This window comes from Delphinus delphis, chromosome 20, assembly GCF_949987515.2.
Source record: "Delphinus delphis chromosome 20, mDelDel1.2, whole genome shotgun sequence".
Lineage (NCBI taxonomy): Eukaryota > Metazoa > Chordata > Mammalia > Artiodactyla > Delphinidae > Delphinus > Delphinus delphis.
The window spans coordinates 5520851-5592939 of NC_082702.1; the positions used below are offsets into that span (position 1 = coordinate 5520851).

The 72089-nt window shown below is 46.4% G+C and overlaps 1 protein-coding gene across 1 annotated transcript; it reads right to left on the reverse strand.

Moving 5' to 3' along the window:
- Positions 1-19425: 19425 nt before the first annotated feature.
- Positions 19426-52272, reverse strand: LOC132416386 (serine/threonine-protein phosphatase 2A 65 kDa regulatory subunit A alpha isoform). The gene is made up of 15 exons (XM_059999743.1): positions 52114-52272; positions 40151-40241; positions 37103-37203; positions 31748-31980; positions 30599-30746; positions 30324-30479; positions 28419-28533; positions 28240-28310; positions 27662-27796; positions 24157-24330; positions 23762-23822; positions 22913-23067; positions 21920-22062; positions 19738-19829; positions 19426-19582 (listed from the first exon to the last, which is right to left on the reverse strand). Exons 1-15 carry the CDS (start codon positions 52189-52191, stop codon positions 19566-19568), a joined length of 1770 nt encoding a protein of 589 aa, XP_059855726.1. The 5' UTR covers positions 52192-52272; the 3' UTR covers positions 19426-19565.
- Positions 52273-72089: the final 19817 nt, after the last annotated feature.

Genomic DNA, 72089 nt, shown 5'->3' on the forward strand with positions numbered 1-72089 from the left:
GCATGTGGGATCTTCCTAGACCGGGGCACGAACCCATGTCCCCTGCATCAGCAGGCGGACTCCCAACCACTGCGCCACCAGGGAAGCCCTTACCCAGACTCTTGATCTGCCTTTCTCTTACAGACTCTGCTGCTCAGAATGAAATAGAACATCCTTAACTGACTCCTTCCTGATGCCAGGACAATGGGCTCAGAGTGATGGTTTTTATAGCCAGTACCTGTGTGGAAGGGAGCTAGCCGGAGCCTGATATATGGGTTTGAGATTCTGTGTCCTCCCCACCCCTCCCAACAGAACTGCAAAATCATTTCACCTGAAGCAGCAATGGGAGTGTAGGCTTGGGATCTGGGAACATTTCTGAAAACTTTTCTCTCAGTTGTTAATTACTAAAAACAATTACAAGTTTCTAGTTAGCCCCCTTAGGAAACAACTGGAGTGTTTTCAAGAGGCATTTTCTTTTCCATGATCCCTGAAGGTGGACAGGGTCTCACATGGAGGAGAGTTGGAAATTCTTAAGTCACTCAAATAAAGACAGGCATAAAAGATGTGTGTTCCTCTAGATTCTTCACTTTCCTGAGACGTTCCTCTCCCTGAAACTAGTACTTTCCTAATCTTCAGACCACTGAACTGAACCACCAGTTAAAGTATTGGTAGAGAAATGGAATGAGACAAAATACCTGAGAAGTATATTCAAAGAGACACAAGTAAAAGGAAGAATATGACCGCCTGGAGGGGTGGGATAGGGAGGGTGGGAGGGAGGGAGACGCAAGCGGGAAGAGATATGGGAATATATGTATATATATAACTGATTCATTTTGTTGTGAAGCTGAAACTAACATACCATTGTAAAGCAATTATACTCCAATAAAGATGTTAAAAAATAAAAAAATAAAAAAAAAGAATATGATAAATCACTCATTATAGAAAATGTCTGCACAAATCAAAGCCAATTAATTGGACTCATTTGCATAAATCAATGCCAATTAATATGGAGATGCTGTAGGAAAATATACTTTACAATTACTGACCTCCATTAGTGATTAGACTTAGACACAGAACAGTATGCATAGAAAAAACGAGAAGGTTCAAAGAGTGTCTCACAAATTAGCATCTAGTTCTGATGGCTCAACAGAGAGATTTTACTATTCTTGTAAATATCAGGTGAACCAATGCTCAATTACTTAATTCAAGGGGATCAAATTGTTACCAGAGTGCTCTGCATTAATTAATTAATTAATTGTGCTATTTTCCAGTAATGAGCACTCGATGCTTTGATAACTAAGAAATATAAATTAGGAGTTGAAAGTAATCTTTCAGTTTTCCCTACAAATAAATCCACATTTGATGCACAGTCATGATGCGATCATTGTCAATTTTCAAGTCAGGAGTTGGAGCCATAGTGGTGGTCAACCATGTCTGCACACAAACACGAACTCACTGAAACACTTACAGGCAGAAGCAAACACACATGTGCATTCACACTCGCGTACTCATATATACTCACATACATATACATAAGTCACATACACAACTACAGGTGTAAACTCACAAACATACATGCTCAGCACATATAAACTCGCATCATATTCATAAACACACATGACGCATTCATATGAAAGCATTCACTTTCATAAAATTAACTTACACAGTCCCTGTGTATCTGTGGACGACACGTTCACATACGGAAGAATAGTTGTTGTATCTCCAGACTTCTGGACGCAGGAAAAAGGGGTCCTTTCCATTGTTTGTAATCCTTTCAACGCTGCAACAACCAACAGACAATATTTGCTATAGGCAGCCTTAAAATTGCTATGCGTATTACCTCCTTGGGTGGGTCAGAGGGTAAGAAAGGTCGAGTGCTCAGAGGCATGGCAGTGAATGGGTATGTGATAGATCAGTATGAGAGAGAGGGCATAGAAAAAGGGGTATGCAGATAAGACCACAGTGAAGGAAGCCTGGAGTGTGGGAGAGAGTGTAGGGAAAGAGAAAAGGCAGAAGGAGAAAGAAAAAGAAATACGAAAAATCCCAAGGTGGTTAAAGGGCATTGCCGGTTTTGAGGGTACAATGAGTTAAAGTGTGCGGCAAAGTGAAGAGTATGAGGTATACCGGGTTCTAGGGAAATAGGTGCGGGATTCCATGGGCATGAAGGAAATAAGGGTATGAGGAGTTTGGGGGCAAAAATGGTAAAGGTCAGTGGTTGATAAAACTCCCAAGAGACTTATTGTCTTTGAGGGATTAAAACGATAGTGAGGGCTTCCCTGATGGCGCAGTGGTTGAGAGTCCATCTGCCGATGCAGGAACGCGGGCTTGATCCCTGGTCCAGGATCCCACGTGCCGCAGAGCAGCTGGGCCCGCATGCCACAGCTGCTGGGCCTGTGCTCTGGAGCCCGCGAGCCACAGCTACTGAGCCCGCATGCCACAACTACTGAAACCCACATGCCTAGAGCCCATGCTCCGCAACAAGAGAAGCCACCGCAGTGAGAAGACCGCTCACCACAAGGAAGAGCAGCCCCTGCTTGCTGCAATTAGAGAAAGCCCGAGCGCAGCAACAAAGACCCAACGCAGCCAAAAAAAAAAAAAAAAAAAAACAACAACAAGACAGTGAGAGGAGGAAGGGGAATACGTGTGGGGTAGGCAGATGCTGGAAATATAGTGTGGCCCAAGGCAGAAATAGAGAATTGAAAGAGGACATGAAGCCTGGTGAAGATAATGACCAAGAGAAGAGAAAAAAAAAATGGGCACATGACAATGAGGAAGCTGGGAGAACGTTGGGCATGAGGAGCCAAGGAGCCCAGGAGAAAGGGTCAGGGATAAGAGGGCTGTGGGTTGTGGATTTGGTTTATGAATTAGTTGAGGATGCCTGAGAGTTGGGGCTGGGGTCCTTGATGGTGTGGTTGTAGAGTACACGGGGAATGGGCTGAGATATCTGGCTTGGAAGTAGATGCAGGGTAAGAAAATAAAGGCTCAAATGATGTGGTTTGCAGGGGGGATGGAAGGTGAGGAGGGCCAGGCTAGAACCACATAGGAATGGATGTCCAAAAAGTGACAGGAGGGAGGTCAAGGATGCAATATAGGAGTCTGAAAAAGTTGAGTGAAGTTGAGGAGTGAATGGAGTTTGGTGCATGGCTACAGCTCACAGGGGTGGAGGCACAGAAGATGTATCTGAGGGAGGGGAAATACACAAACGAAGAGGGGAGGAATGGAACTGGGAAAGACGGAAGTGGCAATGGGCAGATTGGAGGCCACTATTTGATTTCCCATACATCAATTCTCCAATTTATGGTCAAATCACAACAGTCATGGATAGTTTCTAATTTCAGCTCAGGGGAGCAAAAATCTTGCTTATATAAAATGCCCCCAAAACCACTTAAATAGAACATACAATGTAGGATGGAAGCTAAATTTTGGGGTAAATAACACAATAGCATTTCACTCTTCATTTGGGAAACCACGTAAAGGATGTGACTTCCATAGGTCATGCGAAAGAGGCTGTTTATTAGCCTCATGTAAATCAATGAAGTTGGAAAACTCCCTCACACCATATACAAAAATAAACTCAAAATGGCTTAAAGACTTAAATATAAGATAGGATACCATAAAACTCCTAGACGAGAACATAGGCAAAACATTCTCTGACGTAAATTGTAGCAATGTTTTCTTAGATCAGTCTCCCAAGGCAAAAGAAATAGAAGCAAAAATAAACAAATGGAACCTAATCAAACTTATAAGCTTTTGCACAGCAAAGGAAGCCATAAGAAATTGAAAAGACAATCTACGGACTGGGTGAAAATATTTGCAAATGATGCGACTGACAAGGGCTTAATTTCCAAAAGGTATAAACATCTCAATATTAAAAAAAACCAATCAGAAAATGGGCAGAAGATCTAAATAAACATTCCTCCAAAGAAGACATACAGATGGGCAACAGGCACATGAAAAGATGCACACAATCTCTAATTATCAGAGACATGCAAATCCAAACTACAATGAGCTATCACCTGACACTGTATAGAATGGCCATTATTTTAAAATCCACAAAAAATAAATGCTGGAGAGGGTGTGGAGAAAAGGGAACCCTCCTACACTGTTGGTGGGAATGTAAATTGGTGCAGCCACTGCAGAAGACAGTATATAGGTTCCTTAAAAAACTAAAAATAGAGTTCCCATAGGATCTAGCAATCCCACTCCATGGCATATATCTGGAGAAAACCCTAATTTGAAAAGATATATGCACCCCAGTATTTACAGCAGCACTATTTACAATAGCCAAGACATGGAAGCAACCTAAATGTCCATCAGCTGATGAATGGATAAAGATGTGGTATATATACACAATGGAATACCACTCAGCCATAGAAAAGAACAAAATAATGCCATTTGCAGCAACATGGTTGGACCTAGAGGTTATCATACTAAGTGAAGTAAGTCAGACAGAGAAAGACAAGTATCATATGATATCGCTTGTATGTGGAATCTAAAATATGATACAAATGAACTTATTTACAAAATAGAAACAGACTCAGACATAGAAAACAAATCTATGGTTACCAAAGGTGAAGGTGGGGGGAAGAATAAATTAGGAGTTTGGGGTTATCAGATACAAACTACTATATATAAAATAGATAAAAAACAAGGTCCTACTATATAGCATAGGAAACTATAATCAATATCTTGTAATAACTTATAATGAAAAAGAATTATATATATATATGTGTATATATATAAAACTAACTCACTTTGCTGTACACCAGAACTAACACAACATTGTAAATCAACTATACTTCAATAAAAAATAAAATAAATAGGATGCTTAAGTTTTTGGTAAATGTTTGTGGTAATATAAAAGTAAAAAACATAGGAAGAACTTTAATGATAAAATAGTTAAGCAGTAAAATTATTCATGAGTTACATTAGCAATAAACTATCAAAAAGTAAAATTAAGAAAGTAATACCACCTAAAACTGCACTGAAAACAATACAATACCTAAGAAATCATCTAACCAAGGAGGTAAAATACCTATACTTTAAAAACTATAAGCCTGGGCTTCCATGGTGGTGCAGTGGTTGAGAGTCCGCCTGCTGATGCAGGGGACACGGGTTTGTGCCCCGGTCCGGGAGGATCCCACATGCCGCAGAGCGGCTGGGCCCGTGAGCCATGGCCGCTGAGCCTGCGCATCCGGAACCTGTGCTCCGCAACGGGAGAGGCCATGGCAGTGAGAGGTCCGCGTACCACAAAAAAACCAAAACAAAACCCCTAAGCCTGATGAAACAAATTGAAGACAACACAAATAAATGGAAAGAAATACCATATTCATGGATTGGAGGCATTAGTGTTATTAAATGATCATAGTCCCCAAGACAAGGTACAGGTTCAATGGAATCCCTGTCAAAATACCAATGGCATTTTTCACAGACTAGAGCAAATAATTATAAAGTTTGTATGGAAACACAGAAGACCCTGAATAGCCAAAATAATCTTGAGAAGGGAGAACAAAGCTGGAGATGTCATGCTCCCTGATTTCAAACTATACTACAAAGCTTCAGGCATCAAAACAGTGTGGTACTGGCAAAAGATCAATGGACACATAGATCAATGAAACAGAATAGATAGAACAGAAATAAACCCATGCCTACATGGTCAATTAATCTATGACAAAGGAGGCAAGCAGATACAATAGGACAAAGACAGCCTCTTCCACAAATAAATGGTGTTGGGGAACTGGACAGCTACATGCAAATCAATCAAACTGGAATAATTTCTCACACCATATACAAAAATAAACTGGTATATACATACAATGAAATATTATTTATTTATTTAATAATTAATTAATTTAAAAATTATTATATATATTTTTATTTTTGGCTGCGTTGGGTCTTCATTGCTGCATGTGGGTTGTCTCTAGTTGCGGCGAGCAGGGGCCACTCTTTGCTGTGGTGCATGGGCTTCTCATTGTGGTGACTTCTCTTGTTGCAGAGCACAGGCTATAGGCGCCCGGGCTTCAGCAGTTATGGCACGTGGGCTCAGTAATTGTGGCACATGGTCTTAGCTACTCCACAGCATGTGGGATCTTCCCAGACCAGGGCTTGAACCTGTGTCCCCTGCATTGGTAGGCAGATTCTCAACCACTGGACCATGAAGGAAGTCCCCACAATGGAATATTACTTAGGCTTAAAGGGGAGGAAATAAAGACATGTGCCACAACATGGATGAACTTTGAGGACATTATGCAAAAAGACAAATACTGTACCATTCCACTTTTATGATATATTTACAGAAGTAAAAATCACAGCAATAAAAATCACAGCAATAAAGGTAGAAAGGTGGTTGTCAGGGTATTGCAGAAGGAGAGATGGGGAGTTACTGTTTCAGTTTTGCAAGATGAAAAGAGTTCTGGAGATGGATAGTGGTAATTAGGTTGGACAAAAATATGAATATATTTAACCACTAAACAGTTAAAGAGTTAAGACTGTAGAATTGTATTTTATATTTTATTTATCATAATAAAAAATAGAAAAAAAAGTCTTTGAGCACTGCCACAAGAGGTGAGGGCAGGGGAGAGTTTGATGAGAAAGTTGGAGTTAGTGGGGTATGACTGAGAATAGGCGTGATAAAGTGAGGTGGGAAGGAAGAGGGCACAGGGAAAGGGGGATATAAGAGCAAGACTGTGGAGATTCATGGAGCATGGGGGTTGGGGGATAAAGTTCAGGAAGAGAGAGACGGTAGAGGGTTAAAATGTACACAGGGGTTGAAGAGTGCAGTGTGTTTAAAGTGCACTGTGGGACACAGGTCCTGACCCAATTGCTTTTCTTCCCTTCCTACCTCATTACATGTGTATCTTTCTTACAGCCTTGGCTGTACAGGAGTCCTTCTCCCAGCTTCCAGTTACTTTCCAGTGAGAATTGTTCCACAAGTAGATGTATTTTTGATGTGTTTGTGGGGGAGGTGAGCTCTGCGTCCTCTTACTCCGCCATCTTGATCAAGAGGACTGAGTACTTTCTTCTTGAAGTCTGTTGCTTTGTCATTTTTTGTGTGTTTTCTGTCCTTTTCTTACTGAATTTTAAAAAGTTCTCTATGTACACTAAATAGGAGGCCTTTCTTGGCTCTCTCTCTTTATCGCTTTTTCTATCTTGGTGTCTTTTGATGAGTAGAAGCTCTTAACTTCAATACAACATCATTTGTCATGTTCTCCTTTATAGTCAATATTTTTGTTCTGTTTAAGGAGTCTTTTCCTATTATAAGATCTCAAAAATGTTCTTTGTTTTCTTCTAGAAAAATCATTTTATACCTTTAAATTTTACATCAGCAATCTATTCAGAGTAATTTGTTATATGTGTTAGTAGTGACTTAAGTCTTTTTATCCATCAAGATAACACACTCCCATTTATTCTGAAAATGTTGTATTTGCCTTTCTTTTTATTTGCTGTCATCTATCATTGCCTCATCCAGTTTAACATCACCTCACCCTCGGAGCTGATTTTCTGTCAAGTCTCCTGGTGATTCAGGCTTTTCTTGTCTCTTTCAATCTTTACAACCCCAGTGTGCCACACAATCAAGGTTAGTCTTAGTACTAGAAATCTTCAGTGGAAATTTTTGTTTAGAGCATTGATTATTCTCATGTTTTAAAGGGAAAATTGCTCCATGTTGAGAGACAATTTTTGGTCTCTTATGTTTTTTCACAGCTTGTATCAGCTTCTGTCCTAAATTATCTTTTCAAGGATTTTTTGTATAACAATCAGTTTCAGATAATGTCTGCAGTACCTCCTCCAGGGAAAAGGACAGATTAATTACTGGACCAACATAATAAAAATAGTGCCTTCCTCTGAGGCAAAATTTCGGCAGGTTTGTTGAGGACCAACTTTTAAATATTTGGATTTCTTAACCTTGACAACATCCTCACTTGTGATGCATCCTGGGCCTCTTTGTATCACCTCTGAGGAACTTGAGGTGGACAAGAAGAATAAATGCAAACATGAAGCTTCTGCTGTTTACTATGTCATGAATAATAAAATCTTCTTTCTCAGACCCCAGAGTCTCATGCCTTCTGACAGCATCCATGAAGTTGACAGGATAATTTGTTATCCTGCCAGTAGGGTAAAATCTAAGACATTTCCTCACATTCCTTAAGAGTCATGATGAGGAGGACGTGATGCCGAGAGAGAAAAAATTTTTCTCAGAGAGAAAATTACAAAGATCCTTCAGAATCCCAGTTAAAGGATAGGAGAATGCTTCCTAGAACAAGTGGAAATTTTCTCACCCAAGTTCTGGGCAACGTGAGAAAAGGACAGTCCTTTTCAACAAATCATGCTGGGAAAATTGGATATCCACATGCAAAAGAAGGAGGTTGGACCCTTAACACCTCATACAAAAATTAACTCAAAATGGATCAAAGACCTAAATGTAAGACCTAAAACAATAAAACTCTTAGAAGAAAACAAAGGGCAAAAGGTTCGTGACATTAGACTTGGCACTGATTTCTTTGGATTTGACACCAAAGGCACAGGTAACACAAACTGAACTTCACAAAATTTAAAAAGCTTTTGTGCATCAAAAGACAGAATCATCAGAGTAAAAAGACAATCCACCGAATAGGAGAAAATATTTGCAAGTCATATACCTGATAAGAGATTAATATCCAAAATACAGAGAGAACTCTTGAAACTCAAAACAACAACAACAACACAAAAAAACCAGAAATAACCCAATTTAAAAATTGGCAAAGGACGTGAATAGACATTTTTCCATAGAAGATATACAAATGACAAATAAGCTCATGAAAAGATGCTCAACATCACTATTCATTAGGGGAATGCAAATCAAAAAATCAAAACTACAATGAAATACTATCTTACAGCCATTAGGATGGCTACTATCAAAATAATAGAAAACAATACGTGATGGCAAGAATGTGGAGAAACTGGAACCCTGTGCACTGTTCGTAGGAATGTAAGATGGCACAGCCGCTGGAAAACAGGATGGTAGCTCCTCAGAAAATTAAAAATAAAATTACAATATGATCCAGCAATTCCACTTTTGGGTACCTATACAAAAGAATTGAAAGCAGGGTCTCAAAGAGATATTTGATAGCTAAAACATGGAAGCAACCCAACTGTCCATCAACAAATGAACAGACAAGTGCGGTATATACATAAAATGCAATATTACTCAGTCTTAAAAGAAAGGAATTCTGCGATATAATACAACATGAACCTTGAGGAAGTTAACATTAATAAAGGGAACCCTCACCAAGACGGTGTCGGGAGACCAGCAGGGGGAGCTCTCACACGCGTACCACTGGATCTCAATACAGATTCCAGGAAGAGATGTTACCTTGCATCTCTGGCAGGAAGTGACGCTACTTTACTACCACCAGCAAGAGGAAGCAAGATTTTCTCATTGCCTAGCAACAGTTCAGCCAATGAGAGACTGTCACAACTCAATGAAAAGCCACTGTACTTTGAACTCCCAGTTTCCGCCAACGCATTTTTTGTTTATAACAGCCCCTCCCAACTGCCCTTTCTCCTCTATAAAATTTTCCTCTTCTTTGCTTTACTGGACTTACATGTTTCCTCTCAGGTGCACGTCCCAAATTGTAATTCTTTGCAGCTCCTGCGTAAACCCATTTTGCTGGTAAAATAACTGGCTGTTTTAGGTTAACAAGGGCATTATGCTAAGTGAAATAAACCAGTCACAAAAAGACAAATACTGTATGATTCCACTATGTGAGATACTTATAGTAGTCAAAATCATGGGAGGCAGAAAGTATGAGTGGTGGTTTCCAGGGACCGGGGAAAGGGGGAAATGAGGAGTTACTGTTTAATTGGTATAGAGTTTCAATTTTACAAAATGAAATGAGTTACAGAGCTGAATGGTGGTGATGGCTGCACAACATTATGGATGTATTTAATACCACTGATCTGTATAATTTTTAATGGTTAAGATGGTAAATTTTATGAGTATTTTTGCTACAGTTTTAAAAACTGGAAAAAAAAATCCAGGGACTTGTTCAAATGAGAAAATCTAATAAAGACCCAACCCCAGGACCTGGCTCAAGCAGCCCTTCTCCCTCAATGTTTTAAACATCACATACCTGTGGGTGAGTGGGGTTACAGGCCTGGTAGAGCTGGATTCTCTCCACTCAGCCTCCAGGAAGGTAAAAGAAAAGTAGCTCCACATGTCACAAAATCAGAAACTAGAAGTTTGAGTTGGCTAGACTCTGATTTCAGATGGATGGAGAGAAACATGTGACCCTGATACTCTTCATGGTGAGTGGCTGCCCCCTGCCCCCAAGAGCTCCTTACTTTCTCAGTGGAGGCTGAGGAGCTGGAATCGACCCCCCACCCTGTAGTTTAGCCTTAATGAAAATGAAGAGAGTTTCCCATTCTGCTGTTCCTCTACCGTGTGTATATACTCTAGAGTATTAGGAAAAATAGACCTTCCAGCTCCAAGTGTGGGGAAGCAGGGGAGCTATTAGGAACCCTGGTGTGGGCCTTGTTCAGTCCCCTGCCCCAAATGAAAAGTGTTGAGAGGTTACTGCCCTTCCCTTAATATCTCAACCTAGAGTCTGGGCAAACAGTTCTGTGAGAAGGGTAATGACTCATGAATACGTCTGTAGTGGCCCCAGCTATTTTACTGTTGAACACTGGCCAGAAGAAGAATGAGCAGAGGACAGGCCTTAAAAAACTGTAAAGGAAAGAAGACATGCTATTTGCAGGCTTGGGCAAGAAATCTTTTCATATTTTCAAGCAGCACTCAAGTCTCTCTCCAGCCACTGGATGGAAATGGCTTCCAAGCTAGGGACACAGAAATTGACCCCTGACTTGGGCAAGTTCTCCCCATTCCCTCTCTTTACAAGGCAGCACCACTCCAAAGATGTTCAGGGACAGGAACATTTTCCTAGAATCAGTGGCATTGTTGTTGTTGCAGTTTAGAAAATATAATCAGTGTCCAACAGAAGTAATTCTGGAAGGGTACTGAGTGGAGGTATCTATTTGAAGATTTTTTTTTTTAATATATGGATCCTGGGAAGAGCAGGTAAGGCCCAGAAACATGTCAGGGTCTGTCTTACGATGTTACTCCGTCTGGAAACAAAATGAACTTGACACTGACACCTCGCCCCCAGTGGCACTATGGGAAATAGGAGACCCTCCCTATGGAGATTACATGTCTGTCTTGATGACTTCCTTGCAGTGTAAAGAAATCCTCCAGTAATGGTGGGAGTGTTCATGAGGTAACCACATGCTGCCGTAGTGAAAATGAGGCAGAGAGTAAGAAAGCAGCTGAGATAGAATGAGTAGGAAATGAATGAAGGGGGAAAAGAATAGCCAGGCTGGTGGGAATGAATGAAAACACCCCCGTCATCTTCATCTTCACTACCCACGCATACACACAAACAGATCCAGGTCCCATGTCCCTGTGGCTCAAGGATGAACTCTAGGCCACATTGATGCATCCCTGAAGAAATGTGCATGGAACTTGTTTTTAAGCACAAAGACGTCTGAGAGATGTTTTCAGGCCTGTCATCACCCATTTGGGAAGATGATCCCGGTGCCTTCCTTCCATCCATACTTGATGACAATATTTAGAATCCTGTCCTTCTTGTGAACAGTTTGCACATAAGGAACAAAGCACCCCCTTGTGGCCCTTATCTGCTTGGGCAGCCATGGTATTTCTCCTCCGAGGAGACACAGTATCATCATTCATCATTTTATTTCATTCTCCCAACTTGAAGTTCATAAAAGCCAAGTCACCCTCTAGGTGGAAAAGATAGGACTGGAGAATTCAGAGGATGGGCCCCCAGGGCCAGTGACCTTTTTTCCATGTACTCCATGGCTGAGGCGCTTCTCAACAAGTGAGAGTGGGTAGATTAGAAGGGCCGTGTGACTGACCTCAGGTCACATTGAGTGGGAAATTTCTTCAAAAAAAAACAAACAAACAAAAAAAAAGAGGCACAAAGAAACGTTAAGCTAAAATAAATAAATAAATAAAATTGAAAAAAAGAAAAGTTAAGCTATACTCATCAGACTATTAGTAAATCTGTTAGTTATTGTGGAACTATTACAAATATTTTATGTGCCTTTCTGATATATGGAATGTGTAATTATATAACATATACTCTATGATACTTATATATTTTATATATTATATTTAATGTTTCCAAATATCCTAAAATGTAATTAATTATAAGTATTATATAATTACATACATATCCTGCAATGTGAATAAAACAAATAAATGATTATGTCAATGTAATTAAAAACTAAGATTTTCAGCATAAAAGACAAAAGAAGTACCATAAATATAAAATAAAACAGATCTGGGTTGTGATCAGACATTCTGCATTTCTAACAAGTTCCCAGGGGATGCCAAGGCTGTTGGTCCATTCCACATTCTGAGTATCAAGATTCTAAGGTTCTGGGCTTCTCTGGTGGCACAGTGGCTAAGAATCCACCTGCCAGTGCAGGGGACACAGGTTGAGCCCTGGTCCGGGAAGATCCCACATGCCGCGGAGCAACTAAGCCCGTGCGCCACAACTACTGAGCCTGCGTTCTAGAGCCTGCGAGCCACAACTACTGAGCCCACATGCCACAACTACTGAAGCCCACACACCTAGAGCCTGTGCTCCACAACAGAGTAGCCCGCACTCGCCACAACTAGAGAAAGCCCACGTGCAGCAACGAAGACCCAACTCAGCCAAAAGTAAAATAAGAATAAATTTATTTTTTAAAAAAGATTCTAAGGTTCTTGTATTAACACGAGGAGGATAAAGGTTTTGATTGTTAGACTTTGATATGTTGGTTATGTGTGTGCTAATTTCTAGGGCAGCGGTCTCAGCTGGGAGGGATTTTGCCTCCTAGTGCATAAATGCCACGTTGGAGACATTTCTGGCCATGGAGGAGGTGGGAGGTGTTACTGCTAACTAGTGGAAGCTGGGGATGCCAATAAATTTACTACAGCACAGCCCCTACAAGAAATTATCAGGCTGAAAATATCAACAGTACTCAGGTGGGGAAACACTGTTCTAGGGGAACCACTAAAAGAATAAAAACAGCGTCTGTGGATTCCAAACCAGGAAGAGAGGACAAAAGAATTGGTAAAACAAATCCTAAGTCAATCCACAGAGAGGCAATGAGAAAAAGAAAAACAGAAGAGTAGAAGAAATAGAAAGCATAAAGGGAAGTGGCAGACTTAGGTGCAAATATATTAGTTAAGTACATTAAATATAATTGGAACTAAATATCAGTTAACAAAGATCATCAGACTGGATTTTCTAAAAATATGCCATTTACGATCGCTATATATATATATAACCTAAGGCTGCAGAAAGTTTGAAAACAAAGGATGGGAAAAGCATACTGTGCAAATACTAATCAAAAGAAAGCTGATGGATCTATATTAGTATCAAAGAATTAAGACTTGACATGAAAAGGTCCTGCTCGATGTAAAGTAATCTTATGATAAAAGACTGAATTCACCAAAATATAGTCTTCATTTTAAAATGCCTCTATAAACATGGCTTCAAAATACATAAAGCAGAAATTTACAAAACAGAGCAGGCAATTCTACAATTAAAGTGGGAGTTTAGCAATTTTCTTAGTATTAATTTGTTAAAAGCTAAATTTAGAAGTGAATAGCAGATCTGCCTACCACAAATAAACTTGGTCTTTTGGACCTTGTAGAATGTTGCTCACATCTGCTGACTCTACTCAATGACACAGAGAGTTACAACACTTGACCATACACTGGGCCCCGTAAGTTAAGTCTCAGCTATTATCAAAGGATTTTAAAAATATCAAACATATTCTCTAACTATACTGCAAAGAAGATAGAAATCGATAGCAAATATTAGGAAAGGCCTCTTCTAAACAGCACCTGAAAAAAATAGTCATCCCTTGGTATATGTGGGTTAACCCCAGAACCCGCCATGGATACCAAAATCCATGTATGCTCAAGCCCCTTATATAAAATGCCATAGTAGGGCCTCCCTGGTGGCGCAGTGGTTGAGAGTCCGCCTGACGAGGCAAGGGACGCGGGTTCGTGCCCTGGTCCGGGAAGATCCCACATGCCGCGGAGTGGCTGGGCCCGTGAGCCATGGACGCTGAGCCTGCGCGTCCGGAGCCTGTGCTCCGCAACGGGAGAGGCCACAACAGTGAGAGGCCCGCGTACCGCAAAAAAATAAATAAAATGCCGTAGTAATTGCACATAACCAACACACACCCTCTTATATACTTTAAATCATCTCTAGATTACTTATAATACCTACTGCAATGTAAACGCTATGTAAATACTTGCCAGCATACAGCGAGTTCAAGTTTTGGCGTTTGAAACTTTCTGGAATTTGTTTCCCCCCCCCAAATATTTTCAACCCGAGGGTGCAGAGGACCAACTGGAGTATAAATAACTTTGTGGAGAGGACAGAAGAAAATTGTTTTATTCTTACAAACCTACTTACCTAGACCGGGGTAGCCAGATAGGGCTTAGTGGTGACTGTTCTTCACTGAGATGTTAATTCATGTATCATCAAATTTACCCTCTTATAGTGTACAATTACATGGCTTTTAGTATATTTACAAAGTTGTGAAACCATCTCCACTAGTTCCAGGACGTTTCATCACCCCCAAAAGAAGCCTGATACTCATTAAGGAGTCACTTTCCATTGCCCACCACCCCCTACCCCGACCCCTCGACCTCAGCCACTTATCTACTTTGTCTCTATAGATCTGCCTATCTGGACATTTCATGTAAATGAAAGTTCACAATATATGGCCGCTTGTGTCTGGCTCCTTTCGCTTAGCACAATATTTTTTTTTCCCAGGTTCACCCATGTTGTAGCACATGTCAGTACTTCAGTCATTTTTATAGCTAAGTAGTATCCATTATATGCAAAAACCACATTTTATTTGTCCATTCATCAGCTGATAAACATTTGAGTGGGTTCCACATTTTGGCTCTTGTGAACAATGCTGTTAGCAGCATTCGTGTACCAGATCTTCTGTGGCCATGTTTTCAATTCTCTTGGGTATATACCTATCAGTGGAAGTGCTTGGTAATGTTTTCCAGAGTGGGTCCGCCATTTTACATTCTCACCAGCAGTGCGTGAGGGTTCCAATTACCTCCACATCCTCACCGAACACGTGTTATTGTCTGCAATACAACAAATGATTTCTGTGATCTTGCATCCTGCCATCTTGCTAAACATGTTTAGTAGCTCAATTTTTTTTTTAGTGGACTCCTTAGGATTTCCTGATCATGTCATCTGCAATCAGTTTCACTTCTTCCTTTCCAATCTGCAAGCCTTTGCTTTTTCTTGACTAAATATTCTGGCTAGAACTTCCAGTACAATGTTGAGTAGAAGGGACAGGAGCGTCTTGTTCCTGATCTTATGTGGGAAGCACCGTCTTTCACCGTTAAGTATTATGTTAGCTGTGGGGTTTTGGAGACGTCTTTTATCATGTTAAGGAGGTTCCCCTCTATTCCTAGTTTGTTGAGTGTTTTTATCGCAAAAAGGTGTTGGGTTTTGTCAAATGCTTTTTCTGCATCAACTGAGATGATTATGTGGTTCTGCATTTTATTCTACTAATGGTGTATTACGATGATTTTTCTGATGTTAAACCTTGAATGCTTGGGATAAATTCCATTTGGTCATGGTGTATAATTTTTTTTAATGTGTTGCTGAATTCAGGTTGTCAGTATTTTGAGCATTTTTGCATCTTTGTTCTTAAGAGTTAATGGTCTAGTAGATCTCTTTCATTTGGTGTTTTTGTCTGGTTTTAGGTATCAGGGCAATACTGGCCTCAGAATAAGCTGGGAAGTGTTTCCTCCCCTTCTATTTTTTGGAAGAGTTTGTGAAGAACTGGTATTAATTACTTAAATGTTTCGGTAGAATTCAGTAAAGCCATCTGGGTCTGGGCTTCTCTTTGTGGATAGTTTCTCTGATTACTAATTCAGTATATTCCATATATTCCAAATACAAGAACACTTCTGTTGTGCTTTATATTCCATAGAAAAGGGATAAAACTCTACCTAACAGTCTAAGTCAGGTTTTGTCACTAGAGCAGCTCAGGTCAGATCAGGTTTTGCCGTGACTCATTAAAAAGGATTTCCACAACGTGCATCATGGCTAATAAGACATCAGGACTCGTATTCCTGTAGTGCTACTAAGCCAGCCATGCCGTGTCCCTCCTCGTCTAGCTTGTCAAGCCAGCTTCCTTCTTTGGCTGGGCTGAAGAGGATCTCAAGCTACAAGAGGAAATCAAGGCATTTTCTTTCTTCTGGGAGATTTGTGGAGCTCTGGTCAGTCCGTAAGGGCCCACATCACACACCCAACACACTCTGGGTCTGTTCCCCCATCTGGGAAACACAGCTGGACAGGGAAGAACTGAAGGGAGTGGCGGGAGTGGGGATTTCCTCCACACAGGAGGGCTGATGACAGGTATGTGCTGAGACTTCAGATATTCTGATGAGAACCAAGGACAGGAGAGAGACCAGGCCTTCCTTCCGGCTGCTCCTTGTGTAATTTCTTGTGGGTTTGAAAAGGAGAAGTGGCATCAGGTCCACCTCCTCAATCTCTCTGCCCTCTGTCCTCAACCACAGCCCAGCTGAGGTCCTCACCCTCCAGACCACCATGTCAGCCTCTTCCCTGGCCTCCTGGCCTTGTTTGACCCCAGAAGGATCTCCCCAAGTCTTACTGGACCCCGTCCCTCAGGGCCAAGTTCAAGCCCTGCGCCCTATTTAGAGGCTCCTTGGGATCTGGCCCCTACCTACTCCTCCATGCTCCCTGGGTAACTCCGTCTCACTTCCCCACTCTCCATACTAATACTTGTTTCCCTGATGAGGGAGGAGGAGGGAAAGCTTTCCAGGTAGAGGTTCATGTTACAGGCAAAAGGCTGGAGATGCTGAAGCATGTGTGGGTTTGCAGGAGCCAAGAATGTTTGCCAGGGAGTGGTGGGTGGCGAGACTGGGAAGATCTGCATCCTGGGTGCCAAGGTGACAGCAACCTTCCCCTTACTCCCCTAATGCAGGTGCCACCAAGTCCCAATCTGTCTCCTTGGGAATCTTCCTGTTACCCTCCTTACCTGCCACCTCCCCAACTCCACCTGCTCCAGCCCACTTAGACCAGAATCCTCCTGGATCTCTTAGCCTCAAGTCTCCCCCCTTCAATTCTGATGCTGTCACTCCTTTGCCAAAACAAGTCATGTGGCCAAGCCCAGAGCCAGTGTGGGAGGGGACCACTCAAGATGTGAGCCCTGGAGTGTGGTCCACTGGAGGCCGCCAATGTAACAGTCCTACCACGTGTGGTCCAGAGACATCTTAGCTCCGCTGCTGACGTGCGGACGCATCAACAGTGTAAAGAGATGAGGCTGACTCCAGGGCATATAGAGTATTTTGGAGCAAGCTGAAGGCTGCAGCTTTATCCTGAAAGGCAGAAGCAACCACAGGGGTTTTGGCAATGAAGAAGTCATCTTGAACATCGCAGCCCCAGTAGACATCACACGGAGCAGAAGAACCTCCCAACTGAGCCAAGCCCAGGCCACAGAGTTAGGAGGAATAACACATTTCATTGTTTTAAGTCACTAAGTTTGGGGGGGTTGGGTTGTCATGCAGTAAAATGTTAAGTGGGACACCACAGTCATTCACTTGAACATTCCTCCAACAATTACTGGCAGGTTGATGACTAAGCTTGAACACTCAACATCATGCTGCAAGTGACTATTACACTGCCTGCCTCCCCACCTCATGAATTCTTCACTCGTTCAGTCCTTCAAATATTTATAACCCAGGAAAGGTACCTTTGGGTTGGGTGGGGTGGGGGGACTGAGTTTAAAGCACAGGCCCTGCCCTTAGGAAATGAAGGTGAGCTAATAACAGGAGGAACAGAGTCCCTTTCTCCCTCACCCCCCAGGGTTCGATTTGGTCTAACAAACAGTAGGGACTCAGTAACATGAGGACTGAGCTGGTGAAAGCACCCTGCCACCCATCGCCAACTTCCCCTCCACCCTGCAGAGCCAGATTTCACTCAGGTATCATGTCCTCTGTGAAACCTTACACGCACCACCATCCACTACGTCTGCTGCTCCTCTCTGGGGCTCTTTGGCCCCTGCATCAGTTAGAACTCGGGTGACCTGCAAGTGATGAAACCCCAAACAAGCAGTCAAACAGTTTAACTCTCCCAGGCGACTGGTAACTTGTGTGGGTCTCGGCAGCATCAGGAACCCAGGCTCCGCCTATCTTGTTCTGCTGCCTTGCTGGGCCTACACGTCTAAGATCACTTCCTGGCCTGGGATGGCTGCTCCCATTCCAGCCACCTGATCCACATTCCAGAGCACGGGAAGGAGGAAAGGAGGGGGAGCGTATCTCCTCCCCGCTTAGGAACACTTCCTAAGAGCTGCACATACCACTTTGTTCACATATTACTGGCCAGAACTTAGTCGCAATGCCACACCAAATTTCAAGAGACCCTGGGAAACTGCCTTGAATCCAGGCAGTCATGTGCCCAGCTAAAAATCACGGTGTCTGTCTTAGTAAAGAAACAGGCGGACAGATGTTGTGGGATAATTGGTTCTGTCTAGCCACAGTCCCCGGCCTGCTCCCTGTCACAGCCTTGACTATCCTGGGGCCTCCCAACCACAGGGGGTTCTCCAGCAAGTTACAGCTCCCCTGACCGACTCCTCTCATGCCCGAGTCAGTACCCACCTTATGTGCATTAACTCACTGAGTCTTCACACCCGGCCCCTCAATCTGGTTCTACTGTTATCCCCATTTTACACACTCTTGTAATCTGAGTTCAGAAAGACTCGGCAACCTACTCAAGGCCACACAGCTATTAAGTGAAGGAACTGGGATTTGGATGCAAGCAGTCTGGCTGCAAGGCACCTGCTCTTAACCACCACATACTCAGCCAACGTCTGTGAAACTGAACTGCACCTCAGGACTGTGCTGGCCAGAGACACCTCGTGGACCCGCTACCCAGTGGGCCAGCTGCACTCCCATCAGCTTCCCAGAGAACCTCCTCACTCGCAGGACACAGGGGTGTGCGAGCCCAGTAATTACGTCCTCCCCAGAGAGAAGGGCAAGACTGCGGCGCTGACGTGGTGCCCTCTTCCCCATGCTAGCGACTAAGACCAGAGGACCAGCTATTTCTAGACCTTTATTTCTCTGTGAAAAGGGGAAAGAAAGGAATAAAATAAAAACGACACAGTTGACACAAAGAAAACCACTGAGGGGAAGGAAGGGAGGTGGAGAAGTAGATGGCGGAGGGGGTCCCCATTACAGCAGCAGGAGCCAGTGACCTGGGATGCTCACATCTCTCCCCCAGCGTGGGCGGCAGTGGCCCCTTCCTCCCAAGGTCTCTGCCCTGTCCCACCTTGCGCTCCCCTCAGCCCCTTGGGAGGTGGACGGTGAGAAGTCGGATTCCCGGGCTGGGGAGGGTAGGACCCGTGCTGGGGGAGGGGCCTGGGGTCAGACCATGCACAGGGAGTGACAGCCAAAGGCCCCCCAATGTCTCCCTGAGGGAGGGACTGGGGGGGAGGGTGGACATCAGAGGCCGGCGTTGGCTCCTCTTCCAGCATCAGGCGAGAGACAGAACTGGGGGAACAGGAACAGTTGGGAGTCAGAACAGCAGCTAGCCCTCTGCCCACAGCTGCTCCTGGGTCTCCCCGCCTGGAGCAGCTGCTCCCAGGCCTAGCGCCATCCTTGCAGACCACCTTGCCGCTGGGGTCTCGGAGCTCTCAATGCCTTACCAGTCAGAGCCTCCTGGGCAAAGTACTTGACGTCCACGTCCTGGTCCTGGGTCAGCTTCTCTAGGATGGGCTTGACTTCGCTCTGCAGTGTGCTGGGAAGAGAAGAGGAGGGCAAGGGGTCAGCCAGGTGGGGCCGGGGGCACAAGGTGCGCACAGACAGACACACAACTGAATTAAGAGTCTCAGGGGCCAGAGAAACAGTTACTTTGAAGGTTGGAAGTCTGACAAACCAGGACAGAGGCCTCTGGGGCCCAGAAGAGGTACAGGGATGTCAGACAGTGTGGAAAAGTGGAATCCAGAACCCACAAGTCTCTGAGCCTTGGAAGTCGGTACTTTCCATTCATTTAACATACTTATTGAGGCCTACTGCGTATTAGGTGTGAACACAGTGGAAAATCCAACCCTCTTGATTCTCACCCACGTGGAGCTTGGGCTGGGAGGAAGACACAGACCAAACTGATGATGAGTAACAGAAGAGGCAAGCGCCAAAACGGAGGGACTTGGCCCTACAGGAGCCCAGGGAGGCAAGGGGCCCAGGGAAATGCATCTGCACCGACACTCAGCTGTCTGGGGAAACGAAGGTGGACTTCAGAGAGAAACTAAAGGTATGAAGCTGTGTCGTGGACAGAGACAGAAGTCAGAGGTGCAGGTGTCACATGTCCCCTTCCAGTTGACAGAGCTCCCCCTCCCCCCCAATATAACCACTATTTTCATTTCCATCACCTACATGCCCCTTGATCCATTTTTGAAGTTGATATGAATGGAATCCCAGGATAGGTTTTCTTGGGCCTGGCTTCTCACGTAGGTGAGTCTCTGAGAGTCACCTAGGTTGCTGCACACAGCAGGAAGGAGTCTTTTTATTGCTAAATACAGTCTCCTACCATATGAATAAACCACAACTTATCCACTATACTGTCGATGGGCACTTGCGCTGTTTCCACTTCATGGCTAAAATGAATAAAGCTACCATGAACGTTCTTTTGTTAGAAACAAGCACTCCTTTCTCTCGGCTATACACCCGGGAGAGGATACAGCCGGGAGAGAACACACCAGCTCATGGAGTGTATGTCTAATTATCTAATTAGCTTCACTCAACTCTACCAATTTTCAATGATTAGGCCCATTTATTATTTACAGCCCCACCGGCAAGATATGAGAGTTCCAGGGCTTCCCTGGTGGCGCAGTGGTTGAGAGTCCGCCTGCCGATCAGGGGACATGGGTTCGTGCCCCGGTCCGGGAAGATCCCACATGCCACGGAGCGGCTGGGCCCGTGAGCCGTGGTCACTGAGCCTGCGCGTCCGGAGCCTGTGCTCCGCAACGGGAGAGGCCACAATGGTGAGAGGCCCGCGTACCGCAAAAAAAAAATATATAAAAAAAAAAAGATATGAGAGTTCCAGCTGTCTACCTTCACCAACACTTGCGCCACTGAGCTTTTTCAGTTTAGTCATTCTGACATAGCGATCCATTTCCCCCACTGAACTGGTATACACGAGGGTCTGCTTCTGTGCCCTCAATTCTGTGCCACTGAGCTATTTGAATATTATTGTGCCAACACCTCACTTTTTAATTACTGTGGCATCATAGTTAAGTCTTGGTATCTGGTAGGATAAGTCTTCCAACTCTGTTTTTCTTTAGGATCAATTTGCTTATTCCAGATCTTTGCATTTTCATGTTAATTCCAGAATCTACTTGTCAATTTTTCAAGAAAGGACCTGCTGAGATTAACTGAGATTATACTAAACTTATGAGTCTGGGGAACCATCCCATCCATGAATATTATGTACGTCTCCTTTAATTTCCCAAAGCAACATTCCATAGTTTTCACTAGAGGTATTATACATCTTTCATTAAATTTATTACTTGGTATTTGATGGTTTTGGAGCAATTGTAAATTACACACACACACACACACACACACACACACACACACACACATTTGTTAATTTTATTTTCTAATGATTTGTTGCTATTATATAGAACTGCCACCTTCTCACCCCCTCCCACTATGTGAGGCAGGTCATGTGAACTCTCATTCTACATTTGAAGAAACTAAGACCTCGAGGTCACAGAGCAAGCAAACAGCAGTCCTGGGCCTCAAACCCTAAGCTCTACCTTCAAAAGTCAAAGATTAAGATGCCCAAAACCAGTGCTACTGGTGTGTGAAGGAGGGTCCAGGCCTCACCTGTTGTCCAGGATGGGCCCTATCTTCTGTAGGGACTTGGCCACGTTGAAGCGGACATTGGCGACGGGGTCCCCAGCCATACGCAGCACTGTGGGCAGCATGTGCTTGGTGGTGATGTCCTGCCCACAGACCTCAGACAGCACCTGGAGGTCAGTGAGTAGCAGAGGGTGACTACCCGAAGTTCACGGCTAACTCCCATTTCTCTCCCTTTCTGACCAAGGCCACTCTGGTGATTGTCAGGCCAGAGGGTGAAGCTGAGCAACTGGGGGAGCTCTGAGCCCAGATTCGCCCACCCTGAGGGTAGTTTATTCTCTGGAAGCTCCCATTTCCCCTAACACCCTCCTAACACCACTGTCTCCCTGCCCTGCAAACTCCCAGCCCACATTGTCCCATCCTGTCTCCCCACCCTCAGACTTCCCTTCATCCTCTTGGGATGGGACTTGATTCCTGACCCCTGGGATCCCTTCCTTAGTACAGTGGTCTCCAAAGTGAGGCATGGGAAGAAATTATCAGAACACTTTGTTATGTTAGTTTTGAAATCCTATCCTTTAATTTCTAGTTATGTGTATGGCTTATTTAAGTGATTAAATATAGCTAATATATGGCAGAGCTAGAATTAAAAAGGTCTGATTCTATAAACTGCACATTTAACTATTATATCATAAATAGATATATACACATTTTGTGAGGAAGGAGAGGGTGCTTCCTCTCCTACCAGAAAGGTCTGGCAATCACTGTTCCGAGAGGCCAAGTCTCCCTAGTCCTGGGCCTCCCACAACGCCAGGTCCCCACCCCCAGAGGCCCTGTGACTCTGACTGGGGACCCCCAACCTCTGGCCTGCAGTTCCCCAAGGACTCACCCCTGCAACCCCAGCTCCCATCACTTGCCCACCCCCAAGCCAGGTTTCTCCCCTGCGGACCCTCTGCCATTCCTCCTCTCCTAGGTACTCCCCCACCCCTCAGGGACAGGCCGGAGGCAGGTGGGCGTGCTCACATTGATGCAGAAGAGCGTAGTCATGCGGTGCAGGTAGTTGGGGTCCCCAGACATGGCCAAGACCTTGGGGATGATAGTAGCATGGGCCCACTCCTTCCCAAACTTCTCCACCAGTTTCTTCAGGTTGCTGGTGGCCGCCTCGCGGATGGCATAGACTGCAGAAGGATGAGGGACAGGGGGCGGTGATTCAGAGGTGAAGGACTGACTCGGGTGGGGAGTCACAGTCACACTCACTACTGCCTACCGAGCAGCCCTAGGTACCAGGCCACATACGAACGAATAAACTCCAAGAGAAAGAAAGGGCTTGCTGTGTGCTAAATGTAGGGTTTTCTTTCCACGCAGTACCTCCTCAAGAGCTCCAAGATACAGACGGGCACACCGAGGCTCTGAGAAGTGATCTGCCCAAGCAAATGATTTAGCACTTAGTACATGGAATGGAGCCTGCCTGTTACAGAAAAAGGTTAACTTTTATTTTTGCCACTCTTAGTGAAAACAATGAGCAGTTCTCACAATGGCCTTGAAAGGCTGGGATGAGAAGTCCCATGTTTCACAGAATGAGCGTGGGCTGAAAGATGGCAAGTGACTTGCTTAAGCTTCGACAGCCAGGAGGTGGGATTCAAACCCAGGCTGTCTGCTTGGTAGCCCTAGGACTCTCGACTGTAGCAGGCAGCCCCTGGGTGACCCCTGCGCTTCTCTGGGACTCCAAAAAGCAAGGAGCTGGTCCGCGTGAGCATCTGACAGCATGGGAGAGTGACTCTAGCCTCCCCCACTCTCCCCACCTGCCCCAGACAATCCGCCCCTGCATCCCTCCTGCCCCAATCTCCTCCCAGAGATACCAGAAGTACTCACCATGATCTACAAGCCAGGCCATGCACAAGGAGTTGAGCTTCTCATCGAAGAACTCCACCCCCTGCAGAAGACAAGGAAGTAAGGGATCACGGGAGACTGGGTAGTTTCCAGCAAACCTCAGGGAAACCACACCCACCCCAAGAAGCTGGGACACTGCTCAGCTTCACCTGAGGGGCTTTTTCTCTCTCCTCTCTCTCATTTAATTCTATCCATCTTATAAAGGCCCTATTTCCTGTGTACCTTCCTCCGACTCCCCGGACAGTCCTCACACCTTCCACTGAGCCCTCACGGCCCCCAGGTCCACCGGCACAGCCCGGGACACACTGCACTGTGACTAGACTCCACCATGCACCTCTCCCAGGGCAGCGTGCCTGGCACCAGGCCTCCGCACTCACCAGCTGTCCAGCCAGCAGAGGCATGTACTCAATGATGGCCAGTCGCACTCGCCACTTGGCATCCTCAGCCAGCTCCACAATGGCGGGAAGCAGGGACTGGGACAGCTGCCGGATGCCAATCACCTCGTTTACGCAGTCCAGGTTGGAGATGATGTTCAGCCGCACCTCCGGGCACTGAGGAGAGGATAGAAGGGTTCTGAGAGAAGGCCAATGCACACAGAACCCAGGGCAGGGCGAAAAGAGCTCAACCACACCAACCTCATATAATAAACATCTCTGCAGGGCAGACTACCACTGCCCAAGCCCAGCTCCCGGCCCTGGGGACACGTTAAAAGCACACACAAAGCAAGCAACATGGATTATTAAATGGGACAGCTTTTCAAATCTCATCATAGAAGCACAAAAAATGTTTAGCCCTTTTGAAGAATCTGCAGGAATCACAGTGCAAAAACATGGTACCCTGGGAAAAACAGACAAGATAATAATTCCAGCTCTGCCCATTGCTAGCTGGGAGCCCTTTGGCAAGGGACTTAACATTTCTGGATATCAATGTGTGACACAGAAACGTCCATCTAATCCCAAAGGGTGGTTGAGGCTACTGAACTGCCTGATCCACAAAGGGCTTGGCATGTGGGAGTTTATTACTTTTATCATTTCTGTTACTTTTACTCTTTCTGCTAGTCTTTGAGCTCTGTAAGGAGCACGTCTCATATATCCTTATGTCTCCAGTACCCAGCAGAGTTTCTGGACCATAGTAGGTGCTCAATACATCAGCTGAAAGAAAAAAACGAAGGAATAAAGAAATATTTTTGAACCACTAGGTGACTACCAATATTATGAGCTCTGACTTACAACATGTGCACATATGCAGGTATCCCCCACTTTTCGAAAGTTCGCTTTACACCACTTTGAGTTTATGAAAGACCTACACTGGTGCCTGCTTTTGCTAACCAAAAGAAACCTAAAGAGGGTTTTTGCTTTTACAAGAGAAAAAAATTGCTTCTTTGCTCTACACCATTTCAACTTATGACAGGTTCATAAGAACACTCTACCTTAGGAGAGCAGGGAAATCTGTGCCCCCATCTGCTTCTAAAAACCTTTGAAGCAACTTTTAAGAAAAGGCACATAAACACAATTAACTCCTTGTCCAACATCATATATTCCTGGGGCAGACACCACAGTTAATTTTTTCTACATCTCCCTCTGGGAGCTGTGGGGTAAGGAAGCAAGCATTGAAATGAATCTGTGAACCAAATGAGCAAGTGTGCAGTAAGGGGTTAACTGGACAGGTCTAGGCTGTTCAAACTTGGCACATTCCAAAGGACTGGCCCTTGACCAGCTCCTGGGAGATGATCTCTAAGCACCTGGAATATCCAAACTGATAAAAGGGTCTTTGTTTACCTGGGGGCCTTGGGCCATGCCAGATAGAGCATGCTAATAATGTGATTTATGGTGAGGACCTTGGGTCATGTGGCATCAACTTGACCTCTACAGAGGCTGGAGACACAGTAACCTAAGGTCAGCCACGCGAACGGCTCCATTCCATGCCTATGTGACCAATCCCCAATAAAAACCCTGGAAACCAAGGCTCAGCAAGCTTCCCTAGCTGGCAGTCTCCTCATGTGCTGTCACACGTTGGTACTGGGAGAATTAAATGCACTATGTATAACTCCATTGGGAGAGGATAACTGGAAACTGGCGCCTGGTCTCATGCACCTTCTTCCTTTGCTGATACTAATCTGTATCCTTTCACTGTAATCAACAGTGACCATGAGTATAACAGCTCTTCTGAGTTCCGAAGGCTGTTCAGGCAAATCACTGGAGCTAAGGGTGGCCATGGGGACTAAGACTCAGCAAGCAATGAAGAAGAGCAATGGCAGCCGCTGAAAAGACAAGACAGCCTCAGCTGCTGGCTCCAAAGTGAGATTGCCCAAAAGGCCTCTCCAACAAATCCTTTGAGAAAAGCACCTAAGTCCTGCTTTTCAAAAATAATAGAGTCCCCTTTAGGAATGAAAGACAGCCAATTTCCTACTACCTAGTCTGAGAACTGAAGAAGACTCTCAGAGCCAACACAACTTCCCCCTCCCCTTCACTGGATTAATGTGTTTCTTCCTAAAGCCAAGGATACTCAGGGAGACAGGGAGAGGGAAGGAATGTCCCAGAGCTCATCAACTTGTTAGTTTCACTCTTTTTCTGTTATATTCCTTTGAATCTTCCACTAGATAGAGCTGCTGCAAATGTTCATGAAACACTGTTTACATAAATAACATAAATGATTTAATTTTAAGTTTACTTATCTTTTCTTAAAAGTATATTATATCCAATGATTATAAAAGCCTCAACTGTCATAAATGGCGGAGGGGTGTGCACAGCAGGGGACTCCTATGTGAAGAAATGAACTGCTACAATGTTCCCTCCAACTTCCTAGTGCACCGCATACGTGTGCCTTGTGTGTGTGTGTGTGGTGTACGCACGTTCGTGTGCATGTGCATGTATGTCAGGGCGAGGCCTCTGCAAACACAGAAGTTATACTAACAGGTCTCACACCAGCCTGTGGTATCACCATCTGCCCAGTCCCCACCAAGGCAAACAGCAGGGGGCCTGCGAGCCCCAGGACCCAGCACGGCCCCCCCTACCTCTTGAAACCAGCCGCGCCCCCCTCCCAGACTCCAGCAGCAGCCTCCGGTCTGGTCTCCCTGCACCTCTTCGGCTGCAGCACTTGCATCTCCCTTCGACACGTCTCAGGGCTCCTTCCCAACACCCAGATCTGCTCCGCCTCCTCCACCCCAGGTTCAAGTCCACACTGCTTCCCTGGCTGTCACCCCATGGCCTCTCCAGCCATCGCGCGGTGCTCTCTCTCATCTTTTGTGCTCCAAGCCAAATAAACAGCTAGCTGAGGTTGGTCCCATGACTGGCTCTGGCCAATGGGGTGTGAACAGACAGGATGGGTGCCCCTTCGGGGTCTTACTGTTGAGAGGGCAGGGCCCGCTGCTGGTCGGTGCTCTCTCCCTTCAGCCACCTCAGACCCACAGAGTGCCAAGGTCAGCAGGGCCAATCCCCCAGTGTAGGTCCACCCCACCTCTGGACTCTTGTGAGAGAAATAATTCTCTACCTTATTTAAGCCGCTGTATTTTGGGGTCTCTATTACAGCATCTTAGCCTGAACTCTGATCATCATGAATGTATCACAGCACCTGTATGATCAGGGCATCATGGGACTGCCTATCTGTCCCTCTCCACTGCCAGTCTCTGAAGGTCCTTGAGGAACAAAAGTGTCTTGTTTTTTTTTTCTTGGAATCCCTAGTGCCCAGGAAAAAACGACTAGTACAGAATAAGGGCATGCAAAACAAATGCCTAATAAACAAATAAGCTAACGTGCAGTCCATCATGCCCACAAACATTCAACTCCTTGGCAACCTGGGTGTTTGTTGAAGATCCTGGCAAACTGGGAAAGCAGCCGCCCCACCTGTCCCAGACAGAGCACAGAGCCTTCCAGGTGCCCTTACCTCATCCTTCAGCTGAGCCAGGAAGAGGGGCAGGAGGTGCTCAATGGTGTTGTCTTTGCCCAGGATGGGAGAGAGGCCCATGATGACTGAGGCCAGGGCTGACTTGACATGTTGGTTGGCGTCTGACACCAGCTCCTGGGAGGGAGAAGGAATGGGGAGCCACAGGGTCAGTGGCCAAGAAGACTCCAACTCCTAAGAAGCCCTGAGACACAGCCTACTCTCGCCATCTCAATCCAGGGCAGGCTTAGTGTGCACGGGGAATTGCAGATCCATACATGTCCGGCCTGCCTGGAGTTCAACGACCCCTGTTCCCAGCAGCTTTCACCCCAATCCCAAAGCTCTCCGGATGAGGAGATCCAGTGAGCTTCGAGGGGGAAGCACTCCCCGCCTCCACGTTCAGCCCCGAGCCTCGGACTTTGCCTGCACTCAGGGCTCCTAACTGCTCGAAACGCAAGACCGCCTGGCCCTGGAAGGCTGGGAACTCGGTTTGCATCTGGCTGCCCCTAATGCCCAATCTCCATCCCTTCTTTCCAGAAGGCTCAGATCTGCTCTATTCCTCCCACCAAATTCCCTGTTACCTTGATGCAGGGCAAGATCTGGGTCATGATCACATTCTCCCGACAGTCAGCTGAGAGATTTTCACAGAATTCTGTGGGCAGGGAAATGGAGGCGGCGGGAGGTAAGACCCGATGTCCTAGTTTTGCCTTCAGCTCCCGGACACCCACCCGCTTACTGTGTCCTGGTCGCCAGCACCAACCTTTGACCTTGTGGGAGGCTGCGGCCCTCACCTCGGCCTCACAGTCTTTCATCAGGTTCTGGAAGGCAGGGACCAGGTCCGTCTTGGTGATCTCAGGCCCCACTGCTTTCTGGAGCTGCAGAAAGGGAAGGTCAGGGGGGGTCAAAGGGCTTGGCAGGTATTCTAAATGAATGAGAACAAAATCAAAGATAAAGGCACCAGGAATGGGGTAAAAACAGTCCTTGGAATCACTGCTGAGATGTAATGCCAGGGCCATGGGGGTGACCTTGGCCAAGTCTCGGAGCCTCTCTGAGCCTTGGTTTCCTTGTTGTATAGTGCCAAGTTGGACTGGGTAGTGCAGTGGTCACAAGCATGGCTCTGGAGTCCATCTGCCTGGCTCAAATTCTTACTCTTACTTAGCACCTGTGTGACCCTGGATGAGTCCCCGTACGTCTCTGAGCTGTACCACGAGGGTACTTACTGCACAGTACTGTTGTCTGCATTAGAAATAACTACAGATCTCCTTCCTGTTCAGGGTTGGGTTTTCTGCTACGTGATCCAAAAACAGTCTAATGATGTGTGCTGGCTCTCACTTTTTGATTTAAATATTTCTGTGTTTTCTAAGACTGGTTACCAGAGCCCGTGTGACTTTTGTAATTAAGATGAAATACTAAGGGTCAAGAGGGAAGCAGGCATGCTAGGCCCTCCGCATCTCATGACACCAGGCCAGAAGGGGTGCACAGGTCCTGCTGGCGTGCCGCTTCTGGAGGCCTGGGGGGAGACAGGGCAGTTCCTGACCAAGGGGAGAGGTGAGGACCCCAGGGGCCTGGTGCCCATCTCTCCAGTGTCCCCTCGCCCCAAAGCCAGTCCCAAATGTCCTTGCTCGTACTTGCCCTCACCGCCCAGTGTCCGCTGCCCACGCCAGACACAGTCCCTACCCCAGCCCTCACCCACTCATCTTCCAGAACCTGCCTCAGTGCTTCCAGGCCCAGGAACACCAGCCAGCCCCGCACCTGTCACACTTTAACATTACATTTCCCTCTGTCTCAGCTGGCCTCCCTCTTCAGGCTGTCTGTTCCCTGACGGCCAGGGATGTACTGAACTCACCGTACCCCAATGCCCAGCAAAGAGCTGGTGCTCAATAAACCTACTTTTGCGATAAGCAAACTGAGATTTCTGTGGAAAGAGCACTGTCCTGGGACATGTGGCATCTTGTCCCTGTTCTGCCCGCCTGATGGTGTCACTCTGACCAGTCTAACCTCTGGGCTGTGTTATGGGGCTGAACTGTATCTCCCACTGAAGTCCTAACACACCCCACACCTCCCTGGAACCTCAGAATGTGACTGTACTTGAAGACAGGGTCTTTAAAGAGGTCATAAGGTAAAATAAGGTCATTAGGGTAAGCCAATCCAAAATGACTAAAGTCCTCATAAGAAGAGGAGATGAGAACACAGACACACAATTAAAGACACGGGGAGAAGACAGCCATCTACAACCAAGGAAAGAAGTCTCAGAAAAACCACCCCTGCTGACACTTTGATTTTGGACTTCTAGCCTCCAGAACGGTGGGGAAATAAAGTACCACCCAGTCTGTGGTACTCTGCCACAGCAGCCCCAGCAAACAGACCGTCTTCCCTTTTGTAAAAGGAGATAAAGTTCGATTAGGTCAGGACCACATACATGCTACCCTTTCTCTGCTCCTGTGGTTTCTCTCCCACAGAACCTTAAGTTGGCCTCAGAACCCTTCAATCAGGATTGGCAAGTGAAGTGAGGTCCAAATGGATGATTACCGAGATCTTACCGCTTAAACACCCGACGATTCCCCTGCGCTTCACTAAACCCCAGCTCCTATATGTGGCCCCTCCCCTTTGCCTGAGGCCTCAGTCTCCACATCTGTGAGACGCTGCCAACAGCCCCCTCATGTACCTCTGTGAACTTGTCGGCCACCATGTATCGGACGCGCCAGGACTTGTCCTCAGCAGCCTGGCGCAGGGTGGGCATCACCAGGGCCTCCAGATCCTCCTGGGGTAGGAGCTGGGCGATGTTCACACATGCCTCCACCGCTAGCAGCCGCACCGAGTCCTGAGGAGAGGATGGGAACAAGGAGGGTGCAGCAGAGGCCCCATCAGCCCTGGGACGCCCTTTCAGACTCAGGGTCCACTGGAGGGAGACAGAGGAAAGGGGCGTGGAGCAGACCCCACCTGCTCGTCAGAGGCCAGGTTGGAGAACATGGGGATGATCTCGCTCTTGACGTTGTCCAGCTCCAGCACCTTGGCGAACTCCCCCAGCTTGGAGGCTGCGGCCCGCCGCACCATGGGGGTGTCATCTGAGCACAGGTTCCGGAAGTACCTGGGGGTTGGGATGGGGCTCAGGAGGGACCCCTGGGATCCCAAGGCAGCAGGCAACACCATGGAGGGTGAGCACAGACGCTGTAGTCACGCAGTTCCTGGCTTTGCCTGGGTGACCCTAGGCGAGTGATGGCCTCTGAATCTTCCCAGCCCTACACAATGGAGCTGATAACAGTACCTACCCTACAGGGTCGGTATGAGGGTTAAATGAGACAATGTGCATGAAACAATCAGCAGCCTTTCTGCAGTAAGTCCATAGTGAATGGCAGGTACTGATTATATTATTATGACCACATAAAATTGCTTGGCTAAGGTGCTGGGCTGGGGCTACTCAAAGGTTTTCCCTTCCAGCAGTGACTGCTCCAGTTGGAGATGCACGGGGGCACATGCAGCCCTCTACGTGCCTGCAGGCAGCTGTAAACCAGTATTCTGGCAGGAGTGATGGCTCAGGGCCCGGGCTTGCTGCTCAGTGGTTCATAAAGATGGTGGATGGACAGAAGTCCAGAGGGAGGGGAAACACACATTAATAGAAAATTTTAATCCAATTAAAAATATTTTCACTGGTTCTTCTGGAAGCCAAGTCTTACATGCAAGCAATTCCCTGGGGTATCAAGCCAAAGGGGAGAAGGGTAGTGGAGGAGGAGGCCTCCTATCTGCCAACCGCAAACAGGCCTAAGATAGCATCACACATCACTTGTCGAGTGCTTCTGTGTACCAGATTCTGTTCTAAGCATTTTGTATGTAGTAATTCTTTTAAATCCTCACAATAACCAATGGGAGAAAGAACCATCATTATCTCCACTTCCTAAATGACCAAGAGGCAGTGCCTGGGTTCACACCCAGCTGTGTCCAGACACCACTGTCTCTGAGGGGTGGGCAGAGGGGAGTGGGGGCTGGAAGAGCTCTGGGGCCTTTGGGCCCTGGATGGGCCTAGAGGGGGCCGAGGCTTGAGAGAAGGGGACCAAGGAGAGGGAAGAGGCTGGGTCTTGCCAGGGGACTCACTGTCGAAGTTCCGCCTTGACGGCACTGGACACGCGGGGGTAGCAGACGGAGAAGAGGCCGCAGGCCGACGTGCGGGAGGTGAACCAGTCGCCGCCCGCCAGCCGCTTCACGAGCGGCACGAAGTGGGCCTCAAGGTCGGAGGGCGAGTGCTCGTGCGAGATGGCCCGCAGGGACTCCACCGCCTTGTCCCGCACCACGGTTTCCTCCACCGTGGCCAGCGACTCCAGGGGTGGCTGGGGGGCAGAACACAAGGTCACCGCCCAGCTCCCTCCCCCCACCCCACACTGCTCAGCTCCTCCAACAGGTCTTCCCTGACCCCCCCAAGCCAGCCTGCCTTCCCTGAAGAACCTCTTTCACAGGACCCTGAAGGCGCTTCAGTGGGGTCCACACACCTCACAACTATACACGTCGCTTTCTGAGGACAGGGCCGCAACTGTCATCAGCTTCTCAAAGTGCAGGAATCATCACTGATGTTGACTGGAACATCTATTTACTACATGTTCTGAGCAGGGCCACAACTCTAGGGGGGCACTGGTTCTAACTCACTGAATCCTACAAAGCAGGTCCTATGAAGAGGAAACTGAGGCACAGACAGGCTAAGTAACTTGCCCGAGCATAATAGCCACAAGCCAGGATCTAAACCGGGCCAGCTGGCTCCAGAACCTCCAAAGGGCTGACAGGCAATTGCATCAGGATCTCACAATACTGGGGGACTTTGAGGCTTGCGACTCTCACTGGTTTGTTACTGTGAGGCCTGGAGTGATCACGTTCCTTTACGGACATTTGACTGGCTCACCACCGTGTCCCCCGAGCCCAGCAGACCTCTTGGCACAGGGCAGGAACTCGGGAATTACTGACCTAATGAAGGGAGACTCAATTTACCCTAATCTGTTCAAAAAAGATGTGGAGGTCTGTGGTCTGAAGTCCAACCTGCCCTGACAGGTAAAGAAAGTAGAAGAAATGATAAATGGAAATGCTTCCAGGGCCCATGCAGGAAACAGAATTGAAGCAATGGGCAAAGGTGACAGGTGCGGACAACCGAGGCAGAGACTGGGGCAAACTGGAGAACATACAGTCTAAGGAGTACAGCTGCTTTCCAGCTCTGTCAGCTGTCACCACGGGGAAACATGGCCGGTAAAAGCAAAGCTGGTTTCCCAAAGGCAGCCAAAAGGGGCAGGTTCTTATCTGTGAAAAAAACCTCATTTAACACATGCTCCAACATGGATAAACCTTGAAGACATTATGCTAAATGAAATTAGCCAGTCGCAAAAGACTCCATATTGAATGACTCCTTTACGTGAGGTGTCCAGAGCACAGGCACACCTTGTTTTATTGCGCTTCACTTTACTGCACTTTGCAAATACTGCACTGTTTTAAAAAATGAAGGTTTGTGGCGTCTACCAACTCTATCAATGTCATTTTTCCAACAGCATTTGCTCACTTCAAGTCTGTGTCACATTCTGGTAATTCTCTCAATATTTCAAACTTTTTCATTATTAGTGTATTTGTTATGGTGACCTGAGATCAGTGACCTTTGATGTTACTATTGCAAAAAGACTACAACTCGCTGAAGGCTCAGATGATGGTTAGTATTTTTTAGCAAGAAAGTATTAACTAAGGTCTATGTACCTTTTTTTGACAGAATGCTATTGCACATTTGATAGACTACAGTAAAGTGTAACCATAACTTTTATATATACTAGGAAACAAAAAAATTCATGTGACTCGTTTTATTGCAATATTCACTTTACTATGGTAGTCTGGGACCAAACCTACAATATCTCTGAGGTATGTCTGTAGTCAGATTCACAGAGACAGAAAGTGGAATGATGGTTGCTGGGGGCTGGGGTAAGGAGCTTGGGGGTCACTGGTTAATGAGTACAGAGTTTCTTTGGGGAAGATGAGAAAGTTCTGGAGATGAATGGTAGTGATGGCTGCACCACAACGTGAATGTACTTAACATCACGGAAGAGTACACTTAAAAATGGTTAAAATGGTAAATATTATTTATAATTTACCATGATAAAAAAATCAAAAACAGAATTTTTAAAAACTCATTTTAAAAAGGTGGCAATAGGGGCTTCGCTGGTGGCGCAGTGGTTGAGAGTCCGCCTGCCGATGCAGGGGACGCGGGTTTGTGACCCAGTCCGGGAAGATCCCACATGCCGCGGAGCGGCTGGGCCTGTGAGCCATGGCCGCTGGGCCTGCGCATCCGGAGCCTGTGCTCTGCATCGGGAGAGGCCGCAACAGTGAGAGGCCCGCATAACACACACACAAAAAAGGTGGCAATGGGGGCTTCCCTGGTGGTGCAGTGGTTGAGAATCCGCCTGCCAATGCAGGGGACACGGGTTCAAGCCCTGGTCCGGGAAGATCCCACATGCCGCGGAGTAACTAAGCCCATGCGCCACAACTACTGAGCCTGTGCTCTAGAGCCGGTGAGCCACAACTACTGAGCCCACGTGCCACAACTACTGAAGCCCGCATGCCTAGAGCCCATGTTCCGCAACAGGAGAGGCCACCACAATGAGGCCTGTGCACCACGGCACAGAGTGGCTCGCACTCTCCGCGGCTGAAGAGGGCCTCCATGCAGTGGCGGGGACCCAACACAGCCACGGGAGGGAGGGAGGGAGGGAGGGGGCAATGATTCACAAGGAAAACGTAATGCCATGCCTGCCTGGGGACCCTCAGTGTGTGGCCTGTGTCACAGGGACACGCTCTCGTAGGGTTCTGGGTGCAGGACTGGCTCACAGAGGTGTGGTTGCAGACATGGTGTCACAGTACTGCAGGGACCGGGTTCCTCTTATTTCCTTGTTCTCCCACTACCCAGGCTGGCACACAGGAGGCACTCAATCTTCCATTTAGAGTCCCTCAGTAAATACTGAGTAATAATTGATTAATACTTAGCAAGTGACTGTAAGTGAAACTTATGGTAACCTGTCACGATAACAGAGGCCTGGGGACTAAGGCTAAGCAGTAGTTACATCACCCAAGGATCTCTGCCCCAGTGGGTTACTGCAGGGAGAGGTTCTCACAGTGTGGTTCCCAGACCACCCACGGCAGGATCACCCAGGAGGCCTCTCCCAGCACAGACCTAAAGAATCAGACTCTGGGGGCAGGGCCCAGGAAGGTGCACACTGAGGAAACCCCAAATGATGCTTTTGCATAACAAAGACCCATTGCCATGAGGCCTCTGTGCAATGGAGGATGGGGTTCTCAAACCTGGGGAGGGGGAAAGGCGTGAACCTCCTAAAATCATCTCTACTCGTTTGAGGAGAGGGTCTGGAGTCTTCATTTTCATCTAAGGGACCCATGATTCCAATAGGGTTAAGAGCTGCTGATACAGAAATAATCCTCACACTATACCTACACGGATCTCTGTGAAATTCCATCTCACTCACACCGCAGAGAACGAGGGCCGGGATCGGGTCTGACACACCTCTGGGTTCCCGGAGCCCACAGTCCTTGCTCATGTTCATGGAATGAACAGGTTGCAAAAGAGCCATTTCCCGTAACTTGTCAAAATCCACCTCCTCCAGGAGCTCCTCCTCGACAGCTCCCCCATCCCATCTAACCCAGATTAGCCGCCTCTTCTGGGTTCTAAGGGTCCCTGGTTTCCCTTTATTCCAGCTCGGATCAGCCTGTGGGGCAACCAGGAGCCCTCTGAAGACAGTACAGAAGAGTGGTAGTGGCAACGAGTTGGGGGCCTGGGTTCAAATCCTGGCTCTGCCTCTTCCCAGCTTGTGCCTCGGTTTCCTCATCTGTGAAATGACACCAGCACGAGTCTCACAGGGTCGCTGCAGGACACAATGGGTTACTGTACATAAGGCACTCAGAACACACGCTGCAGGTGCTGAGTGAGCTGAAGCTATTCTGACCTGACTTGCCTGCGGGTTCCCAGTGTTGCCTGGCCCAGAGGATCCTCACGGATACCAGTCCCAAAGGTCACACATGACTGCTCCCCAAAGAGAAGCATGGGATGACAGGGGTTTCCCTCATTGGGAATGATCAGTGGAAGACCCTGACTCGGCAGGGGAAGGAAGCCGGGTTCCGGCCGTTTGTCTGCAGGCCTGTGGCTCTGGTTGAAGCTGTGGGGTACTCAACAGTGTTCTCTGCTCCTGAGTCCTCTGAGAAGCTGCTGAAAGCTATTAATTCTCTCCTCAGAAAGACTGATAAACACCAGGGGCTGCAGGTAGTTCCATGGAGTTCAAGGGACCCCTTTCAGGTAGGTCTAGGGACCTCATCACCTTCCTGGTGTTAAGCAGTCCTGCTCTGTATAAAATGTATGAAATGACCTCATTCACATACAATTTTCTGCGTGTTCATATACAATTACACATGTGCACTCGGGTGAGAGACAGGATACCAGAATCTAATGACAATTATCACAGCTTCTTAGAGTTAATGCTTAATGCATGTTTGGAAGAAAATAAATGACCATATGTGCTCAAATCCAAGACCCCAATAAGCAGCACATTATTTCACAGACCACTAAAAGGAACAAGGCCTGCTGACAGTAACTGTAAAACACCATCAAGTGCAGATGCCACAGTATGCTAACATGTCTTCAGGAACCATGAGAGAATTATTGGGAGGAAAAAAAAGGAGGCAGAGCTGTTCCACGGCTCTGAAGAACAGTGAGCAACCTCCAAGGGTCTTTCAACCCAGGTCACAGGACTGGAGCACTTCCTCCCTTCTCTTCTCCCAAACAGCAGTTGCTATCAGTATCTGACCATCTCTGTCCCCAGACATCACCCAGCACAGGGTCTCACAGGCAGGAAGTGGGTGGGGCCTGGGGGAGAGTCAACCGGACACACCTGGAATCCCAGCTCTGCCTCTCACTAGCCATGCGACCTTCGACACTGAACCTCTTGTTGCTCCAGGTGGCTGTCTCTACCCCAAAGGGTGGACACGACCTCACAACATATGGCATTAATGACAACGGAGCTACGATCTGTGAGTACTTACTACATGCCAAGTACTGTGCTAAGGGCTTCTTGAGTCGATTCTCAAGGTAAGTTTTAATGACTCGAGGTTAAGTAATTTACAAGTCACACAGCAAGCAGTGGAAGAACCCAGCCTAACTCCAAACTGAAAGCCTCACGCGTCGAGTGCCGGTGGGGCCTGGTGCTGGTCAGGCACGCCCAGTCAACGGTAAGGAGGACACCCGCGTTTTCGTGCTGATGTATTAAATGTCACTGCTGACTTGCCAGATTAAAGTGAATGTCCAAGGCCCAGCTGTTCCGAGAAGATGACCCCAGCCTCTCCTGCACTCTCCCCTCCCCGCCCTGGCTGCCAGGACCATGGGTCTGACCCCGCCAGGGCCAGGCAGGGGCCTTCCCCACCTTCCAGACTCACCAGCAGGCAGTGCACGTACTCAGGGCCTCCGACCAGAGTGGTGAAGGTGCCCAGCTGTTCCGCCAGGGCCAAGAGGACCTCATCCTCATCGTAGATGGTGTCTGTGGGACAAGACAGACTGGCTTACAGTTCCACCCCAAGTATGACCCCACCCTTCAGTAACCCAAGCTGGGAACAAGCAGGCTCCACTCTGCTTCCTCAAACTGGCAGCCACCCTCCACCTGGGTGGGCAGAGATGAAGGCAGAGGCTGGGGGCAGCTGACAGAGTGCCCGTGGCTAGGTGCGGGACACTGGGGGAGCGAGACCACCTCGCTGCATCCCAGTCTCCACACCTGTAAAATGGTGCCAATCCTTCCACTGCAGCGACGGCCAGAGTGAGGAGCAAACGCGACCACGTGTATGAGCGCAGAGCCTGGGAAACGGGAGCTCTTTTTGCTTCTACCCTCAGCACTGTTCCCTCTGCCAGGAACTTCGTTCTCTTCAGCCTGAGAAAGTCTGCTCTGTCCTTCGACACTTGGTTTAGCTACTGCTTCCTGGAAGATTTCCAGGATGCCACCCTGACAGGTCAGGTCCCTTCTCTAGGCTCACTGCCCAACCAGGCCACCCTTATCAGACCTCACTGCGGGCTATGACCACCCGAGTCCAGGACTGGCTCCTCTGTGCCCCAGCTTCTGCCAGAGATGAGCACAGTGGGCACTCAATCCGCTCAACTTTGCTGAAAGAAGGGACGATTGTGCGCGAAGAGAACTGCTCTGTCCTAACACCTAAATCCAAAGGCCCTTCTCAAGCTCCATCCTCCCTTTGCTGAGGCGATGGGAATGACTATGGCAGGAGACGCTAGCATCCCTAGCGTCTAGGCTGGCATCTCAGCTCCCTGAGTGTACGTGAGGCATATGCCCATCCTGTGGTAGGTTCAAATCCCACTCTCTTGTTGGCTGGGTGTGTGGCAGCTCACTTGGCCTGAGACTCTTTTCTCATCCCCCAAATCACAACAACAGCGTTGTTCTGAGACTGAAGGGAAATAACTGCTTTCTGTGAAGAGCTCAGCTTGGGGCCCAGCACGAGAGTCAGTGCTTTACTAAACTCTGGCCGGCGTGGCTCTGGCGTGTCCTGCTCTCAGGCTCCCTCCCAGCCTCGGTTTCGCCTGCTCCCACTGTGGACAGTTCAGATCACCCTCCCTGTTCTGTTCCTTTCCTGGAGACCTTAAGGACATCCTCAACTCATACTCAACTCTACCTCCAGTCCAGACTCCTTGGCCAAGCTGCATCCCTGGAAGCTAAACATACGGGAGCTGCCAGCACCTCAGATCTGCACCCTTCCCACCTCCACACAACTGCCCTCCCAGCTTCTCTGGCCCACACCCGTCAACCCCCACGTTAACGTTGCCCCTGCGTCTCTCCCTGCAGCCCTCACCATGCAAAGCGCCACGTTCAATCCTGGCCCCGTCCGCCCTTCACTCCTGCCGGCTTCCCTCCAGGCAGCCTCCCCGCCACCCCCACCAAGAAACTGCCCGCAGCACGTGCTGCGTGGAGCACTGGATCCGCCAGCCATCCTGTGAGTTAGGGCCTGCTTTACCCCCTCTGCAGAGAGGGGAGCTGAGGTTGGGAGCGGTGGAATGGCTTAGCCAGGTGTGCCCAGCAGGTTGGTGGCACAGCTGGGTTTCAAACCCAGGTCCTTCCAACTCTTTTCTCTACAACTTTTTAGCCACTGCTTTACACTGCCGTACCACACTCCCTGTACCCCTTGCCCCCGAGGCCGTCCGGGTCTCAGCGTTCTAAAGCCTTCAAGTCTCTCCAACATTTCACCAGTGGAAGCCACTGGTTTGAGGTCATCTGCTCAATGTCACGTGTGCAGATGCCTCCTCCCCATGCGGTGTTCAGAGGCAGATACCCCTGAGCTCCTCAGTCATCAGCTGTGACTGTGGGCAAGTCCCTGCACATCCCCTCAAGCCTCAACTCCCCCAGTGTGAAATGATGAGGGGGTGAGAGTCCCTGCCTCCCTCCCGCCTCCCAGCACCATCACTAGGCCCAAGTGAGAGGATCAGAGATGAAAGAGTTTCACTAGGGACAAAGCACAGCTAACTCTGAGCCTTTACTGGCGATTTTAATTAGTGTGAAGTACGAAGTCATAATAAGAATGATGGGAACAGAGGACTTACCATTCACTGGTGATCCAGTCTGCATCAGATATTGTGTCAAGCGCTTTAAGTACATCTTCACAGACAGGAGAGCACAGCAACGGTCTAATCGCTAACACCTCAGCAGCACTTACCACATGCTGAGCACTTCACGTGGGATCTTATTTCATCTTCATATTAGGTTGAACTATTAATGCCCTTCTCACACATGAAGGATCGGAGGCGGGCAGATATGAAGTATCTCGCCCAAGGTCACACAGCTAGAAAGTGGTAGAGCTAGGATTTGAGCCCAGGTAGTTGGGACCCAAGTCTGTGCTATGAGTCATTAACCAACACTGTCGAGTTTGGAGCCAGCGTGACTTGATAAATATCCCCTCTGGAGCACCTCCTAACTGTAGGACCAAATAAGTTACCTCATCTCTCCACGCCTCGGTTTCCTCATCTATGAAATGGGGGCAGCAGTCTTACCTACCTCAAGGGGTTACTGTGAGATTAACTTGGACAACAATGGTGGTGTACATTTACCGAGCACAGCTCTATGTGAACGAACTCAATCCTCACAAGCAAGGGTTTAGAACACCACCTGGCACATTAGGTATATATATAGTAACTGTAGGCTGTTATTGTTATTATTTAATGTTCACAACATGCTACATCACACGTCGACTATGCCCATTTTACACATAAGAACTCTATGGAACAGTGAGGTAACTCGCCTAAAGTCACTGGAGCTTCGATTCAAACCTGGCTCTATCTGCCTCCAGAGCGCTTTTCACCAGTCCCTGCCCCAGCCCCAGCACCCGGCACACGGCACTTACAAACAGCTTGTTAAATCCAGAGGGGCTTCTCTTACCTGGCAGGAACCACCCCCGGGAGCCCCCAACTGACCTGGGCCCCAGGAGGACCCGTACCTGTAAGGAAGGGCAGAAGCTCACTGCGGGTCCTTTCAACCCCGAGGGCCAAGGCGATGGTGGACAGCTTCTTGATGCTGTTGAGGCGAAGCTAATGACAGAACGAGAAAAGGAAGGGAGAATGTTAGCAAGTCCAGACTTAAGGGAGTCTGACACCTCTGGACCCAGTCAGCCCCTGGAAGCCTTGCTAAGCATGTGTGGGGTGCTGAGTAATAACCTGGCAAGTCTACCAAGTCACTCTGTGACCCTGGGTCATTAAATTACAATGGCAGCAGCAGCCTCAGCAAAAGCACCCGGCGGGTCTCACTGAGCCAACACCCCTCGTGGCACTTTCGAGGACCACCCTGTCCGACACTGCACCCGCCTCCCCACCGTCCCCACCCTCCTGCTTTTGCCCCCTCCTGCGCTCAGCAAGGCTAACACACTGAGCCTTGGACTCTAACAGCGGTAGCCACGTTCCCAGCTTACTCTGGGCCCAGTCCCAGCCCAAGCACTCACTTGCACTGTCTCATTTAACTCTCACGACAAGCAGAGGGTTACAAGCCCTGCCCCAGAGAAGAGGAAACGGGCTCAGGGAATGAAAGTCCCTTGCAAGGGTCACACAGCTCAGATGGTGTAGAGTGGGATTGTAACCAGGACTGTTGGCTAACAGTGATAACAGAACAAACAATACTATAATGGCGGGCAGCCACCAGAAGCTCGGGGTGACAGGTCTTCTCACAGCCTCTCGAAGGAACCAACGCTACTGACACCTTGATCTCAGACTTCTGGCTTCCAGAACTGAGAGAGAACACTCGTGGCTGTTTGAAGCTACCAAAGATGTGATGCTTTGCTGTGGTGACCCTCGGAATCTCACACACTCCGCTGACACACAGCGGGTCCCAGGCTCAGCCTGTTGGTGTTAGGACCGCATTTGATCCTCTCGTCCCCGGGGGCATGACTAGCCACCTCTCCACCACCATGGAGGCGCAGAAAGCTGCCTGAGCGAGCACTGAGACCCAGCCCCAGCTGCTGCCATCTGACTGGGAAACCTCTCTTCCTGTGTCTCCATCCTGACAACAGGGCTGCTCGGCTGCGGCCGGAAGGCAGTGAGCTCATGTGTGTGAGTGGAAGGCGACGCCCTCAAGGGTGAGTAAGCCGTGCCAGGCCAGGCCAAGCGGGAATCCTCCTCCCGGAAGGAAGGAAAGAATGAGGAGGGACCAGGTCAAGGAGAGCAGCAAGGGCTCCCGCAGCCTATTCTTTCCCAGGCCCCATGCAGCTGCGAACAGGTCTGCAAGTGACTGGCGTCCTGCATCCCCTCTGGTTTAAGGGGTTTAAGACTCTCTTTGGGAATCACAATGATGAGAACCTCAAGAAATGCTATGGTGGCCTCACCTCAAAAAAACACACACACCGCACTTTTCATACCACGTCACTGGGTTTTTGGACCACCTGGGCTTGAGGTAGTCCAAGCACTCACCATCCTGGTAGTAAAAGGATCTTCAGATTAAGTACTACAAGGCCTGCATCTTATTTTTAGCCCAAAATTAAATGTATATAAAGACAGACCTACAGAAACAGATAAACGACTCAAGATGGTGAACACGAACACTCACTGAATCTGAGTGGTAAGCACACAGGTGCTCACTGTACCGGTCTAGAGGTGGGCAGACTTTCTGTAAATTGCCAGGAAGTATTTTCAGCTTTGCAGGCCACTCGGTCTCTATCTCAACCACTCAACTGTGTCTCTGTAGCACAAAAACAGCCAAAGACCCAGACAATATGTAAGCAAGTGGGCATGACTGCATTCCAATAAAACTACACCTGCAAGGCTGCGGGGCAGAATCTGGCCCACACGCTGTAGTTTTCTGGCCCTTGTACTAGTCCTTCGATGTTCTGTACGTTTGAAATTGTCCTCAAGAATATATCAGAGTAAGTATTGACTTAGTTGCCTGTTTCTCTGTCACCTCCAAGTTGAATCTCTGTGTTCTTCTCTCAGCTGGGCTACATGGAAAAGCACACGTGGTCCAGGACACAGGATGCTGGCAGGGGATAATCATAATGACAGTAACAATAGCCGCTAGCATTTACTGATTGCTTACTATGTGCTTGGCGTGGATAATTAACACATTCACTCCTTAGAACTGTGCTCTGAGGTGGGTATTGTTACTAGAATCCTCCCTTTTAAAGGTAAGCACGCTGATGTGCAGAGAAGCTGTCACTTGGTGGAAAGGTGCAGAGCCGTGTCCAGAAGCCAGATGCCCTGACTCTTATTAATCTCAACATCACGCTGTCATTTAGCAACGATGCCCAGGGAACCGGCCCAGGAGAATCAGGCCAACTCTTCCATGGTGGACAGCCCCCTTCCTTCCACTGCCGTCTCTGGAGATTCTGCTTTTGGTTTTAAGAATAGCTGCTGGGGGCTTCCCTGGTGGCGCAGTGGTTGAGAGTCCGCCTGCCAATGCAGGGGACACGGGTTCGAACCCTGGTCTGGGAAGATCCCACATGCCGTGGAGCAACTAAGCCCGTGAGCCACAGCTACTGAGCCTGCGCGTCTGGAGCCTGTGCTCCGCAACAAGAGAGGCCACGACAGTGAGAGGCCCGCGCACCGCGATGAAGAGTGGCCCCCGCTTGCCACAACTAGAGAAAGCCCTCGCACGGAAACGAAGACCCAACACAGCCAAAAATAAATAAATAATAAATTTATAAAAAAAAAAAAAAAGAATAGCTGCTGGTTTCTTCGGCATAAATGGCACCGTGAACGCTTAAGAAAGGCAGCAACAGGGCGGGCTTTAGATACACTATCTGGGTTCAAGGCTAAGCTGCTTTTCACATTAGCTGTGGGAACTTGGGCCACTCTTTGTACCTTTTTGAGTCTCAATTTTCTCATCTGTGAAATGGGGGACTGTAATAATACCTATCCTTTGTACTTTGTGAGTACAAAGTGACATGATACTGGGAACAGCCTCGCACCAGAGGAAGATGAGTAATGGCAGCTATGGCAACCTTGCTCGGTTGACGGCACCCTGATTTTCGTCCACGTATCAAGGACACATGCAGCAGCTGGCTAGCTGTCCACCAACGTCTCGTTTCCCTTCTCTCACAGTGACAGAGTAATAATTACAAACATTTCCTTGGTACTCACTATGTGCCAGGCAGTGTTCTAGGTGCCAATGTTTTCACTCATTTGATCCTCACAACTCTGAGGTAAACACAGGATCACCCATTTTGGGGCAGAGAAAACAAAACCTCACACAGCTCTCAGGTGGCAAGATTTGAACCCCAGCCACTTGGCTCTGAGCCAATACTATCAATTCGTATTTCTGTTTTCTGGTGTTTTTCAGTTGGGGGGTGCACTATGAACCCCTTAGCAGGTTTTTAAATGATCACAATTTTGAAACAGAGGTGAGCATAAACAGCACTAGAAGTATCTGCAACAGCTGAAATGAGCTCTGAAGAGTCATGATTACCACTGGTGACAGAGTCATAGGTTTTGCTAACACTATTTATAATACGCTATAATATACTAGTACGTATAAATGTAATTCATAATAGAAGTTAAATTTGAGTTAGGGACTGGTGAAAATAAAGATGTTATTTTTCTCATCCAAATTCTTGGACCTGAATGCCAGATGGGCCCCATGTTAAGAGCTCCTGCACTGGGCTATACTGCCACTCATAACCTCTGGTTTTCACCTGTGCACATGAACCCTCGGCAAAGATATTTCTGAATCACCTGTGCATTTGGATATGACCATGAGACTAATGTCTGGCCAGTGGGAATGGTGTGTGTGACTTCTAGAAGTGTCCTTATGGGGAGACGGGGTCATATCCTTCATCCTTCCTTCCTGTTTAGAATGGGGCTATGATGGCTGGGGCTTCAGCAGCCATCTTGGGGTCTTGAGATAACCTGAGAATGGGGAGGGCAGGATGGAGACCAAACAGAGAACAATGTGTAAGAGCCTGGGACCCTAACACCTAGAGTGCCACACCAGCTTGGATTGACACCAGACTTTTTGACTGTGAGTCAGAAATAAACTTCAAGCTCATTTAAGCCTCACATATTTATAGAATTTTCCTGTCATTTACAGCCAACCTTAATCCCAACTAACCCAGTCAATGACCTAGTTCTGGACACAAAGACATAAGGACAAATTGGCCAAGGAGCTTCCAGGAAAGATTTTCCTCTTTGACAAAAGGGAGGAGGACAAGAACCGGCTCCTTGCCCCAGTCGGCCCCTGCTTTCAGTGTGGTTCCACGAGGACGTAAGACAGCAGCTGATGCAGCAATCTCGTGACCACACGAAGCAGGTCAAAAGAACTGCACGCTCTAACCCAATTCTGTGATATCCTTGAGCTGCTGAACTTGTTATATGAGGCAAAAGTGAACCCTCATTTAAATGACTGTTGGTTGAGTTCTCTGGAACGTTCCTGAGAGAGCAGCTATTAAAATCAATAAGAAACCTTCACTGTCCCTTCATCCAGTTGTAGCCATAAGAGTTCACTGTGCACTGTCCCCAAGCATGTCCCCACGAAGACCTACCACACTGGTCATCTATGGTTCCATGGCCACGCTTATCACCATGGGCTGGGGATGCCTGCATCCCCAGCAGTCCTCAGGCTAGTACATGAGACATAATAAATAAAATCTCCCTTCCCACCACTACATCCACATAGAAACATTACTCACTTTTTAAAACCCACGTCACGTTCAAGCCATGGAGCTTCCCTGACATGACCACGTACAGTATGAGCCCACAGGTAGTACATATTCCCTCCATAAGCCGAGTAAAGCCCGAAGGCCCTCCTATGGACTACAAGGCCCAACATGACGTGGTCCCTGTCCACGGATCCACTCTCACTTCCCACGCCCTCCTCTTGCTCCCTGGGTTCCTGTCACAGTGGTTCCCTTGACAGTAACTAAAATGCAAACGTATTGTTAGCCCAGGTCTTCACACTTGCTGACTTGCTGCTTCCTCAGCCTGAGACACCCTTCCCCACAGACAGCCCAGGGCCCTCTCACTGCATTCACGCCCCTGCTTAATCCTCACCAATGACTACCCTGGGTAAACCAGCACGCCCCCATCACTCTCTATACATCTTAACTCATCACTTCCGACATATGCAGCTGATCCTTGAACATGAGGGTTAGGGGTGCCCACCCTCTCCGCAGCTGAAAACCTGAGTATAACTTACAGTGGTCCCTCCGTATCTGAAGTCTCCCATCTGTGGATTCAACCAAGTGTAGATCATGTATCACTGTAGTATTTACTACTGAAAACAACCCACATAAGTGGACCTGCACAGTTCAAATCCGTGTTGTTCAAGGGTCAACTGTTCTTCTTTGTTCACTGTTTATCCTTCCCCACTAGAATGTGGGCTTCACAAGGGCAGGGACTCTGTCTTCTGTACTCTGTGCCCCAAAATCCCAGGAGAGCGCCTGGCAAAGAGTAAGAGTCCAAAAGAATCTGGAGGAATATGCTCCGAACTGTTACTGTTTGGTAGAGCTGGTGGCTGATAATGAGCAGTGTGGAGGGGTCTGCAACACGGGTGCTTTAACAGTGACCCTAAGCCCGGGAAAATGCTCAGTGGGCCACACAAGTGCCTCTTCACCTCCTATCAAGTCCTAAACATCGGGACTTCCCTGGTGGCACAATGGTTAAGAATCCGCCTGCCAATGCAAAGGACACGGGTTCGATCCCTGGTCCGGGAAGATCCCACATGCTGCAGAGTAACTAAGCCTGTGTGCCACAACTACTGAGCCTGCGCTCTAGAGCCCATGCGCCTAGAGCCCGTGCTCTGCAACGAGAAGCCACCGCAATAAGAAGCTCATGCGCCACAACAAAGAGTAGCCCCCACTGGCCACAACTAGAGAAAGGCTGCACGCAGCAATGAAGACCCAACAAGAGCCAAAAAAAAAAAAAAAAAAAAGTCCTGAACATCCTTCCACCTCATTCCATGAAGAATCATGTTTTTAAATGAACATAATGTGTGTGGGTATGTGTGGGTGGATGGGTGTGAAAAGTTCTGCATCACCCAAGAGTGAAATGGGCCCCACAATCTCTCTTTCTGGAGCTTTTTTTTTCTTTTTTAAAGTAACGAAGGAGCCAGTACTCTGGCTTCACCAATCAGCTAAGGGTCTCCAGATAAATCCCAGGCACCTCAAAGCTTGAGTTTCCTCACTGTAAGATGGTTATTACAACAATGCCTGCCTCACAGGATTGCTGGGACAATCAAATAGGGAAGACACAGAGACAGAGCCCGGCACGTAGCAAGCACCCAAGTGTTAACCATTATTCTCATCGTTATTTCTCACATATTTGTATTTCTTGAGCAGGGTAAAGAAAAAGGTAAATTGAAACAGAAAAAGTAATCTCACCACCTCCTTGGAAACTGCAGCACAAACAAATACTTCCCTAGCAGTTTGCCTGGTGTTATAATTATTTATGGATGTGCCTGTTCCCCCTTTTGGAAGGTGACTTGCCTCTGGGATGAAGAAGGGACACGACTACTACCAACTGGTGATTCCTGAACCTAGTACTGGGCTGGGCACATCAAAAAGCAAAAATATAAATATTTTTCAAGTTTTTAAAAATGCAGGTCCCCCAGTGAAGGCATGGCAGAGCCTGAAACTTGAACCCATGTTCTTCACCATCACCCTATACCAACTTCTTTTTAAACTCTCAGAGGGCAGCCTTATTCCTAAATTCTGCTTCAAATCCCCATGTACTCCTTGAAAAGAAGTCGGAGCCTGTGCTGTCATATTTCTAAGATGAGGACACAGGCATGCTGCCACAATGTCTTTGACCATGGTGAATACCTGCTGTCCTTACATTTTATCTCACTTAATCCTCACAACAGCCCTGCCAGGTGTGTCTTCCACCCTTTTCCTCATTTAACAAGAAAATCAAGGCCCAGAAGAGTTGAGTAACTCGTAAAGTGGCCAGTCCAGGATCTGAAACCCTGGAATGCGTCCACCCATGGCACTGCCTCCTCTGGGCCTACACGCTGTGCCCACAGGGGCCCAGCTCGGTGGTGAAGAGTGCTGCCCTGAAATCCAGTGCCCTTGGCTAAGTCCTAGTTTCAGTATTTACTGGGTGGTGTCACAATGACTGAGCAGCCTTATGTAAGAAATGGGAAGAGGGCTTCCCTGGTGGCGCAGTGGTTGAGAATCTGCCTGCTAATGCAGGGGACACACGTTCGAGCCCTGGTCTGGGAAGATCCCACATGTCGCGGAGCAACTGGGCCCGTGAGCCACAATTACTGAGCCTGCGCATCTGGAGCCTGTGGTCCGCAACAAGAGAGGCTGCGATAGTGAGAGGCCCGTGCACCGCGATGAAGAGTGGTCCCCGCTTGCCACAACTAGAGAAAGCCCTCGCACAGAAATGAAGACCCAACACAGCCAAAAAATACATAAATAAGCCAAGCATTTGAAGCCCTTTAAAAAAAAAAAAAAAAGGGAAGAATTTCAGACTGAAGATTCATAGTCACATTCAGAATCTGATTTAATTTAAACAAGCTAACTGTAAAAGAACATTTCTGGAACAATCAGAGAAATCTGATTATGAACCGACTGCTAGATGATACCAAAGAATCACTGTAAAAACTTTGTTAGCTGTGATAACGGCACTGTGGTTATTAAATGTCTGTTGCTTTATAGGTGCATAACGAAATACGTAGGAGAAAATATCTGGGGCCTGGGATTTATTTTTAAAATACTCAGCAAAAAAAAAAAGGGGGGGAGGGGAGAAGGATGAGGGACAGGTGAAAAAATGTGGTAAAACTTTAAAAAAACTGCTGAATCTGGATTTAGTACTATTTTCTCTGTTGTTTGAAATTTGACAATCAAAAAACATTTACTGGAAAGAATACTAGCACCTATCTCAGATGTGTTTTGTGAAGACTCAACGAATGCACACAAAACACTTAGCAGGCTGGCATACAGCAGGGTTTCTCAACCTTGGCACCACTGACCCCTGGGCCATCCTCTGCGGTGGGGAAGGGCCTGGGCAGCGCGGGATGTCGGGCAGCATCCCTGGTCTCTCCCCCACTAGCTGCCTGCAGCACTCCCCCCACCAGTTGTGACAACCAAATATATCCCCAGACATCTGTCCCCTGGTAAGAACTGCTGCTCTAGAGTAACCATTAGAAGAATAGCTTTTAAAATGCCTGTAGCACCTCACCTCGGACAATTGAGGCCCTTGTTATTTCACCACCACCACCGGCAGACATTTAATGAAAACTTAAAATACATCAAGCACTGTTCTAAGCATTTACCACGTACTAACCTATTTAATCCTCGCAACACCCCTCTGAACTGCTAAATTAAAAATTATTCCCATTTTTTTCCTTTTCTTTTTTTTTTTTTGCCAAGCCGCGCAGCTTTAAGGATCCTGGTTCCCCAAATAGGGACTGAACCCTGGGCCCACAGCAGTGAAAGTGCCGAGTCCCAACCACTGGACCGACAGGGAATTCCCTATTCCCTTTTATAGATGAGAAAACTGAGGCAGAGACAGTATTAATAACATAGAAACCTGGCCTCTCAACCAGTGGACCACATTTTAAGAAACATGGTGCCCCAAACACCCCTGAGATAATGCAATCCAGCCACCGCCTCTTACTGGCTGGGGAGGTGATCTCTTTGCAGCTCACTTTCCCAAGTATAAAACCACAAGCTACCACGATAACTGAACAAGGTCATCACTTACTGAACGCCTTCTCTGAGGCAGTCACTTAACATGCCAATTCCACTGCAACTTCTCAACCAGGTAGATGCTGCTTCCTCATCATTATTCCTTACAGATGAGGAATCTGGACCCCAAAAAGGGGAAGGCACTGGTGCAGGGCACAAAGGGAGCAAACCGGTAGAGCTGGGATTCAAATCTCAGTCATCCTTGACTTCTCCTTCCACATCACTCCCCACGGTGCATCCAATCCATCAGCAAATCTCAACAACCCTGCTTTTCAAGATACCCCCAATCTCACCACTTCCCCCTACCTGCCTGCCAGCGCTGGTCCTGGCTGCTCTGCAATGGCATCCTGGTAAGTCTATCTGCTCCTGCCCAGCCCCTACTCGGCAGTCAGAAGTCAGAACATGTCATTTCTCTACACAAAGCCTTGAACTGGCTCCCCCACCTCACCAGAGCCTTTGCCCTACTGGTCCACAGGCCTCACCTGATCTAGCCCGGATTAGTCCTCACCTGCCACCACTTTGCCAGTCACTGTGCTGCAGCTACCACGCTGGCCTTATTCTCTGAACTCACTGAGCACGCTCCCATCTCAGGGAGCCAGCACGCACCTGGCACTCCTTACGTATTTCCTGAATAAATAATTCCCCTTCAGCCTTCAGTGCAATAAAAGTAACAAATAAACAAAAAGACAAATTAAATTACTTGAAAATGTTTAAAAAAAAAAGGGCACTTCACCACCATCCTCAGGCTCCTACCACTTCTCCCTCTCAATCTCTACCTTGCAACCCAGCGACTACGGTATGCAGAATAATGGCCTCCCAAAGATGTCCATATCTTGAGCCCTAGAAGCTGTATGTCACTTTACATGGCAACAGGGACTTGGCAGGTGTGATCAAGGTTAAGGACCCTGAGATGGGGAGAGAATCCTGGATTACTCAGGTGGGCCCAATCTCATCACATGGATCCTTAAAATCAGAGACCCTCTCCCGGCTGGTCAGAAGGAGATGTGACTACAGTAGAACGGTCACAGAGACGCAACGCTGCTGGCTTTAGAGATGGACAAAGAGGCCACAAGCCAAGAAATGCAGGCAGCCTCCAGAACCTGGAAAATGGTAAAGGCACGGATTCTCCTCTAAAGCCTCCAGAAAGGACTATAATCCTGACAACACTGTGACTTTAGCCCAGTGAGACCTGTGTCAGACTACTGACCTCCACAACTGTAAGATAATAAATTTGTGTTCTTTTAAACCACTACATTTACCTCAGGACTTTCCCACAGAGGGCTTCTCGCAATCTCATCACGATGGACAGTTTGGGTGGAGGCGGTCCTATGCATTGTACTTTTAGCAGAACCCTGACCTCTATCCACTAGACGCCAGTAGCACTTCCCCAGTTGTGACAAGCAAAAATGTCTCCAGATGTTGCCAATGTCCCCTCGTAGGCAAAAATCACCCTGGATTGAGAGCTAGTGCCATTATTTGTCTCCTCTCTCTTCTTGGAAGGCTCTTCCCCATCTTCTTTTGGGAGGTGACTCCTTCTTCTGGTCTTAAACTCTGCATCCTCGGAGGGGTTTTCCCTGACTGACCGTCTTAAAATGAATCTTCCCCACCCCACTCTGTGCTTGCTGGGTACTCTGCCCAGAAAGCCTCAAGGCTCCTTCCCCTGCCCCCTTCAGATCTTTGCTCAGACACCACCTTCTCAGCAAGGCCTTCAATGACCACTCTGAATCCGCATCCTCCACCCGCTTCCTTTATTTTTTCCGTAGTACTTATCCCCATCTGACATAATATGTATTTTCCTTATTGTCTTGTTTATTGTCTTTTTCCCCTCACTACAAGGTAAGCTCCACAAGGCCAGATTTTGTCTTTTTCCCTGTTGTATACCTGTGCCTAGAACAGTGCCCAACACAGAGCAGAGGCCCAATAATTTTTACTGACTCAGTATCACAACATCCTGCTGTTTCCTGTCCACCAACGTCTCATACGTGTGAACAATGTATTCGGTTCCGATTCACATCTGTCTCTTGTATAACAACTGGCATCACCATCAATCACACCCTCAGCACCACAGCTGATATGTGGCAGGTGTCTATTGGACCAACGAATTCCTACAACAGCCCTAGGAGTTAGACAATCACCTCTATTTGAGAGAAGAAACCGAGGCTTGGAGAGATGAACTTGCCCATGTCAATCAGCAAGAAGTGGAAGAGCCAGGAGCTCACCCTCTGCCTGTCTGACTACTGAACTAGCGTCACAGCGCCGGGACCTCAGAGGCTGGGGGCTGGGCCAGTGCAACCCGCTCAATTTTATAAACGGGGAAATTGAGGCCCAGATGCGAACTCTTCAGTCACCACTCCCCATAACTACAGCTAGCCTTTATTGGACCCTTACAACAGACCAGGCGCCATTCTACGTGACTCGTATTATTAACTCGTTCAGTCCCTCACAACCACCCAATGAGACCGGGACTATTATTAGAGCAGTTTACGGAAAACAGAGGCCCAGATCCGTGAGGTAATCGGCACAAGGTCACTCGGCGGGTGAGAGGCGGGGCTGGGATGGGCAAACCCTAGAACCCTACCTCTTCTCAATCCCTCGCCGGCTGGCCTCTGGGCCCTGAACCCCCTCCCCCCTCCCCAGAAATGTTAGCCCGTTTAGTACACTGCCCACCCCCCACGCAATGGGAGGCTCCCAGAAGGGGGGCGACTTTCCACCTCGTAATTTGCTGCTGAATTTAGCTAGTTGCTCCCTTGGGAATGGGCTTCCGCCTCCCTCTCCCCTTCGGGGTCTACACCACAAGTGGAGGCGGGTGGGAGAGCAGGAATTAGAAAGTCAGCTTTCACATCTCAGTCCCCATTTGGAGGGTATACCCCACAGCGCTGAGCCCCTACAGGGAGAAAACCTACCCGGGTCCCCATCAACCAGGCGGCCCCTCCCCAACTCGGAGCAAGTCACGCGCCCACCCCATCCCCAAGGGGCCATTCAAGGGCCGCCGCCGATCACCGAGCCCTCCCCTCGCCTCTCCCCGACCCAGTCGTCCAAGCCCCTGCTGGGCCGCGGCCCCCAAGGCCCGGGACCCTCCAAGCTTGCCCTCGCCCCCGCGCGCCGCTGGGCCGACACCCAATCCCAGGCGCCGTCTCACTGAGTCCGGGGACCGAGAGAGATAAGAGTGGAACGCTGATTGGCCGCCGCCCCCTTCCGCCACTCTCGGCGAACACTGAACCCTCTCCGCGAGGGACGCCCGTGCTCCCAGGTCCCCCTTCCCGTCTTCCTCAAGTCCCTCGTTGTCTCCGGACCTGAACATCCTCGTTGCGGAGCTCGTCTATGAGCACCGCGATGGGGTAGAGCGAGTCGTCGCCGTCGGCCGCCGCCATCTTGGCTCCGTCCTGTTCCTGTCAGACTGCGGCCAGCGCCTTACTAAAACGGGGCTAGGCAGGGGCTGGGCTGTGAGGAGGAAAAGAGGGCGTGGGGACGCCCGAGCCACTTTACAGGGGCTGCCCCACAGTTATTGCCCAATGACCGGGCCAAGCCTGCGTTTCTTTGGTCCGAACAAATGAAGTCCCGCCTACCGCCTATTTGCCATTGGCCGAAGGGACATTAAGTTTGCCAGAGCCTCGCAGAGGGGGAGGAGAAAACGGAAGTACGTAGTATCTTAGCGACAAAGATTGTGCCCGCCTACGTCGCCGCTAACAACGTCCTAGACGAGCAGTTGTTTCTAGCCAATGAGGGGCAGGATTGGGAGGTGGCGAAGCCCGTTCTCCGAGTCCCGGAGAAAGCTTCTGCTAGTGCGTCGCTAGGAGTGCTTGACGTCATGGTCGGGGGGGAACCAGAACAGTCTGCAGGTTTCGGCTTGGGAGGCAGTGGCCCCCTCCGGTTGGCAGGCGGACTCCCAGAGCCTTTGTGCGGGAGGAGGAGTGAGTCTTTCATTTCTGCCTTACTATGCCGAGGCCCAGAGAAGGGTGGCGACTTGCCTTACTCTCTGGACAAAACTCACGCCCCTCAGGTTGGTATGTGGATCTGCTTACCGAACGCACGTCTCCCACCTCCCCTTTTTACTCTTCAGCGGTTCTGGAAAATTAGCTACCTGAGCATATCATGCTTTTTCATGCCAACAAGTCTTTGCCCAAACCGTACGTTCTATTTGGAGAGCAGTTCCTAGTAAATTGTCCGATCTCTACGTAAATATCTCCCTTTCCCTTCCTCTCTTTAGGCTTGGTCCTCAAGCCCCAGAGCCACAAAATCAATCTCGCTCGCTCGCTCTCTCAAAATTCCTTTCCCTTGGCTGGGGCTGTGACCATACACTGGAGTCTGTCGCCTCCCACAGCGTGAGAGCAGCGTTGGGGCTGACGAATCTCTGTTCCTTGCCTCACTCAACACAGCCCCTCACCCGCAATTTTAGAACCACGCTAACAGAGTTGGGGGATGGGGAGGCCTGGAATGCACCTTCCCCCTTATCGTGTCACTTCAAGGGCACAGCTGAGCTAGGACTCCAGGACAGGTCCAGGCATCTCTTCCAAAGACCCCTTACCCACTCCAGTTAGGAAACTACTCCCTATAAAAGGGGGTGGGGTGGGGGGAGACGTTGCCTATTTCAATCCTTGCCCTCCTTATTCCAAGGATCTTTCCCCCAACCCAACCCTGCTAGCCCACTGAGACTACAGGTTCCTTAGCTAAGGATGCACTTTAAATACCTTAGAATTTTATTTGTCAGTTATACCTCAGTAAAGCTCCCCCCCCCAAAAAAAAAGTCCCAAGTGTGCCTTGCAGAGATAGTCTCTGCATTGGACAGATGCAGTCAGCAGCTTGATTCTGGTCAGACTCTTCAAAGAGCAGGCCCTGACCGTGAGCATCTCAATGAGTGACCCAGACAATTCTCTCAGCACTGCAGTTTGTTTCTACGGTTCACATCCTAAAAGAGGGATGTCCAAGTGGCACAGTAAACACCTGTGTGCCACTTGGACACAGTGGCAGCAGTCCAGGTCCCTGGCCAGTGATGAGAACAATCACATCTGCTTTCTATTCTTGCAGAGCTCGCACTAAGACTAACCAGCCACAGTGGCCCAGGGGACACCTTTAGGTTTCAGCTTACTTAAACCATCAGTATAGTCAGACCATGCATTTAGGGAAGAGTCTCAGAGAACTGAGGGTTGGTAGTGCCAGTGGCTTTGGGTACAGTGTAGAGCTTAAAATTTCCCCCAAAGGGATAGGTACCACTTATTCCTGTAAAGCCAGGATGTTGCTGGAGCCAGTCTGGGTTCATTCTTGAATAAGTGTGTTGCATGAGATGCAGGACTTTGGGGGCCCTTCCTACCTTGCTGGTAGTGGAGTCCAAGCTGATTCATCCCCAGATTTGGAATATCAAGCCAGAGAGTCACAAGGCTTCTACAGATCAAGCTTCAGTTTTGAGGCGCATTTACTAGCAAGCTAATTACTGCTTTTTAAAAGCAGTGCACCTGTTAGTAGTGTCAGAGTGGCCCTGAGTTCGTAAAGCAATGGGGACTTTTAGGTGGAGGCTGCATCCCTTTGCCAGAGGCTGTAACTGACAAAATCATCAGGACATTATCTCCCATGTCCCAGGAGTCTAGTAAGGGCTGAGCCTCCTTTAGATAACGGGGAGTCAAAGACAACAGTTTTTCCTTCACTGCTGGAAGGATTGAGCATTGTAATCTGAGTCCCACTGAGTCCCATTAAACTTTCGCTGGAAAACAGGACTTGCATTTGGTCAGGTTATATCAGCTGCCCCAACTGGCAGAGATGTGATGACAAGTTAGACAGGGCTGTGGAGACTGAGGCCTCTCACTTGCCAACAAAGAGAATATCATTTATATAATGAAAACTTTGTACATCAGAGATTAGTGGCACTTGATTGAAATCCTTACCCATCCTCTGTTACCTCTGGTGACAAGTAAAAAGGTAGTTTGTCTCACTAACACTTGTCTACCAGCATCTCACCCTTCCTGGAATACTCACCTCTGGCCCTTGTGGGATAGGGAAACACAAGCATGTAACACAACAATTCCTGATATATTCTGATGTGGAATGTTGAATTTTTCCAAAGGATCCTGCTGTTGTCTGTTTGTGTGCACTCAAAATTCAAATATTGAAACCTAACCCCCAAGGTGATGGTATGAGGAGATGGAGCCTTTGCCAGGTGATTAGGTCATTGAGGGCAGAGCCCTCATAAACGGGATTATAATGACCTTTCAAAAGAGGCCTGAGAGAGCCTTGCCCCCTTATGCCTTGTGAAGATACAACAAGAAGTCTGCAACCCAGAAGAGGGCCCTCACCTGACCATGCTGACACCTTCATCTCAGAATTCCAGCCTCCAGGAGATATAAATTGATGTTTATGAGCCACCCAGTCTGTGGACTGTTTTTTTTATAGCAGCCCAAACAGACTGAGATAGACCCCCAACTACCTCATCACTTTAGCTTCCCTCTGCAATTGTGATAATGCACTAAGGTTGTTCGTTGTATGGCTCAGTCACTACCCCATCCTCATTGCCAAGACTTCCAAGAAATGTAAAGGGTGTAAGATTTTACCCCATTTGCAAACCAAGTTACTTGCCAGTTTCACAGATGCTGGCACAAGACGTGAGACGCCTGGGACTGAGACAGAATATTATTATTTGTGGCACAACAGGCAGCAAGAGCTTCAAGTTCACACCTGTTCCCACTGCTCCCACAAGCCCCATGGGGGCCATGCAAAGAGGTCCCAGTGGATGCTGCACATAAAGTGGGGTTTCGTGTCACAGATGGATAACATTATGCTTAAGAAATCCTTATCTTTTAATGTGGATTATAAGTACACCAACCAACCTTTCCCTCTGAGGAAGGCATTCTCTTTATTATATTAGTTAGGTAATGAATCTGCCCTTGCCTCCAAGACAGACACTACTGCTATCTTCCAAGGCTGTTATACAAAAACCCTTTCAAAATAGTCCAGAACAGAAGCTGATATAAGACATGAAAAAAAAAATTGAGAGGCTCATGGAGGACTGTCTCCCGATAAGGTGCACCTTCCCCTTCAACTTTTGGGAAGAAGTGAGTAAAAAGATTCATTGAAGATTTCTGATACCAAGACTGACCTTGGCTGTGTGGTGCTGTGCGATTGTTAAAAGACTGGACAAGTAAGAAAGAGACAGATTTATCAGGAGACTTTGTGGACGAGGTGACATTAACCTGGGTGAGCAGTGAGAGGTGAGAGCAAATGAAAAGAAAGAATAATGTCACATATTCTGAATAAACTGAAATTTGCTGGCCTATCAGAAGAATGTCTGATTCACTGTCCACACATACAACAAGTCAATTCTGGATGGACTGCTGATCTAAATTTTAAAGCTAAATAAAATTTTTAAAGTAAAACAAAGGCAAACATCTCTTGTCATCTTGGAATGGGGAAATATTTCTTAAACAGAATAATAAACATTATAAAGGAGGAAATACTAAGTTACATTAAAATTAAGGCTTTCTCCTCTTTGACACACACACACACACGCACACAGGAAGACAGAGAGAACATGAGATAAAGGAAATCAAGAACGGCATCATGTCCAGCAGTTACATAGAACTACTACAAATCAGTAAGAAGAAGGCAACACAATAGAAAACAATGGATAAACTAAGCTAAAACATACATTTCAAAGAGGTTTCCCAGTAAAGAGAAATAAATATGTGAAAATATGTTCAACTTCCATAACAGTGAAGGAAATAAAATTACTACTTGATACCATCACATACCAATCAGAAGTCCAAAATAAAAATGAAAATAAAAAATTGGAAGTGTTGACAACGATGTCGGTAAACCAAGAATCTCCTACACTGCTGGTGAGTGTGGAAATTGGGCCAAACATTTTCCAAACCTCTTTGGCACTGTCTCTAAAAGGTAAAGATGTAAATCTGTCACCCAACAATTCTGTTACTACATATATTGCCAACAGAAATTAGTATGCGCCTCATCAAAACATGTTCTCAATTTACATAGCAGCACTATTCCTAATAGTCCCAAACTGAAAACAACCCATATGCCAACTAACGGTGGAATGATTAAAGTAATTGTTTTATATTCACATAATAGAATCCTACACAGCAATGCAAACGAATGATCAATAACAACACCCAGCAATAAATTCACAAACAGCGTGAGAAATGACAAAAGCCAAATACAGAAAAAGTTTATGCTTCATCACTTATTTTACATAAAATTCAAACAATCTAAAGTGATGTATACTGTTGGATGTCAGAGCAGTGGTTACCCTGAGGAATAGTGAATAGGAAGGAAGAGCAGAGAGCTTCTGGGAGCCTGACAATATTCGATTTACAGATCTAGGTACTGAGTCCCAAAATGTGTTCACTCTGAATTTTCATTGAGCTCTGCACGTATAAACTGTGCATGTGTCTTTACATTTTTAAAATACATATTGCCAATCAAAAAGACAGGATACACTGTCAGAATGACTATCATCAAAAAGATCACTCCTGGGCTTCCCTGGTGGCACAGTGGTTAAGAATTCGCCTGCCAATGCAGGGGACATGGGTTCGAGTCCTAGTCCGGGAAGATCCCACATGCCGCAGAGCAACTAAGTCGTGTGCCACAACTACTGAGCCCGTGTGCTGCAACTACTGAAGCCCCCAGGCCTAGAGCCCGTGCTCCACAAGGGAAGCCACTGCAGTGAGGAGCCCGCACACCACAACGAAGAGTAGCATCTGCTTGCTGTAACTAGAGAAAGCCTGTGGGCAGCAACGAAGACCCAACGCAGCCAAAAATAAATAAATAAATAAAATTTATTTTAAAAAAAAATCACTCCTGGGTACATATCTGAGGAAAACGAAAACACTAATTCAAAAAGATATAGGCACCTCAATGTTCACAGCAGCATTATTTAAATAGCCAAGGTACGGAAGCAAATTGAATTACCAACAGATGAATGGATAAAGAATATTGTGATATATATATATAGATATATATGTACACACACACAATGGAGTACTACTCAGCAGTAAAAAATAATGAAATTTTGCCATTTGCAACAACATGGATGCACTTGGAGAGTATTATGCTTAGTAAATATGTCAGAGAGAAAGAAATACTACATGATATAACTTATATGTGGAATCTAAAAAATAGAACAAACTAGTGAATATAACAAAAAAAACCAGGGACTTCCCTAGTGGCGCAGTGCTTAAGAATCTGCCTGTCAATGCAAGGGACACAGGTTCGAGCCCTGGTCTGGGAAGATCCCACATGCCATGGAGCAACTAAGCCCGTGCACCACAATTACTGAGCCTGCGCTCTAGAGCCTGCAAGCCACCACTACTGAGCCCAAGTGCCACAACTACTGAAGCCCAAGTGCCACAACTACTGAAGCCCACATGCCTAGAGCCCATGCTCCGCAACAAGAGAAGCCACCACAAGGAGAAGCCCGGGCACCATAACAAAGAGGAGCCCCCGCTCACCACCACTAGAGAAAGCCCATGAGCAGTAACAAAGACCCAACGCAGCCAAAAATAAAACAAACAAATAGATTAAAAAAAAAAAAAAGAAACAGACTGAAAGATACAGAGGTTACCAGTGGGGAGAGGTAAAGGGGCAGAGGGTAGGGGATTAAGAGTTGCAAACCACTATGTATAAAATAAATAAGGTACAGGGATATATTGTACAGCACAGGAAATACAGCCAATATTTTATACTAACAATAACAGGAGTATAAATTTTAAATACAGTGAATCATTATGTTGTAGATCTGACACTTATATAATATCATAAATATTACAGAATATACCTCAATTTAAAAAACACTAAATTTAAAAAAAGTGGAAACAACAGTTAATAAATAAACAAGTAAACAAATAAATTCCTCTTTGGAGCCTTCTGAAAAAAAAGATGAGATACAGAAAATAGATTATTGTTGCAACATCCTCATATTGTAAAAATGGCACTGTGATTAGCTTCTGAATATATGCTGTAATTTCGGGGTAAAGCTAACAAATAATGAGTATACAACTTTTCAAAGAAAAGATATGAATTATAATGTAGAATTATATTTAAAAATTAATAGAAAAGAAGTTAGCATAGATAAACTAAGAAAATACCCTAGGGGGGACTTCCCTGGTGGTACAGTGGTAGAAAATCTGCCTTCCAATGCAGGGGCCGCGGGTTTGATCTCTGGTCAGGGAACTAAGATCCCACATGCTGCAGGGCAACTAAGCCCGCGCGCCACAACTACTGAACTCGCGAGCCTCAATTAGAGCCCTCGTGCTGCAAACTACAGAGTCCACATGCCCTGGAACCAGCGTGCCACAACTAGAGAAGAGAAAACCCGCAGGCCACAACTAGAGAGAAGCTCGTGCACCGCAACAAAGGTCCCGCATGCGGCAACTGAGACCCAACACAGCCAAAAATAAATAAGATAAATTAATTTAAAAGAATACTCTAGGGCTTCCCTGGTGGCACAGTGGTTGAGAGTCCGCCTGCCGATGCAGGGGACACGGGTTCGTGCCCCGGTCCGGGAAGATCCCACATGCCACGGAGCGGCTAGGCCCGTGAGCCATGGCCGCTGAGCCTACGCCTCCGGAGCCTGTGCTCCGCAACGGGAGAGGCCACAGCAGTGAGAGGCCCGGGTACCGCAAAAAAAAAAAAAGAATACTCTATTATTATACTATCAATTATAGTATTAAATTTACATAAACTAATTTTTAAATTTTATTATTTATTTATTTTTGGCTGCACTGGGTCTTCGTTGCTACGCGCGGGCTTTCTCTAGTTGCGGCGAGCGGGGGCTACTCTTCGTTGCGGTGCGCAAGCTTCTCATTGTGGTGGCTTCTCTTGTGGAGCTCGGGCTCTAGGCATGTGGGCTTCAGTAGTTTTGGCTCGCGGGCTCAGTAGTTGTGGCTCATGGGCTCTAGAGCGCAGGCTCAGTAGCTGTGGCGCACGGACTTAGTTGCTCCGCGGCATGTGGGATCTTCCCGGACCAGGGCTTGAACCCGTGTCCCCTGCATTGGCAGGCGGATTCTTAACCACTGCGTCACCAAAGAAGCCCAGCATAAACTAATTTTTTAATCAAAAATTTTTATTATATTCTTGAATGTTTTTTTGAGATATGGCCAAATAATAGAATTAAAGTAGGAAAATGAAAAAACATTTCCTGGAGTGTTAAGAAGCAACTAGCGTGGCAATATACTCCTCAGATAACATACACTTTGAGATTTGTCATTGTAATTAGTACTATTTTAAATTTTTCTTAATGTACAACTTTCCAATATACTGACTGATGGATAACAAACATGACTGACTTTATATGTGTATATATGTGTGTGTATATATATATATATATATATACACACACATACATACATATATATACATGGATCACAGACCCATATATACACATTTGTAGGTATGTGTCTACCTATATATTTTTCTTCTTCCTTTGTGATCTAGTTTCTGGTAAATATTTAAGTGTCTCATGTGAAATAAAAATATTGATTTCTCTCTGTGATACAAGGTTCAATCTATATATCAATTTGGTCAAAATAACTCTTTTGCTTTTCAACCTGTTGAATACTCAATACTGTCATTGGCTTCAGAATATCAATACAGAGAAAACCATATAAAAATCTCTCCTAATTTTGAGGCAATATCCACATTGCTCATTTAAAATCAAGGAGCCCCAGGGAATTCTGTGGCAGTCCCATGGTTAGGACTCTGCGTGTCTGCTACAGGGAACCCGGGTTTGATCCCTGGTCGGGAAACTAAGATCCCACAAACTGAGTGGTGGGGCAAGAAAAAAATAATCAAGGAACCCCAGACTACAAATTCCACATACACAAAATGGATCCATGTCTTTCCCTTTCAAATGGCTCTTCCTGCAATGCTCTGAATTTAATGGAAGTCTCCAGCAGAAACTAATTTCATCGCTTTAGGGACACAAGCAATACCTATAAACCTCTTTCTTGACAACTTGCCCAAGTCATCTTCACAAAAGAGAAAAATGTGCCTTCTACAGATCCCAACTCCATGCTATTCACATCTTTTTTAATTGTCACAATCACCTGATATTACTTCAAAATATGGTAAAATGCAATGTTATGCTCTCCTTTGCTGACTCCAGTTCAATCTGGCTATTTCTACCTGAGAATGTTTAAACATGCTCACCTCCCTATATAACATATCATTTCAAATACATAACTGCCGTCTAAGGACATAATGGACAAAAACTCATGACCGGCTCCCAAAAGCTTGACTCAAGGACTGAATTTCCCCTCCAGCACTATTGTCTTCAGTTTCAGCAATGATCTGCCACACGCTCTTCCATTTTCACAGACGTTTTCTTAATATTCCGCGTCTACTACATTCTTCAGAAATGTACTGTGATACATTTACGTTATATACGCTCCTACACTTCTCCAAAAGATCCAGATTGTTTCAGGACCTGAGGTTTATTATTGCATAAATTCTGAGCTCCTCCAGTAAAAGTACTTGTAAAACTTCCATAAGTATTTACATGATAATTATATATTTAATTACAATTACTATTATAACATTGTTTACTTTGAAGAAGATGCTCCCATGTCCTGTTTACCATCCTCTGGTAAGCCACTCACAATGTCACTAAGGACTGAGAGAAGTGAGTGAATTACCAAATGAATACAGCCCAAATACACACATTTTTACATTTTTCTCATAGGATTAGGAGAATTTTTATTCCTTACCCCAGCAAAGCAGAGCCTGGACATTCTGGAGCCACAGCTCATGAGCTGAAAAGGGCTGACAGTGGGGAAACATGAACTATTTATTGCAGAGGTTTTCAAAAAGAAAAACTCAATACTGTTAAAAGAAAAGACAAAATAATATTATTGATGAAGGAAAGGGTGTTGAAATAGATAAGGTGCTCACCAGCAGAAGGACAGTTTTGGTGGCTCTGGACTCAAGAGAGGATACGGAGGAGACACTGATCCTATGAATGTTTTGGGCCCTCTGCTTATGCCTGTACAGGATGAAAACCGTGGAGCCACTGGCCAGGATCATGAGCACAAAACATAAGACATCAGGGAAGGATAGCAATGCTGCATGTAATGCGTCTCTGGTTTGGTCATGACAAACAGCAGAACAGTGTCTGAAACTTTTTCTGTTTCTGATGCTCTGGTTTCTCAATATTCTACTCATGCACATAGGATAAATGACATTTACCAACATGTTCAGGATCCAGCACAGGATAACTGGAGGAACAAAGCACCTGAGAGCGTTCACTTTAAGCTCTGCCCACCTGGAGGTCCGGGGACTGATCTGACGGCCTGGAAGACACTCAAGAGGCAGGTGGTGCCAATGGACACTCCCCTGCCCACCACACGGACATACGGGAAAAATCTGCAAGTAAAATCACTGTCCATGTGGTACCACCCAAAATCTCTCACTGTGGGATCCAGTAGAAAACAGAACCAAGATGTTGGCTGTTATCACATTCCTGACAATAAAATCTATGGTCCTCAGCCCATACCCAGTGCAATAAAGCAAGAAATAATGGTAAAGAATACAGAAATTCCCCAGGATTCCAAATATAGCCTGTAATAAAAAGGTCGTTCCTACTGCCAAATCCCTCGCAGCCATGCTGTCAGGTGTCAATGACTGATGCTTGTCTTCTGAGCTAGAGGATCCTGATTGAAAATATGAGGCATGGACCACAGGTACCAGGACAACTGAAATCCAACATTCTCCACTTACCAATAATTCTGACTTTGAAGTAATTACTTAAAGTTTTCCTGTCATGTAAATGCTTCCAAGGGTTGAACGTATATCCATTAAAGAACACTTGCAATGTACAGATCACTAGGATGAAACCACACATGCGTTAACTTCTTTATTCCTCACAAATTCACGAGTCAGACGCTATTATATTCCTTATACAGATGAGGCAAACTTCGGCACTGAAAGGTGAAGTGTGTCCTCTAAATTCACTCACTGGTTAGGGGCAGATGGTTAGTGGGGATTTGACCCTGGCTGGGGTGCGTTTAATCCAGAATACACTCAAATACTGGTCACCTGCGTTCCTCCAATAAGCCAGATATAAATTTAGTTTTGCTTTTGCACCTTGTCAGTTCAATTTATGTTGGCGGAATTTTATTTTAAAATTTTGATAGTGACATGTTTCCGCATATTGAAAGAGACTTATTCTGTATGTAAATACAAGCTCTGAATAAAGCTTTAGAGATTCAACTAAATGTAAAGGTACTGACTGCAGTATAACTGCAGGTGCAGGTACCTGCCCCCATGACAAGGTGGATTTAGTGAATGCAAGAATGGCCCAACATTAGGATGGAAACTGAAAGACTCATTTACTTTCGTTCCTGGACAGAAGTACAATGGCACAAGTCACAGGAACTATGGGAAAGGAAACACTGATACCTGATAAATAAGTGCATGGTAGAAACAAAATTATCATTAATTTCAGATATGTATATATATTTATTAATACCTAAGTCAAATAAAAATATTAGCAGTACGGCGAGATTTGTGAAAGATATGAAACTACAAGACACATGCAAAATCGAATGTTATGGTGAGCCACTTGTGTACTGGATAAATGACATACATTTTTTGGATCGGTATTATAATATTTAAAAGCAGCATAAATATCACAAGATATTTCAGAGCCTAAAACTGTTATCTGACACATATACAGTTCCACTTCTCTTAAATTCTGCTTCCCTAACTTTACGTGGGAAGAGCCTCTCCATAATTAATAGAGACACAATTATTAAATCTACTCAGCACTTCATACAGCAGTAGTTAGAGAAAACGTTTATAATATATTACAGCAACGGCTGCTAAACACGTTGTTTTTGCAGAGGATCAGATGATTCCTACAGATTCATCCTACTCTTTGTTACAAGTCTGGAGTACTATGGCCGTACTTCTCAACCTAAAAACTATGTCTATGATTCCTGAAAAGTAGACTGAAACAGCAGATGGACTGGGGAAATACAGTCCTTAAGCACATGAAAAATCAGATGTCATTATCACTTGGATTAAACCACAAAAATCAGTTAGCGAGGATTACATACATTACATTAGGAGCCACCAGGGATTGGTGAAGGTCTAGGACCCCGTCTCCCTTTACTATCTCAGTTCACACCTCAGGATTTATCCCACTTTCCTTCATGGCTTTGGTGCTGGACCAGGTTCATACACGGGACATTCCCTTTGCCCAATATGTTCACTTACCAGATTCCTGATACAAATCCTTCCTTTATAGTTGCTACTTCTCATACGAACACAGAGAAAACCATCAACTTCTTCCTGCCGCCTGGATGGTGCGCTCAATGCGAAGGTCAAAGCAATCAGTATACGCACAAGAGGGGTAGCTCCACCCTGTGATGAGTTTGTGATCCTGTGACCTCCCCTCCCCTCAGAACTGCAATTATCACTTCACCTGGAGCAGTACTGGCAGGAACAGGCTTGGGAGCTGTGATTATTTTTGAAAACAGTTTCCCAGTTGCTAATTACCAAGACCAATTATAAGTTTCCAGCCAATATGTCTTAAGAGGCTGTTGGAGGATTTGTGACAAGCCACTTACTCTTCCATGATCTCTGGAGGCAGACAGGGCGCACATGTAGGGAGCAGGAAGTACTTAGGATTGACAGGTAAGAGACTGGCTGCAAGTATGTGTCTCAATGGAGGTTCTGCTTCACTGAGAAATTCTACCCGAGAGAGTTCTTTCCTAATTTCATACACTGAGCTAGCTGCACCATCAATTAACGTATCAGCAAAGAAATGGAATTTGTCCAAATATCTGAGAAGGTTTTCAAAACAGATACGAGTAACAAGAAGCACGATGCCAACACTCTACATTAGATATCACTGCACTTATTTGCACAACTCAATATCAGTGAATATGTAAATTATTAGGAAAATAAACTTCACTGATATTGAACTACAGTAGTTTTAGAAGCAGAAGTAGATAATATCCATAGAAGAAAGAGAGAAGGTTCCAGAAGAGACCCTTGCAAATAAAAGCACCAGCATCAGATGGCTTACCAGGGAGATTCTACTATTCCCATAAGTGTCAGATAAGCCAGTGCTACTCACTTAATTCAAGACCATTAAGAGGTCAATATGGTCCTCTACACTTACTGTTGTGCAAAATTTTCATTAGGGAATTGTGATTGCTTTTTTAATTAAGAAATACATTTCCAGACTTCCCTGGTGGTGCAGTGGTTAAGAATCCACCTGCCAACGCAGGGAACACGGGTTCGAGCCCTGGTCCGGGAAGATCCCACATGCCGCGGAGCAACTAAGCCCATGCGCCACAACTACTGAGCCTGCACTCTAGAGCCTGCGAGCCACAACTACTGAAGACGGTGCGCCTAGAGCCCATGCTCAGCAACAAGAGAAGCCACTGCAATGAAAAGCCCTCACACCTCAATGAAGAGTAGCCCCCGCTCACTGCAAGTAGAGAAAGCCTGCGCGCAGCAACGAACACCCAATGCAGCCATAAATAAATAAACGTATTTTTTAAAAAAGTTTAAAAAAAAAGAAATACATTCTGGAAGGGTCAAGGAAAAAATATTGATATGAGTTGAATTTAATTCTTTAGGTTTTACCTACACACAACTCAACTCTTTGATCCAGGGTCACTATACATTCACTCCCAATAGTTAAGTCAGTTGTTAGAGCCATAATGGTGGACAACCCATCCTACATGCACACGCACACAAATTCATTTACACGCACATGCAGGGCCATTCACACACTCCAACATAGTCACACACGTTCACATACTTATGCACATACACAATCACTCACGTCCTCATACAGTTTCAACTGCACTTTCACAAGCATTAATGCACACACTGAACACATGAAAATTCCCTCTCACGTGTACAAATACTCATAAATATAAACACATACACAGAAACCCAGAATTATACTCTTTCATAAAAGCACAGTCAACATGTACGTGTGTGTGTGAGTGACGTGATCTTACATAGAAAAATAGTTGTATCTCCAAACTTCTGGACGCCTGAAAGGGGGAGCCTTCCTACAATTTACGTTTCTTCCAACCCCGCAACAATCACAAGGACAATATTTACTATAACGCACAGCACCTAAAATGTGCAGTGAACATTGCCACCTAATGTCAAGACACACTCCGGGAAACGTAGAGTCTTTGGGGGAGTGACTGTGTGAGGGTATGTGATAGAGTGGAGTATGAACAGGCCACAGGGAAAAGAAGCCATAGGATAAGGGGGTGGCGAAGAGAGCCTGGGGGCAGGGGGCTATAGAGAGTGCAGGGGAAGAGAAAAAGCAGAGAGAAAAAAGGCAGAGAGTTTTTAATGTTGGTTAAGTATTAAAGTGCAAGGCCAGGGATGAAAATATAAGTGGGCAAAGTGGGCAAGGAAGATACTGGGACTATGGGGACCTGCGGGATAAGGGGTACAGAGTCATGGGAACAAAAGTTCCAATGAGGATGAGAAGTTAATGGGCAAAAGTGAGCAAAGGTCAGTTGTGGGACGGGTTTCAAAAACACGGTGTAGGGACAAGGTGACTTCAGATGGGGTAGGCAGGTCCTGGTAGAAGATAACAGTCCCAGTGAGATAGAGTGTGGGAAAGGGGATGGAGCCCAGGGGAAATAAGGGGCAAAGGACTTGAGAGAACTGGATAGGACAGTGGGCATTGAGTGAACCAAGGAGTCCAGGACAAAGGGTCAGGGATTACAGGGCTGAGGACAAAGGATGCAGCATGTGGACTGGGTCCATGGGGGTGACGACGAGAGGTAAGGGCCAAGGCAAACGAGAGTGCAGGCGCACAGAATGCACAGGGCATGGGATGAGATCTCTGAACTGGGCGCAGATGGACAGCAAGAGGAAGGAGGACACAGACGATGGACTGTGCTGGGGTGATGCAGCTGAGGAGGTCCCTAGAATAGTGGTCATGGAGGGGTGGACATCAAAAAGGTCCCCGAATGGAGGTAGAGAGTGCAATACAGAACCCTAAAGGAGGTGGATGGAGGTCGGAGAGCAGGAGGAAGTTGAGTGGAGGCCTAAACATCACAGGGTGGAGATGAAGGATGTAGCAGGGGGAAGACAGGTAGGGTGAGAGCATGGATGAGACAGGAGTGATGTAGGTGGCAGAGGGAGACTGGAGGTCTCTAACTGATTATGCCTTCCATCTAGTCCCTCATTTATGATCAAATCACAGCAGTCATCTATGGTTCCTTTTTTGTTTTTTTAATTTATTTTTGGCTGTGTTGGGTCTTCATTGCTGTGCGCGGGCTTTCTCTAGTTGCGGTGAGTGGGGGCTACTCTTCGTTGCATTGAGCAGGCTTCTCATTGCGGTGGCTTCTCTTGTGGCGGAGCACAGGTTCTAGGCACACGGGCTTCAGTAGTTGTGGCTCTTGGGCTCAGTAGTTGTGGCTCGCGGGCTTAGTTGCTCAGCAGCATGTGGGATCTTCCCGGACCAGGGCTCAAACCCGTGTCCCCTGCATTGGCAGGCGGATCCTTAACCACTGCGTCACCAGGGAAGTCCTGGTTCCTTGTTTTAGTGACCTATATTTGACATATAACATTGTGTAAAGTTAAGGTGTACAATGTGTTGACTTCATGTCTTTATAAATTGTAATCTAATCACCATTGAGTGATAGCACCTGTATCACATAATGATCACTTCCTCTAGGTCGTTAGAATGATTACATTGGATGAGTAAGACACAATATCGTGGACTAGGCTCACTATGCTGTGTGTTGGATCTCCAGGCCCTAGTTGCCTACTAATTTCAACTTTGTACCCTTAGACAACAACTCCCCTATTCTCCCACCTCCCACCCCTGGTAGCCACCATTTTACTGTTTTTATGAGTTTGGCTTCTTTAGATTCCACATATAAATGACATCACACAGTGTTTGTCTTTCTCTGTCTGAATAATCTCACTTAGCAGGTCCTCAAGATCCATCCTTGTTGTCTCAAATGGCAGGATTTCCTTCTTTGTCCTGACTGAATAATATTCCATTCTGTGTGTATATTATACAAGTATATATTCAGTCATTCATTGCCAGACATTTAGGTTGTTTCCACATCTTGGAGGTTGTGGAAATGATGTAATAAACAAGGGCTTGCAGATACCTCTTCAATAAGCTGTTTTCGTTTCTTATGGTTTTTAATTTCAGCTCATGGGCAAAAACCTTGCTCAGATAAAATGCCCCTCAGTACCCTTCAATGGAATCTACAAGAGAGGACAGCATCTAAAATTTTGGGTGAGCAACACTCAACAGTATTTTCTCTTTTCTTTCAGGGTACCGTGTATCAGATCAAACACGGTGGGTCTGACAGGACAGGCAGGGTGACGGAGGAAACGGGTGAGTGTATGGCTCAAGGGAACTAGATATCCTTTTGAGGTTATGACAACGTTCTGGAAGGAGACAGTGGTGATGGTTGCACAATACTGTGACTGTACTCTAGGTCACTGAATTGTACCCCTGAGAATGATGAACTGCACGTTATGTGTATTTTAACTCAATAATAATTTTTACAAAAAAATCCTGACAGGATACAGCCAGGCTGAAGAATCTCCCAGTGGAAAAACCTGGGAAAGTCTGAGCACCAAAAAGGAAAATTACAGTAATATTATATCACTTCAAATGAAAAGGAATCCTTGAATCCACTATCAAAAGGTAAAAGAAAAACCTCTTCATTACCGAGCAATGGCAATTAATATACATATGAGATGGGAGGATGTTAAAAAATGATTTGCAATCATCATCTGATGATGCATTCAGATGAAATATCTACAGTGGATGCGAGAATAATTTGGTCAAAGTATTTAAGCTGTTCAGGCAACTTCAAGGTATCACTCTAGGGATCATTATCACTTACAGAGGGAAAAGTCACCTCTAAAAATAGTAAACCTAGTATGCAGTCATAACCAAATAATCGAACCCATCACCAATAACAGAAAATATCCCTAATCTGTGCCTCCAAGGTGATGCAACAAGAAGGTTCCACCATCATCTGGGTGTAGAAGTTTTACTCCAATGTTAAACCTGAGTCTCAAGATGAGGCACATGATCAGAGAAATCTACACTGAAGGATGTTCTGCAAAACAGTGAGCGTGTATTCTTCAAAAGTGTATCCCTGAAGAAAAAAAGAGCTGCAAGTATTCTAGATTAAAGAAACTAAAGAATCAAGACAATGGAATGCAATCCTCGTACCATGACTGGATCCTAGATTTATGAAAGCAGATAGAAAACATATCATTGTCTCACTGCAGGAAATCTGTTTATGGACTAGCTATTCAATGATGGTGTCACAATAGCGTTGATTTATTAAGCATGATGGTTCTATTGTGTTAGATAAGAGAATGACCTCGAAATAAGGAGGTAAATATTCAGATATCAAGAGGCAAATTGTCAAAATGTGTACAAATTATTCGCACATGAAACAGCAAAAACAAACAGGTGAAAAAACTTGTGGTAACAGTTATGTTTGCAAAAAATAGTAATGTTTGGTGAATCTAGATCAAGAGTATGCGGTAGGTTCAACGTTCTGTAGGTCTGTATTTCCTGCTGTATTTTTTAATTTCCACATGTTTAAATTTTTCAAAATGAAAAGTGATAATTAAATGAAAGGTGGGGGCTTCCCTGGTGGTGCAGTGGTTGATAGTCCGCCTGCCGATGCAGGGGACACGAGTTCGTGCCCTGGTCCGGGAAGATCCCACATGCCGCGGAGCAGCTGGGCCCGCGAGCCATGGCCGCTGAGCCTGCGCGTCCGGAGCCTGTGCTCTGCAACGGGAGAGGCCACAACAGTGAGAGGCCCACGTACCGCAAAAAGAAAAGGAAAAAAAAAAAGAAGAAAAGAAAGGTGCGAGTATGTGGGTACATAGATGGTAGGGTATTACATTTTACAGCCAGTTGCAAGAGCAACTTAGCAATTATGCACCCACAGTGAGATTGTGAATCATGGTGGTGAAGCAGTCCCATTCCTCAGAACCACCGAGATAATCCATGTGTGTACAAGGCAACACGGCCAACTATCCACATCCCATGATGTGTCAGCTGACATTCAACTCTTTAAACGTATAAACAGGGAGTGTTTTGACAAAGATGTCTCATTAATAATCTCCACTGTGAAAAGAGGAATCTCCAACACTGTTGGTGGGAATGTAAACTGGTGCAGCCACTATGGAAGACCGTATGGATGAGCCTTAAAAAATTAAAAATAGAGCTACCATATGACCCAGCAATCCCACTCAGAAGCATATATCCAGAAAAAATGAAAACTCTAATTAGAAAGGATACATGCACCCAAATGTACACAGCAGCACTATTTTCAACAGCCAAGACATGGAAGCAACCCAAGTTTCCATCAACAGACGACCAGCTTAAGAAGATGTGGTGGGCTTCCGTGGTGGCACAGTGGTTAAGAATCCGCCTGCCAACGCAGGGGACACGGGTTCGAGCCCTGGTCCAGGAAGATCCCACATGCCGCGGAGCAACTAAGCCCGTGCGCCACAACTACTGAGGCTGTGAGCCACAACTACTGAAGCCCATGCGCCTAGAGCCTGTGCTCTGCCAACAAGAGAAGCCATCGCAATGAGAAGCCTGCATACTGCAACAAAGAGTAGCCCCCGCTTGTCGCAGCTAGAGAAAGCCCATGTGCAGCAATGAAGACCCAACACAGCCAAAAATAAAAGTTAAAAAAAATTTTAAAAAAAGATGTGGCATATATACAATGGAACATTACTCAGGCATAAAAAAGAGTGAATTATTGCCATTTGCAGCAACATGGATGGACTCACAGAATATCATACTAAGTGAAGTAAGTCAGACAGAGAAAGACAAATATTATATGATATCACTTATGTGTGGAATCTAAAAATAATACAAATGACTCTATATATAAAACAAAAAGACTCACAGACATAGAAAACAGATTTATGATTACCAAAGGGGAAAGTGGGGAGATGGATAAATTAGGAGTATGGGATTAACAGACAAACTATTATACATAAAACAGATAAGCAACAACGATTTACTGTATGGCACAGGGAACTAAATCCAATATCTTGTAATAAATGACAATGACAAATAATCTGAAAAAATATACCTATATACATAACTGAATCACTTTGCTGTACACCTGAAACTAACACATTTTAAATCAACCAAACTTCAATTAAAAAATTAAAATTAAATTGAAAAATAATCTCCATTGAGTAAATCGCGATGTTTCAGACAATATTGTAGATCTACTTATATTGGACTAAAAATATCTTCATCATAGATCAGTGACTGAGGAGAGCAATTGGAAAATAAGTCCAGTGTGACAATATATGTGTAAACACTGACCAAAACAGAATACTTTAAAAAATTCATTTTTATGCCATTTCAGATATAATATTAAGTATACTCTAAAACTACATTTAAAAAAAAGTAAACATAAAACTGAAGAAAACTGTTACACTTGAAGACCAAAATGGCATCAGTTGTGGGAGAATAAATGGGAATTTTACTTAACTTTATTGTTTTATTTATTTATTATTTTTTTAATTTATATAAATATTTTTCGGTACGTGGGCCTCTCACTGTTGTGGCCTCTCCCGTTGTGGAGCACAGGCTCCGGACGCGCAGGCTCAGCGGCCAAGGCTCACGAGCCCAGCCGCTCCGCGGCATGTGGGATCTTCCCGGACCGGGGCACGAACCCGTGTCCCCTGCATCGGCAGGCGGACTCTCAACCACTACGCCAAAAGGGAGGCCCTATTGTTTATTTTATTATTGTGTTGCTATGCGGACTGGATTTCTATTGTTGCTGAAACAAATTCCCATGATATTAGCAGCCCCAAACAACACATTCATTTTCTCACAGGTCAGTAAGATAGAAGGCCAAAATCAAGTTGTCCGCTCTCCTGGGCTCTTAACGGGAGCCTCTGGGGGAGAATTCCTTCCAGGCTGATTCTCGACTTTGGCAGAATCCTTCACAATCTCTATGCGGCTCCCTCTGTCTTGAAAGCCAGCGTCAGCACACTGACTCCCCCTCCTGTTTTCAATCTGTTCTTCTTCAGGTGCATCTAACGGGCCTTTCTCTTCTTTGGGGTCATGTGACTACACATGGCCTACCCAGATAATGCGTTTAAGCTCCCTATTTTAAAGTCAGTTGACTAGTAACCTTAGGTACATCTGCAAAGTCCCTTTTGCCTGTAATGTAATATAAACCACTAAGGGGTAACACCAGGGGATGCAGATCTGCCTACACCACTAGGATTTTTTTCAATGAAAAGCATTTTT

Coding starts and splice junctions, on each gene's coding strand:
- LOC132416386 (XM_059999743.1), bottom strand. CDS start 52,191: ATGGCGGCGGCCGACGGCGACGACTCGCTCTACCCCATCGCGGTGCTC. Junction 28,311..28,418: donor AGCCTCCCACAAGGTCAAAG/GTTGGTGCTGGC, acceptor CCCTGCCCACAG/AATTCTGTGAAAATCTCTCA. Junction 23,823..24,156: donor CTCTGCTGGCTGGACAGCTG/GTGAGTGCGGAG, acceptor TGTCTTCTGCAG/GGGGTGGAGTTCTTCGATGA.